The sequence below is a fragment of the Cariama cristata genome, unplaced genomic scaffold, assembly GCF_000690535.1.
Source record: "Cariama cristata isolate BGI_N322 unplaced genomic scaffold, ASM69053v1 scaffold24057, whole genome shotgun sequence".
Taxonomy (NCBI): Eukaryota; Metazoa; Chordata; class Aves; order Cariamiformes; family Cariamidae; genus Cariama; species Cariama cristata.
Genome location: NW_009625301.1, coordinates 1 through 60,957, shown reverse-complemented (window position 1 = coordinate 60,957; position 60,957 = coordinate 1). Strand labels below are relative to the sequence as shown.

Here is a 60,957-nt window from a genome sequence, read left to right as displayed (position 1 = left end):
CTGTCATTTGGTCTGAAGGGAACATTGGGAAAACCTGAGCTCTGCTGCATCATTAAACTTCGCCGACCCATGTCGCACCACCTCTGGAAGTGGCCGGTACCTAAATGCTTTTGAGGAACCTGAGAAAACACCCATTTGGTTACAACAGCCAACTGAGGGGCAAAAGAAAAAGTTACCTTCACCCCCTCCCACCCCTTTACAACTCTGTAAGCACTTTATCTTTTCATACAAGCTTCAGAAGCAGTTTTGCTCAGATCAGTGGGGACAGTTATACATAAAACTTAACTCCTCTCACAAAACCAGCAATAACACTGCAATACCACTCCCATAGTACTGCCCTTCTGTGTTTACTCACCTTTAATTCCTGTAAAGGAATTCTTCTTTTGTTCCCACATTATGGGACAGTACAAAACAAAGGAGAAAGCAGCTGATTATCATGATGCATTTTAAAATCTGAAATGCAGTTTTGACACGTAAAGCAATATGAACATAAAAGTCCATGTGATTTTGGATCTCTAGTTCCAGAACCATTTTTTTTTTCCCCCAGGAATTATGAGAAAGTATGTACAAGGTTAAAAGACACAGCCCTCCTGCCCCCAGCTCAAAGAGCCTTTTCCTCATGAGATCTATTCCTCTTTGTATCCCATCCTTCATAATGGTGAGTTTGAAGGCTAAACTATCTCTGAGTCACCTCAGTTAAATCAATCAATCTTCAATGCATTTACACAGGTATTCTTGAGGGAATAATTTGATTAGCTAATCATTTAATTACAAACCGCTGAATTAATAACACAGGAGAACTTAACTCAAAATGAGAAGGGTGTTCTAGGACTGACAGCTGGGAAGAGGCAAGGCAACCAATGTAAATATATTTGTAAAGTGAACACACATTATTTGGAAGCAGTAAAATCCAATAAATGCAGAATCAGACTAATTCTGCAGGTACCTTCGCTTCTCTAGCCAGAGGAGTAGAAGGCTGACTTCTGTGGCTATAAATACCCAGCTGTTTACAGTATTTCCTAATTAGGGCCAGAGAAAGGAGGGAAATTATATATTCTTCTTCCACTAAATATCCTCCTGCTATATGAGTCATCTAGATAGCAGATGAAGGGTGTGCTGGAGCGACACTCTTCCCAGCTCCGGGTCGAGTGTCTCCAGGGTGCTCGCACCCCTCCAGCACATGCCCCCAGCCGGCTGCCTCTCCCCTGCCTCGGGGGATTACAGGCCCCACACACGGGGCTCAGGCTGGCATGATGCAATACAGCACAGCCCTAGCAGTCTGGGAAGAGCTTTGAACATGATGCAAGAGCTAGAACCAAGCAGTGAGACTGTCAACTCAAAAGGTTGTTGCTGTGATTTCCTTGTCCAGCAGACTCATGCCAATCAATAATGCTGGCACTGCAGAGATTTTTGTGGGTTTGATTTAAAAGATCAAAAATAAAGGTGAAGACTCCCATTCTTCTCAAATGGAATGGTATATCACTTCGGGGGAGCCTTTATGAGGTTCTCTCTGGAGAAAATCCACCCTGTTTGTAATATCCCTGAGATAACCTCACTCAGCCAGACATTATCATTATAGTATCTGCACTGCCCAGGCCACTGCAACTGCTCCCACGCTCTAAGGCAGCGGTAGATTTGCAGCAGTGGATTGAGCATTGTCCCAGGCCCCTTCACTGGATACAACTTCCCTGTAGGTAAGAGAAGGTTTGTGTGATTCTCGGCACCACTCCAGGACCGGAGATGCTAACCTCAAGCGCTCTTCGCAGCACACTGCCGGAGCCAAATCCCCTCCTCTGTAACGGACAATTTTAGCTGCACATCTCAAACCTGAAACGTCTCACAATACTTCCATTTAACACCGCTAGATGATAATCCTGTAACCAGGTCCGAGACCTATATTCAGTTTCCATCTCTGCTGTTCACTTGTTCCATTAGCTTATCATGCTGTTTTTCACAGTTACAAATGGGAAATATTTAGAAGTACATCACAAACATGGATGAGAGCCAGTTTACAAATTTTTCTAAAGCCCTCAGAGACCATGGGGAAAAAGAAACAGAAGAGTGTCCAGTGCTTGCTTAAAACATTGAATTTTTTAATGTTATTTCTCATAAACTGAAGCCCACCTGTATGTGTTAATATACTGCACTGCAGATGCCCAAGGTATTTACAATTATGTGTAAGATGCAGCACAGAATTTGGGCAGGATGCAAGGATGAATTCTGAATCAATTTTCACTTTATCTAAGCTCTATATTGTTTCTTTATTTATACTGTAGAATAAAATATCCTATAAGGTTTTTGTTTAATTTCTGTGATTTACAGAACACTTTTGCATAATCTGTTGGTTATATAGCTTATCTCATTCTATTAATATTTTCATTATTTGAGATTAAGGTTGTTTTCCATTTGCTGTTCTTCTGCAGGAGAGAACTGCTTAGCTTGGTCCAGTGATCTGTAAATTCAGAAGTGTTGCACTATGCACCACAGACTACACAATACGCTATAGACGTGTGCATAAACTGTTTCCTTGACTTAAATATAGGTCTGTTTTAATGCTGTTGCAAGAAACATTAAAAGTGTAGTAAATAGCAAAAATGCAATTGTTTATAGAATGAACACAGTGACTTATAAATTACCATATGATCCAGAAACGACTACATAAAATATCCCACCACTTCAATACCCTAACTTTCCTACTACTACATGGTTTATCTGTTTTACTTTCAATGTCTGGAGATAGCACTGTTCTGCTGCTTTTTAATGATTGCTCTGCGCTGACATTTGCTGGGCCCAATATAAAACAGATTAAGTTATGTGAGTTTCTGGGAGCATAATTCAACATTTGAAACACTATTAGGGCACTGTGTTTGTTCATTCAGCCAAGAGTGAAGTTCAGCCCAGTGCAGGCAGGCAGAACAAGACCTGGCAACCAGCTCAGTCTGTAACGTCTATCCGCAGGAGCAAATCTCACCATTTCAGAGGTACAATCCAAACGTTAGCTCTGATTTGAATATTTTACAATGTTTTCACTGTAAATTTCCCATAAGGTGATTCATGCCTTCCCTGTTTGTCCCATACCCGCACTACGTCATGAAACCCTAGGAAGTCCACCGTAAAAAATGAAATAGCACCAACACATTTTCCTGGAGCAGGATATCATGGAATAAGAGCAAGTACTGAATTTGTAAGAGATGTAAGAACCATTCCTTCTCTTACCAACTTCATCAGAAGCAAGAGCAGGCTAATAAGCAAACAAGGAAAAATGTTCAAGTATGTTTCATTTCCTGCCCAAATGCCAGTGTATAAAAACAGAGTTGTTGGTTTTTGGTTTTTTTCATCTAAAGTGAACTCACAACTGTTAATGAGAAACATTGTCAAAAAGTCATTCTAGTGTGGCAAGCAATCAGGTGCATCAGGTAAGTGAGAAATGTTGGAATAAAGGACAGAGAGATCATCTCAGCACAGACCATCTAGGAACATAGTATCTATGTTATGCTTAAAATAACTAAGTGACATCTCTCTCATCTGTACCAGAAACCTGGATGCCCTCACTGACTTTCACAACAAATTTAATAAGCATTGCCTCAGTACCAGACTGCCTTGAGAACACTTCCATACTGATGTAATTGTCCTAGGCACTACAGTCAACACCAAGAATAGTAACTTACAAACTAACATCCACAGCACAACCATAAACCAGTGTTGGTACTTCCGTAAAACTGGTAACCATCTCAAACACTCTCCAAAAGCAGTAAAATACTCCCTGACCTTTGGACACTACCCTATTTGCTCAGGGAAAAACAATTGCATGTCTTATCTCCTTAACATAAAGAGGACTTTTCTACAGTGAAAATGCACTGTGAGATAGAATTTACACGGAATCTGTTACAAATTACATCCCATGCAGGAAGAAGTTATCTGAAAAGTATCTTTCAAGAACCTCTTTTCTGACACTTGGAATGAAAATGAAGCAAGTGCAGCTAGATTTCACGACAGATTTGAACATTGCAATTTCTTATCTCCACAGTAAGTATTCTCACCACAGTAACACTTTTCACAACAAAGCCATCCAAATACCATGTTCCTACTGTTACATATCCTAATATAAGCTTCTACAAAAGTCTACTTGGTAGACTAAATGCTACCAATTTACTAAATGCTCTCATGAAAATGCACATAACTACACACTAAAATGGACTTTAGTAAACATTTACTAAAGGACAGGAACAGACAGTGGGGTAACATATCTCAAAAAAGCAATCACTCCACCTCTCACTTCTTGCTACTCATCTACAAAGACAGCTTCAAAAGATGTGCATCTTCCCTAGCCTACAACTACTGCCTATCTTTATTTTCCCTCAGATTATCTCGTTGATATCTAATTGAAGTCAGAGAAACTCAGCTGGTATTTGTATTTGAAGTCTATTGCCTATTTTTCACACTTGAAGGAATTGCATGCTCACAAGTTTTTCTACATTTTCGTGTTTATACAATAAAAAAGTTACCTCTATCTACAAGTTCTCTCTTAATTATGTCTGAAGAGCAGCACAGCTGTAACCCTGAAAGAAGGATTCCTTACCCCTCAAGCCAGTAGGCCTCCAGGTCAGAAAGTTGCTGCTGGTAGTTTTATACTCCCATAAACCAAACTGAGAGGAACCAGTAACAATAGAAAAACACTTGCAGTGTCTGCTTGACTTTTTACGAATAGAGTGGGTTTGTTCTATTTTTTGTAAATTATTCCATAATTCTTCAATTTCTAGCATTTTCAATTTTAGATTAACTTTTCTGATTCCTTCTGATTAAATACACTACAATAGTTTTTTTGTCTCACTATTAAGTGGTATTTTCCTTGGCACTTTAACATATACATACATTTAAACTACAAACTTGTTTTTTTTTCTTGTTCATGGCATGTTTGGTTCTCACTAACTTGCACTAATTGAAAAACAAAAAAGCAAAATATCTACTTGGTATTGAAAGTTCCAGCACAAATAGAAAGCTGATCTGCTGTGTTAGCACAGCTGCTTTTGTAACCATTCTGCTTTGCCCTCAGTAGTTATCAACAACTTAGCTAACGTGTTAAATGATATCGTATAATCTATATATTAATTGAAAGCAGATGTACTCAGAGCAAAAATTTCAGATTGATGTGGAAAAACATATTTCACATATTTTATTGTTCAGCAAAACACATTACACATATAAACATGCAGTCATTCGATAATCTGAATTGTTAAACACCTGTTTGTATTAACTCTAACGCTATTCTTCTGTAATGATACTGGAAGTATGTCTTTGAAATTGTTGGGGAATGAAAGTCAAATTTGTAGCTGTCATTTCTTCTTCAACAGACCTATTAGTGAAGTGTAATTAATCTCTTTTCCAACTGCTTAAGCACAAAGACGATTTTCCCATTCTACACGAAACCCATTACTAAAAACAAAAGGAAAAATTGTGCCCTTGGTTGCATTTGCAGGAGCCTAGTGCATTCATTCACTGGGGTTTCCACAGTGTTCCTGGTATTTGTTTCTGCTATACTTACTTCCAGTGGAAAACTTCAGGAGTTCCTCCTTGCTTCCTTTTCTACACATTCTGCATTGTGAAACAGGCTGTATGATAGAAGGAAAAGTAACTACATAACTTATCACTTCTCTGGGGCCATGTGGGCTGTTAGATTTTAAAAGACAGACCCTTCCTCTCATACCTGTCAGCGCTGTTACCAGTGTGCAATTGGACATCAACACAGCAAACACCCCAGGAATTACACAAGCCCTGGTGGTATGGTGTCCAGCAGCAGGAACATCATGAGCCAGCAATTTCAAGGCAGCATCCAAGATGGATAATGTTGTTCTTACAACATGCAATGTATTCTGAAGTTGTTGGCCCACAGATTTGTGTTTGAAGGTATGTGAAGTCATAGTTCAGTTTTTGTTCTGTTTACCAACATGACATGAAGTTTACAAGTATTTTTTTTAACTGTTACTGTGTCTTAGGGAAGTAATCAAAAACAAAGTTAGCCTTAAGAGTGCTCAGGCCATAGAGTCCTGCCAGCACACATCCAAAGAGTATCTTATATATAATGACAAACTAGTACAATTCTATTTTTAATAAAGGTGTAATAAACCCTGGATAAATTTTATTAAAACAGGTGTTGTCCAAAACTAATGGTACAGTTAAACTTACAGCCTTTAAGAAATAGAAGCAGGCTCTTGTTGACTCTGCTCTTCCAGGAAAAGAGGAAGTCGTCAATAGTCTCTCTCATTTCTAACTTTGCCCGTAGATGAAGGCTATACAGCATATCATTTTTGCCCTATTAATGGTAAAAGATAGGTCTTTGATGGAGGAATTAATTACCAACTGAGAAAAGGTGATACCTGTAGCACAGATAAGGTTGATTAATTCAGTTACAGACCTGCACTCATTTCCCTGCGCCAAGACACTTACTGTTTTGAGAACAGGAGTTTGACAGAAAGCAAACACATAGGAATTCACATATAGAAAATGTAGAGGCTGTCCCTTCATTTCACAGTTTTCCAGTCAGCTTATAATATCCAGACTTTCATTTCTTCAAAGAAAAGAAAACATTAGCTCACTACCAAGTTAACAGCAAACAGTAAGTCACATAGATAGTAGAATATAACATTCATGTCTTATTATTTCATATATAAACCTTTACTTTAAAGTGTTATCTAAAATACATACATGGTTACCAGACCAAATAGCCCATATAAACTATGCTGAAAATATCATCTTTATTTACAGGAACCTAATTAAAATGAACTTTAACTGCGTTTGAGATCTGCAACAACTCTTCTCTCAGAGCCAGACCACAGCCCAGCTTTACACTGCTGGGCAGAGCTCTAAGGAGGAAGATGTCCCTCACACACACAAAGAAAGCATCGGCCACACAAAGATCTCACTCACCTGCTTCTGGAAGAGGTGGGAAGCAGCTTGCAAACCATCACTCTCTGATCAGGTGCCATGACTTTTTACCTACCCCACCCTTCAAGCTTTACAATTACATGCTACCCTTTTTTCAAGTGAACTCTAAAAATTGCTCTTCTGGACCTTGGTGGTGTTTTGCCAATACATTGTGGAATTTAGGGGGGGAAAAAAAATCTTAGACATCCTTTCATTCTGTTTGAGCTTCTACATGTACACATTATCAACATCTTCTAGCACTGTCGGTAATCACAACTACATAAATAAGCAAAGACAAAATCAGGAATATATGACGTTATTTTATAGGCAGTTCTATAACCATGTAATTTGCTTCATAGTTAATTTACTGAATTCCAATATCTGCTTTAAAGAAAAACAACTGGCTTGGGTTGTATAAAAATGCTACCTTTGAGACCCAAGAAACGCACACTGCTGTACCAAGCATGAATTAGATACAGGAAGAATCACTCCTTGCAAACAGAGCACTCAGTACGCACTCAGAAACAGCTCACACAGAGCTGCAGTATTAGCACTTATTCTTTCGTGATTTAATGAAAATGCTTTGCTTCAAAAGAAACAGCTAATCAGATCATCACATTAGACTGTATCTCATAGGCCTTGAGCAGTCAAGCTCCCAGAAAAATAATTGAATAAGACAACAGGATTACGGCTTCTATGACTACATATCGTATTTATCACAAAGCATGGCCAACATTCACACTGAGGTTGCAAGATTATTACATGGTTACCCGTGCTCTATAAAATAGAGATGTCACGTTGAACAGATTATAAAAAGGGTACTGCAGTATTAGATATTATTAGCATCTTACTTTTATTATTAATCATCATTACCTATCACCAAAACATTAGTACTTCAGTGTAAGCACTGCAAAACATATATATGATTTAACAGATTGAATATTGACAGATTCAGACACTTTGGATCTGTTATCTATCCACAAGATCTAGAAATAAGGCATATGGTCAGCAGATTAGGAGAGTTTAAATAAACAGTCCGAGTGCTTTGCTTTCCTCCCACACACCTTAACTCTGTCAGTTATGCTGCTGGATTCCTCATAGCAAATCTCGTATCTTGAGGAGGTCATACATGAGGAAGGCTGTTAGCTGGCTGAAACATCATTCTCTTAGTTTTGTCACTTTCCTGTGTACAAAGGAAATAAACAGTGAATAGCTAGAGGGCTTAGTCTTTTTTAAAATCTTGTCAGAGTTTTCTGCTGGGAGGATAACTGTGTGGCCTCAGAGACTTCATTTGTTCATGCTCACACATTTATACACAACTGACTCTTTATTCCACTCAGAGGATCTTGACATAAAATTGTAGAACTGATCACATATCTGTGATAGAAGCTTGACAGTTTTCCCACACAGCCCTGTCAAAACTTCCCATCAGCAGCTGTAAACAGAATTAGCAGGGTGGCCACTTAGCAACCAAATGCTTTTGCTTTTGCATTCTTACAGCATGGCGCCGTCTCCTTTTAGGCTGAATGCATTCTTGTCCATATGATGGCCACTGAAAATCTTGGGGCGACATTTTGGTATTCTGACTCTCCACTTCTTCAGAATCAGAGTCTTCATGTTGCATTGAAGGAAAATACCTATCTGGATAAATCTCCTTCAGTTTGCCCTCAAAGAATACCTCTAGGCATCGTCCAGCTTCAGCAACCTCTGAATCTGGCTGCAAGAGAAGAAATAACCCTTCAGTGTTGCCGCACATAGAAATCATCAAGGATCAAAACCAAATAAGTAACCTACCCTAATGTCTCACCTTGGTTCTGTCTGCTACATCTCCATTAGTCTCCTGTGCACTTTCTACAGCCCATTAGTCCCTCTGCATTTACAATGTAAGTAAAAAACAGATGCTGCTATTAAGGAACATGTTTCTGCACCTCTAAGAAAAAGAGATGTGCAGTGAACTAGAAAGAATAGCAGTCGTCATTGCTTAGGAATTTCTATGCTCCTGAATTTTCCATAGCTATTTTGCTGGCTATGACTTGCTTCTCACAGCAAACTCAGCATCATTCTGAAAAGTTGTCTGCCAAGATGTTTCTCTTTAATTTTAGATCCATATGTATCTCAAGTTCTTAGATCCATATATATCTCCACTTCTGTCATTTAAAAGAAAAATAATTTCCAAAGAGTAAAACTGATTAATACTTCTGTTTATCCCAATCCTCTATCTGATGTCAATGGAACTAATAGTTACACCAGTGCGACGGCTTGAAAAAGCACCCTCTGGTTTGTATCCCCCCATCCATGCATATTAGAAACCTACGTAATTGAACTTTGCACAGTTCCAAAACATGAGACGCACGTCAGTCACAAGTTCCTCAGGTGCAGAATAGTGGGACTTCTCCTTTTTTTGCAGCTTTTTTCGTATGATTGACAAATCCATCGGCCTTTTGATGATCTGATAATAATGCCGTGCCTGCATTAATAAATAAAACAGAGGTATGTAACTTTTTTAACTAAAACATTTTCTCTCCAGTGACTTCTATCCAAGTTTGGACAGAAGTCACTGCAGCAGATTCCTTGCATTAAGGAAGAGAGCTTAAGTGTTTTGGTGCCTACACTTGCACATCATCTTCCTGGGTGCTTTTTGGTTTGATTAAAAATATCTTTGCTTGCAAGGTTGATCTTGAAAAATAGCACACTTCGGTTACTACTCTGCTATTTGCACTTTCTAAATTTTATCCCCAGATATAAATGTTGTCTTTAAACAATATTAATAATATATGTAATATTGACAATTAGCTAACATTTCCCCCAAGAAGTTATAAAAATAATGTGCTGAGATACTAGCAACTGATACTGTGGGAAATAGTCTGCCAAGAGTGACTAAAAATATGCTACTATGTACTTTTTTTTAAGTTCAACAGAAGTCTTTTTCAATGGGCACCGGCTACTAGGATATCCCACTCCTTAAATCTTTCTGGGTCAAAATTTACTTGTTAGGTAATGTGTTCCGTAAGTTCATTGCAAGCTTTATTAGGTGGAATTTTTTTTATGTTGTTATTTGGACTATTCCTTCACATAAAACCTGTTTTTTCTTTCTCTCATTTTCCTCCTCCAACTTTTTTCACATTGTGTTCTATTGTCACAATAGCATGAATCTACATCTTCCTTAAAATAGCCACTTAATGTTGCAAATGTTGAGGACATGGATGAAACAGCAGCGTCTACATCTTCCCCTGAACACCATGATATTACCACTTTTGTGCAAAAGACCAGAAAAGTGGGAGTCCAGGGTTATTTCTAAAGCAGACTTCTCTTATGGCAGTGCAACATTCTCCACGTATGCAGCAAGGCAGCTTTCTTAATCACTGGAACCCCTCATACACTTTCAGTATCCTACCAGCATCTTAAACTGGCACCCAAACCTGGCCTGAGAACATTGGCCAGCATTTACCTGCCTCTGACCTGGCACCTTCAAAGCACTTGCAAGAGGGAAATACCTGTCCTTCCCTAGGACACAATACTGTTCAGAAAAAAAGCTAATGAATATCTTTCAAGAAGACAAAGGAGAAACTCCCAAGGTGTGGCAGAGTATTCTTTGGATTTCCTCTGACCCAGGCCTGTGCTCTACTTACCAGGGGGCTGACAGGTTCATGGAACGGGAGGCTCATACTACTGCAGAACAAGGAAAGCAGCAGCTTTTCACACTTCTGTAGGAGCCAAATTTGAAACACATTTTAATTCAAAACAAGTGAGTTTCATTCTTGCCCTTAGTTAATGAATCATACTAATAACAAGGGGATTTTTCATGTAGTGTGTGCATTTCTGACACAAAACAGCACACTTCACTCTAACCTGGGGGACGTTTTGCCTCATAGCATTTTTATAGTTTTGAAAGTGAGGATAGTCAAGAAATGCAAGAGACGAAACACTACATAAAAATTTTTGTATGCATGTATCTTTCCCGGAAACTCTTGGGAATTCATCACTATCAGTATTTCCCTTCTGCACTCCATATCTATTCCTTGGCTCTTGACTAAAAGAACAGCAGCAGCACTGTTCATACCCATTCATACAAATGGATTAAGTTATGTAGTTGGTAGTACTGTATGAAAACAGTTCTGTTTAATCATCATGAACTTGTAAAATACTTATACTACTCTGTTTTTTTCACTGATTAAAAAAAAAACCAATACATAAACATTATAAGCCATGTTTGCTCACAAGCAATGAAATTTCTAATCAAATCCATTTTCTAAATAGAACCTCACTAATCAAGACTCAGATCCCAACTATTTCTGGCCAGTTGCACCCAATCCGATAGAAATAGGGATCACATCAACATCAAGAAGTTATGTCCAGCTCTTTATGGACAGAGTAGCTCAGGTCTGGAAACAGCATACATGAATCTGAGCAGTGCTGTGGCTATGCTCACAGGCCTTGCCAAGGGGCCCCAGTGCTCTGAGGACCACTGCTGTTGTCTTTATGTAGGGTGCCCAGACTAGACCACTGCCTTGCTCTAGGCTTCATTTGTGCAGAGCCAGCTCAGCATCTGCACTCAGCAGTGTGGACTTGGCCTCCCTGTCCAGCTGTCACCAATATAAGCAGGACATTTATGTGGAACTTGTGGCTTCCAAGTACCAAATGGACTTTAGGAAAAGGCAATTTTTTCATGGGAGATTTGGTAGAGGAAACTGGTAATGGAGATGTAAAGAGATAAGCTTTCATCTAGGCTGAGTTAACAGTGCCTAAATGTCATCTTCAAGGGGATTAATGGTACATAAGAAGACTGTATGATGATTTCAATCCAACTGAAAGTCAAAAAGTCTCTACATCACAAAAATGTCATTCCAATTGGCCTAAGCAGATGTCTGAGAAGGTGCCAAGTCCTAAAGAAAAGAGATTTAGTGGCAGAAAGCCAGGCAAAGTTGATTCAGGGAAGCTTGCTCTGCTGCCGAGTGTGACTTCTGTGTTCAAAGGAGAAAGGAATACCAGATTTGCCTGTTTCATGTTTCTATAACATGCCATTAATTTTAAAATTGAACAGCAATGCCTCGATAGAAAAGAATGATATAACTAAATACTAACAATGCTTTTGTTGTATTTACTACTCTCTGAAACATCCAAGGAGCAACCAAGTCAAAACAGTCATCTTTCCAATGAAAAGGCAGAGCCTCATGCTGAGACCATATATCCTTTTCTAAATAGTACAATTTATAGTTATTCCCACCTTCTGGTCATAGTCATCAAGGCCACATCGTGCATTATAGCTGTGGCTGTAGCGTCTGTTTTCACAGTCATATTCTACCTCCGGCTTCACTGGATTACGGCAAAGCGTGCACACCCATTCTCCCCTGCAAAACAAGAAACCAAAAACTTGTGTCAAATTATGTCAGCAACCTTGCCAAATAACCTCGGAGACCACTGTATTTGGAAACAAGTCTCATCCTGAACTGGTATTACAATAGCAGGCAATCTGAAGCCCACGGTACTAGATGTTCTTCAAGAGATTCGAATCTAATTAAAAGTGTAATCATTTTAGATTCTACTCATTGCACTTTTTCTGTCACAGAGAAACAGACAAAATAGTAAGTGTGTGAAATCATGTACCAGCAGTGTGTGCAGCTGCATTAATTCAAGCGCTGTTTTTGAAAAAAGGTATTAAGGAAAAATAGCCAACAGTTGAGTCACAAGACAAAACCTTTTGATCCATTTGATAATTGATATATTTATTATCAATTGATATGATAATTGACATATTTATCTAAGAAATCAACAATATCAGAAAAGGTCATAATGTTTGCTAGTACACAGGTTCTTAAACCAAACAGACACAATTCTGCATGGGCATAAGTGTCTCTCCTAGTAGATCCATTTTCAGAAAGCTCTTGAAGAATTTCATGAAGGCAGTGAGGCAATTCTGCAACATCAGGGCCTGAATAACTATAGGTGAAGGTATATTAAAGAACTATGAATACACAAATTCAGTTAAGGGACGTTTTTTTATTTTTCTCCACTAAGTCATAAGAATGTTTTTAAAGCTCAGGTTTGCCGCCACCTTTGTCGTACTGGCCAGCTAACTGTAGAAAGGGCATACATGGCTGGAAACAGTTCTTGTGAATAATTGATCTAGTTCCTAGTGTGTAAGACAATTCTTTCCTTTGCAAGAAAAGTAACAAAAAAGTGAGAGATGCAGTCCTTGCCCTTGTGTAAGGTTGACACATACATCCCTGAGGATATATTCTGCCCCAAGGCAGTGCGCAGAAATTGAGCACGTTAGCGAAATGTCATATATACTCACACTGGAAAGCTGAGCAGGGCTGGAACATGGCAGGAGAGATGGAAGACCTTGGGGCAGTGATCACAGCACAATAGTTCTCCTCCATTAAGACACACAGCACAGAAATCCTCATTTTCAATTGGATTGACTTCCTGAGTACTTGGAGATTTTTTCATGATAGAGCTGCCATTGCTGAGCTTCTGATCAACAAACGGAGTATCTACAGGAGGAGATCGTGTCTGTCCTGCAGCCTGGGATATGAGAACCTTTCTGTCCTCTGAGTTCTTCTCTTTGGATTTCAGTCCTTCAGGTGGACTATCTTTATTTATCTTGAAGGAAGAAAAATCTGGGATCACTGAATCGTCATTTTCATATAGAAGCATATAACAGCAATGGTTATCTGCAGACAAAACGGTTTCTCTGCAGTCAACTCTACTGGAGAGGGCACTCAGCAGGCCCACGCTCAGCTCAACATCTGCTACTGGCTGGCCAGACCACCTTGGTCAAGTCATTTCCTCCACATACCACAATGTGATAGGACTGTGAGAGAGCTGTACAGATTTCACATCACAGATGACAGAAACAGGATACTTTACGATCTTATTTGCAAATTTTACATTAAACAGGTCAAAAAAAAAAAAAAGAGTTTTTTGTTCCCTGTGATTTCTGGAATTGGTTCCTATCACTCAAATATGCATTCGGGTCAGTTTTAAGCTATTTATCCTATATTTGTAACTAGACAGACAAGCCAGGTTGTCTGCTAGAACATAAAAACACTACAGCTATCCAATCCCAGAGACAGACCTCTCAGAAATGGAAGTATCAGGGAGCTACACAGTGAACTAGAAGCTGCATTTTCTATTACTTCAACCCGTCACAGAATTGTCCGAGAGTGAAATGAATCAACAGACTTGTTTAATGTATAATAACTTTCAGAAACTGTGGGTACAAGCCAGTGGGATAAAGAGGAGAAAGCAGATAAAGTCTCAAGGAAATTCCACTCACCTGTATAGACATACTTGAAGACTGGGTCCCACATTCAATTAGCAGAAGGAAATCGCCCTCCTGCTCATTGTCCTGTGGGTGGAGCTTAAACACCGGGAGCTCCCCTGCTTCTGATGTACATATTTTCAGACGTTCCAGTCGCACATAGGGGATCTTCTGCTCCTTAGGGCCAGTTCTACAATCAAAATGACACACAGTTACATTCAGTCAGATCCCACAAAATTCTCCTCCCTAGTCAGTTTCAACATTTTTCCTGCACTATTGTTTGTGCTCCTTCTCCTTTGTAACTGTGACTCTGCGGGCTAAACGCTGAAAGTCTGGATGTTTTTTCACACGCCAATTTTTAAGAAATGTGAATGCAGTCACTTTAAATTAATCATATGTGTAAATGCATTACTAACTTCTGTGATAAAACTTTGTCCTGCTTCATATATTTTTAATTATTCCAATTTAAGTCATGCTTGATACTTTTCAGGGTGGCTGGCTTCAAGCAGGAACACAGCACATCATCAACTTTACTTTGAAATATCACAGCAGTAGCTGAAAACAAAATTTTATAAAATTGTTGAGATAATGTTAAACCTGTTCTGATTATATTTTTTAGGTTTAATTGGGGTTAAACAGTTTCTAACTGTTCAAGTGAGATAAGTTCGCAAATATTTATTCATTCTAGAAAATTACACAGAATAACAAAAATACATGAACTCACCACTTCTTTTAAATTGTTGTTTTCAAGTTTAAGAGAATACTTTACAACTTTCAGAATTATTATCTGTAAAGAATCTTGCATTCTTTTTAAGTTCTCCATTAAGTATTACAAATTTTCTAAATACATGCATAAAATTTCATGGCCAGTGCTTTTGTATAAAAAAATACTCTGTTACCTGACATTCGGATTGCTTTTCATATCCATTTCAAAATGTTCCTTTTCACAGTTATTGGAATCTGGAACAGAAGATAAGAAAATGAATAAAATATTTAGAATATCAGAGTTAGATTAGGGTAGAAAGTACTTCAATATTCATGTACTTCTGACTGGTGTTTAATATGATATCATAAGTGAGTTATGGAATCATTTCATCTATATGTATAGAAAATGTGTGTGCTATTTTCTATTCTGGGATACAGTCTTTGTCTTTCTCTTTGCTTTTAACCACAGATTCTGTACTGAATATGAGGAGCCTTTCCAAAATATTTTGTCAAAATGGTTACATTCCCAGGGAATTATATATGCACACAGCCATGTACATGGAACAACATAAGTAACCCTCTTTGTTATACAGCCATCACTTGAGAAAAACAGACCTCCTCCTGAGGTCCGAACCCCTGAGGCTCAGGAAGTCTCTGCAGTTTCCTGCTCCATGCTAAGAAGCTTCTGGATAATTCTAGTTACCTGAAAACAGGAAGGAAATTGTGTCTCACATCTGCCACTGAGGGACGAAAGCTACATGGTATGAGTCCTCTCTATCCTCCAACATATGTAACACATAAACACAGGAATTCAAAACTATCCATTATATAAAATGCAAGTAACTGTAGCTCTTGACTGGTACTAGACACAAGAGTAACAAAACAACTTTGGAGAGATGGGATGGGGTAGAAATGAATGCCCCAGGGGATGACCTCATAAATACAAGTCCACTGACAAATTAGGAATTAGTTTGACGTAGGCAATACTAACAAGAAAACAAACCAAATATCATGGCTATCTGGAGATAAGTGAGTGGCAGGAAAACATGGGTTTTTTAAAGAAAATGTAGCTCAGGTCAATGATACCTAACCCATGGCTTGAAAGTTATGTGCCTCTAAGATACTCTGTTGTTCCCAGGCACAGGAAAAACAAACTCCTAAATCAGTAAGATTGAATTCAGATAACTGTAAGTATTATGCTTATAAAGGATCAGATGAATGTAATCACAAAGGAAAATAACTGACTAGGGAACTGCTTTGTAGAAGGAACTAAGGGTTAATGCGGACTACTCACTACATGCAAGTCAACCATGTAATGCTGCTGCAAAAAAGGCAAATGCCATTCTGCAGTGTATTACCGGTAGTGAGGAATGCGAAACACAAGAAGTTGATACCCTGGCTCTGCATGGCACCCCAGAGGCCTCTGTGGCAGCACTGCATTTGGCTGCGGGCAGCACTGCTTAATCACAGAGAACCCAGAATAGCACATCAGGAATGAGGTGGTTTTAAAAAATCACAACCCTGACCAATGAGGAGAGACTGAAACCATCAGATTTGTTTAGTCTAGGAAAGAGAAGGGGAGCAGAGAGTGTTTACACAAGCCATGACAAGAAGAAAAGTGGCTGTAAGAGGGAAAAAGATGAAATTATGTACAATTTTTATCACATCCCTTGGGGCTAGGATAAGAAGTATTTTGTTGTAAATTAAGCTGAAATGTTGAGATTTGATATTAGAAAAGGATGAGTCATTGGAGATATATACCAGAAGCAGTGGGGTTTGGCTGAAGCCAGTAAGTCCTACTGAGAGCCAGTAGCAAAGATAAGGGTGCCTTTGTAATCTCTCTCTCACTGGTGCACACTGCATAGAGTGACTGTATCTCCTCAGGTCTCCCCTCACTGCACGCCTTTGAGCGGTCAGAGCAGGATGGGAATTGCTCTCTCCTGATCCTTCCCTGTGAAAAGGGGGCAGCATTGAATTCAGTGCTCTAGTCTTCCCATCGCCTTGCACAACAGGATCTGTGCATTGTGCAGAGCAAATTTGTAGCATCTGTTATAGATAGCGAGACTCTGCATGTTGGGGCTGCTTTCTGTGTGTAGCATCACACGACCCAAACCAGATACTACAAAGCTGCTTAAGCCTAAGGCACAGCTTTTTAGGGGTGCGCCTGATTCCTGATTCTTAAAACTCACAGAAATGATTGTGGCATAATTGTCACAATTTGGCATAGTACATATAAGAGAAGACAAATACATTTCCTTGGCTCACTGAGCTAGGCCTCCTTTGTACTAATTAGAATTCTCTGAATAAAAATACAGCACAGACATAGAAATATTAATTCATCTTTTACAGAGAAAAGCAGCCAAATACTGGCATAAGTCACAGGATAACAGCTTGCTTCTGCAATCCCTTGCTTGCATGAATAGTTCCATTGACTTTTAGAGTTTGCAGGGATGAGGCTTTGCAGTGTAGCACAAGGATGCTGGCAATTTGCCAATGAAAAGGAGTTAAGTAAGGTCTAATTCTCCATTAAGGCTGAAGAAATAGGCCTTGGCTGAAGGGAATGTTCCACAGCAGATAGAGCCAAGCAAAAGCACAAACTGTGCAATATATTAACCTAACAAAAATTTGCTATGCTACTAATTTGAAGGACTTAGCAGAAGGCACATTACATTTTGGAAGTAATTTTTTTTTTAATTGAATTTGGACTCTTCAAACCAGCTCTTCAATAGTCATAACTGCAGGTCTCATTAAGAGGAATGCTAAGAGAACTAATGCTCCAGGTACTTCACACAGACACACTCATTTCTGGTTCATAGATGAAGAATGTTACAAATTCAAGGCATATCATTTCCATGTTTTTCCTCCACAAATGTGATCAAATACGCTTTTCCATTGGATTAAGTACTCTGATAATATTTGAAGCTTGCTGGAAAAGCATATTTATATGTAAGTACATTAATAAGCACACTGCTTTGCAATGCTTGCAATGCACAGTGCTGAGACAGACAGACAGACCAAAAACCTAAATGAAATAATGAAAAGCCTGGTACCTTCTTTGTTTCTAAGTTGTCTCATTCTGGCATTCACAGGCAGGAAGGAAGTGCTGCTGATCAGTTCAGAAGGAGAACTGCAATGTTGAGATTTTTTGATTGAAAGATTAATAGGTTCTTCCAGCACTTTTTGCATAGAAAGAGTTAATTCATTAACTACATCTTGCCCAGCAGTAGCCAAGCTGTTTTCTGGGGAATTATCTACAGTACTGAAGTCTTCATTTTCCAGCTTCAGAGGGAAAAAAAGAAAAAAGTCAAATTTTATTATTAGTTTTCTTTCTTTCCATCATAAGAAAATAATTTGTAATCAGTCTTCAAATACCAGATAAGGAAAACCTTACTTACTGAAATATCTGCCTTTGACTGACTGACTAACAATAGCATGTGCTATCAATGAACGTGGATTCCCTTTCAGCAGAGGAGTTTGAGCGATTCCTACCTTGCACTTAGCGCTGCCCTGGAGTGCATCACCTGGTGCGAGGCCAGAGGCAGCCCCAGGGCTCAGGTCACTTGGAGCTCTGTCCAATGCCAAGCTGTAGCTAGGCACCAACTCCGGTGGAGTATCACAGTCACAAAGGGCATTTGGGGATGGCCCAGGTGCTACAGCGGCTGCACCTTGCATCTGTGGATCGACCAAGCTAGATAACCTTGTTGAAGGTAATTCCATTTCTAAACAGTTTGAAAAGTCCACAACGCTTAAGGATGATGAGCACTGTGGAAAAAAAAAAAAGAAAGAAAGAAAGAAAAAAAACCCAATATGTTAATAAGCTTTTCAGCAGCAAAATGCTACTGCTCTTTCTATAGTGGATGGGATACTCTGTTTCAGCTATACGTAATCAACCAGTTGTGTCACAAGAGCTTGAAAGTATCTATTGTAATCTTATACCATTTCCAAAAGCTTTAGAGTTTCCACCATTAAAACTGACAACTGGAAAAGGAGACACCTAGGTTACTCTTCCGTGATTTACAAAAAATGCCTTCTTTTGATCAGTTCAAGGGATCTTGATTTTTAACTCCCTACAATGAATGTGAAATCTGAGCATGTAGAATATTGTACTAAATCAATCCTTGATATAAACCCTACTAGCTTCCGTTGAGTTATTCCAGAAGAAATAAGATTCAGATTAGAAACGTTACCATTTTATTAAAAAAATCATCAGATCACTTTATTCAGAAGAAATAAGATTCAGATCTAACACAAGTGGATGAAACTATTGTTACTGTTCATGATGCGGAAAACTTCACTAGTTAGTGAGTCTGTTCCATTAAAACCTAAGGCACTTGCCCTTTAAATAACATAGTATAAATCCAGAAACATCCTACATCTACTAATGAGGAAGGATGTACACATCTAGTTTCCAAAGAAAGAAAATATTTACCACAGTCTCTGAAACAGTTTTAGCAAGCTGCATTTCCTGCTGTCTCACGATTTGTCACTGTCAAAACCACACAAATACTGTTATGCAATACAAAGCAAATCCACCCATTGAGGCGACTTCCTTAAGCTGCCTTACATCCAGGAGTGTGTGACTGTACTGAAATCAGGACTCACCTAGCATCCATATGAAGCAAATATAAGCAGTCTTAAGAAGTATGCAATCTGTGTCACTTGAATATATAATTTTCCATTTATTTCATCATTCATTGGTGTTTCACCCTTGATAATTGAGTGAATAAATCCTTTTCATTTGACTGCAATACAGTAAGTAGCACTCATTGCAATACAAATCTAGAAAAGAAACGTGTTGATTGCCTGTGAATCAGAGTTTAATTTCATTATTATTTTTCTGCTAGGGGCCTGTGACTTAGAAGTGAATCTGAGACTGGACACATTTCCTGAATTTAATTGGTATTTTTCTCCACTGTTACTCCATTTTGGATTTTGATACCTTTGTCCGTCTTAATCCAACAGTGGTAAAGACAGTAGACTGTCAGTTGTGCCTGTGTAAATCCTACATAATGCCAAAGAAGTCAGTCTTGAATTCCTCTGCTTGCAATGCATATCACCTATGTGCTAGAACACTCTGCCCACAAACATTAATTTCCACCTAAGGATGTAATTTAATTTGCTTTTCCTCAATTTGCAATAGATGCTACAGTAGGAGCTTTGCCTGAACAGTGACCACTTACATTCAATGAGACAAAACAGCCTGCATTTGAGACAGAAAGAGGTTAGCTCTTCTGCAGTGCTAGGGAAGGTTTGTGCCATTCTACCACACAGTGCTCTGGTAAGTCTGTTTTAAACAGTCCTTTTGTGTAGAAGGCATGCCAGAGAGTACTGGGCCTCTGCAGCCAGGGTATCGGCCATTTTCCTCCTCTTGACGCAAATGAATGTCCCTGAATCTAAGCTGTCTGAGCCATAATAACTTCTCAGAACCAGCTGGAACCAGTCAAACACGTTCTTCCTACCTTACATGTGAGCTGAAAACTGGAACACAGCAAATGAGGAAACGCATTTTCCATGTACTCTGTCTGACAGAGCCTTCCTAAGAATGCTCAGGTTTCAAACCAAAGGAACATATGTAGGTCAGAAAGGAATCCAGCTTTCACGGTCACACATCCTAAAGAAGTCCACAAAGATCAAAAATGTTCATTTGCTGTCATAATTTGCTTGTGACAGGTTCCTGCACATGCTGTGACAAATGTGGCCTATCAAGTACACATTTTCCTTTTTATTCCATCACTCTCTTTACCACAAGCCTTTTTCAGATGACAAACTAAACATGTGAATTGTTCTCATATCACTTACAGAAAATAAAACAAATAAGCAGAATTTGTGCTTGAACTGAACAGCCTTGCCTTTTCCCCTCATTTCAAAGTCCATTATGAGCATTAATTAAGTCCCTGCGAGGTAGTTAAATATTTATTTAGCCAGATTCTCAAAAGCACAAAGCATCCCCAAATTCCTGCCTGAATCAATAGGAACTACCTAAAGCTGTGCTGCAGTGGAAATGGGCATGCTGAGGCACACACATGGTAGGCACACCACCCAAAGCTGCATAGCAAGTTAACTGGAGACCTTGTGGCTATTCACTTCTAATCACTACATGCATCTTCTTTTACTTATGTTACAAGAGCGTGCCATCATCTATTAGGTATTGAGACCTGACCCTGTGAAGACCCATCTGTGTGTAACCATATACGCTGCAGGTAAAATGTTAGCCCTACTAAGACAATGGTAGGATTACTCCTAGCTTCAGTGAGGCAAAGTTTACTTGCTGGGAGTACTCACTGGGACGACTCCTACTGCAGAAAAAAAGAAATAGACACACGCATTAAGACTTTGTTATAACTCAAATTTTTAGAAAGGTGAAATTCAATTGCATTACATAGCTATATCTTTTTTACTCTTCTAGCTAGCATCAGTTTCTTCAGAGATCTTTTTAGATTATATAAGCCAATATAAAACCTTACTCTTGTTAAAAAAGAAAAAAGAATAATGAGGCCATCAAACTGCCATCTGTCTTTCCCTTGGGGCAAAAGTTAATTTTGTGGTTATTTTAATGATGAAGCAACATTATGATCTTTCAGTGCAAAATATTAAAACTCACAGTTAAGAACAGACACATTCCTTTCTGATCCATGGAGCTGCTGTCAAGTGTGAAGTGAACAATGCACTGGGAACAAGGCTCATTAATAGCCTATTAATTCACTCCCTAAAATAATCATTTCTTTTGCCATTAGCAAAAATTTCTCTTTTCCCTTGACAGTTCTGCTAGTTTTTGCAAATGAGATGCCTTTAAAGAATTGATCTCTGTTTTATAAAAGCTCTATTGCTTTTACATTGCACCCTTTGAACAACAACAAGCATTAATTATGCTCTTGGGTAGAGGGTGGCTTCAGCTCTAGGTTAATTTTGAAACTTTTGACATTTTAATGTACAGCCTGGCACATCAAACTATATCTGTCTCATTATAAATGGAATTCTCATTGTCTCGTAATTAATTTTGGTCTAATGATCCTTATAATATAATGGCAGCAGCATCACCACCCCAAAATGCCTTCTACCACAAATTTCATAGCTATGGTAGTGCAAGGTAAGAAGAAAGAACATGCAAAGTGCCTTCAGAGAACAAAAAAATAAACATATTGTTCAGTTCAAATATTTCTTTGACCACTGTTGCATTTAAAAAGGTCCAGTGTAAACATGCAGCACTAATACAGAAGAATTCTGAGAAGCAAATACTTACCTTGAAACACTGGGATTAGGATTTGTTAGGATTGTTTTGGCAAAGTCTCAAGGCTGTTGACATTAAGTGTGACAGATAAAGAAAGCTAAAACTAGGAACCGCCAATTCTCTTTGCTATAAGAGAAATAACACGCTGCAAATGGTTGCAGAGTAATGAACGGCTGCTATTAAGTGGAGCAATCCCCCTGGCAGCTCATTATGCTAGGAGGTTAAACAAATGTACTACTCCAATCCAGTTGTTTAACTCACCGCGCACAGCAGCACTGATAACACAGTCTACACATGCTTCCTATTTGTATTTCCCAATTTCAGAAGAGAATCCAAAGGATTTCCTTTCCGCTTTTATGAGAAGAAGAATCCAAATCTTCCTTAACATTTTGTCTGAATAAACTGAAGCTGGCTTAAAGCGGAAGGAGGAAGAGATTGTATGGAGCAAGCAGCATCATGTTTTATTTATCCTTTTTTCCAGGTCAAAGGAAAAGGTTTTGTTAAATTAACATTCGGGAAATGTACCTAATTGCATTAAGCATGAACGCATTTGTGCTGTAAGCAGCTCAATTCTTTAAAGTCAAAAAATACTCTGATACTTTAGGAATCTGCAGGACCCTAAATTCCAGGCTGTTATCATTATTTCCTTCAATTCTAATCCCCCTAAAATTAATAGTAATTAGAAAAAAAACACCAGCAACAACAAACCCACCCCAGTTCCAAGCTCAGATTCAAAGTCCTAGGGACAGGAATTAAATTATTATTACTTTCAGTCACTAAGTAATCACAACAGGCTCAGTGCAATACCAACAAAAATAAAACCTGCACTGTGTCCCCCAATCCCTCTGCCACAAATTTCACATGCTTTTAAAGAAAAAAAAAACCAACACATTAGTTAAGCACTTGCCACTGAGATGGAAGAGTTGTCACTAATAAAGTTTAGGACAAATGTGTTGGGGCAAAATATCCAAGAATGCCACCTACAGCAGACTGAGATCAGCTGTTCTCTCTGATAATCCTGTAGTAACAGCAGCATTGGCATGTCAGAGCCTAGAAGTTCACATGCATCAAGTCCCAGGAGAGGCTGAGAGGTTCCACCATGAACTGTCACTATGTTAGTCTTGCATGAAATGCCACCATTGCTTATAATTGGAATAAACCAGAAACCTCTCTCAGACTGCTCTCAAGAGTGCTCCTTGGATGGCACGGAATATTTTCTAGGGTTTCCCCATTTCAGGTACTTTATGGTGCTTGAGACAAGCAGACCTCTTGAACTAAGAAGCCGAGACTTACTGAGAATCAAAAATAACAATACAAAAATGAGTGTTACAGTACTATACAAAATTTCCATGTGCTTGCACCTTGATTACTATTTCTAGTTACCCTGTCTCAAAAAGGATTTACCTATAAAATACAGATATTATGAAGGTGGAGAATACAGAGTGATTATTCACTGGTTTCCTAGCATAAGAACTAGAAGGCATCCTACTGAATTATCAGGCAAGAGACTTCAAGTAAGTAAACAGAGGAACTTCTCATGCAATGCAAAACTCAGTTGCTTCAGAATGCTGAGGAGACCAATAATATTAAAATGGACTCAAAAAAATGGATTAGATAAATTCACAGAGGAGGGGTCCATGAAGAGCTGCAAAACACAAGTCCCTAAAGTGCTGGTTTTCTGAAGCTGGGATAGTGTATCATCAAAGGATCAGTTTATATTTGTCTGTTTCTTATACCCTTTCCTAAGCATCTGCTTTTGGCTACAGCTACAAATGAACAGACACAGCTGTTCAGTAATAATTTACTAATACAGTGCATGACACATTCAGAGATTTATTTTAAGTAGAAGATGAAATAATAGCTCAAGGGGAGAAACACTCAAAGGTTGCTAAGGAACATAACCAAACCCAAGTTTGACAAATGCTGTCCAGTCTACTCACAACTGATGACTGTCGCAGAAGGCAGAACCACAAGTGCCCAACTCAGGTTTTTAGGATGAGCAGTGATGGTACAGAGTGTTTCACTGCCCAGGACCCAACCCAACAGCTGGACAAGACAAGAAATCCTCCCTCCCACAAGTAAAGGCCTTGCTCCTAGCTAGGGAAAGGGGTGCATTTATGAGTCTGAGGAAGAGAGATATCCAGCTGGCCCTGCAATAATACCGATGTCTGTTGCAGCAGCACCTGAGGCTCAAACTAAAAATTTGTGCTATGGATGTACAGTAATTATGACATTTCTTCACATTTTTGGTGCAGCCTTTAGACCTCTTGCTCATCACAGCCACAAATGACAATTAGGTACATGTAAGCAAAACAGGGATTGTATGCCCGTTATTACTCCTGAAAACACAATTAGGCCAAAAAAACCTTATTATTCTCTCCTCTGCTCCAGAATAGATGACCTCTCCAGTACTACGCTCAAATTAATAACTCAATATCATACTATGTAAAAGCAACAGGAAGACCGTATCATTGCAGAAGACTGGTAACCCTTTCCACAAAATTGTTAATCTAATTGAGTACCTGTTCCTTCACACTGCAACTCAGCTATTCAATAGCTTGTATAAAATCTGTTTGATAGAGCTTGGCATGATTCCCCACAACAAAAGTGCAGGTATCACAAAAGTTATTCTGAGATTTGTCCTCTGTCTTGCTGGCATTCTTACTGGAGAGGTTAGGTGTTTGACAGACGTGGGGACGGAACAACTCCACAATCCAAAACAGAGGTCCCAGCTACATGAGTGAAGTATACTGACAGAGGAGCATGAAGAGAAAATTATATCCATTTTGCACATAGACAGAAAACTTCCATTTCTAGTGTTGCATTCTTAAAAGGTGCTAATCAAGTCCAAACTTATACCAAGTGCAGTACTTGACATATCCAACAATCAATGGTCTAAGTATAGAAACATTTATTTTGCACAAAAATTTCAATTCACAGAGAAAAAATAGTTAGAGGAATACACAGGAAGACAGAAAGGCTGACAAAATATCACCATTAATGTTCCAAAAATAGTGAAACAAATGAAAACAAGCCCATACATAAGTGAAGTTACATGTTTAGAGACTATACTACACACATGTATACACAGCAGATGGGCACAGACAGGCATTACTCTGAACTTTAAGACAGCAGTAGCCTTGATGCCAATGTTTCTGATCAACACCAGCCAGAAAACCCTACTTTATATGACTGGAAAGCCAAAATTCTGTCTGCTCAGTAAAGCTAATTTTTGTCCTGATGGTGAAATGTAACACGAGGCCTACAACAAAGCTGGCGAGGGACTTTTTACAAGGGCATGTAGTGACAGGACAAGGGGCAGTGGCTTTAAAGTGGAAGAGGGACGATTTAGATTAGATATTAGGAAGAAATTCTTCACAGTGAGCGTAGTGAGGCAGTGGCACAGGTTGCCCAGAGAAGCTGTGGATGCCCCATCCCTGGAAGCGTTCAAGGCCAGGTTGGATGGGGCTTTGAGCAACCTGGTCTGGTGGAAGGTGTCCCTGTCCATGGCAGGGGAGTTGGAACGAGGTGATCTGTAAGGTCTCTTCCAACCAAACCATTCTATGGTTCTATGATTTTACAAGTGCATGAAGTGTTTCATCCTTGCGTCTCTGCTTCTGCTCATCCATAACCAGCTTTATATGTGAGGGACAGAAAACACTACTCATCAGAATAATTTGAACAGGCATTCTTTGAACTCAAAGGCACTCACCTGGCATACGAGTTCCTCACATCATGGTGTAATGGCTGCACTAGCACTTGTCTGGAATGCTCTGAATAACGTACTTCTGGTTTCCGCATTTCTGAGTAATGTTGTGGTCCCAAACTAACAGCATCTACTCTATATTGCTTCACACATAAATATGATCCCATATGCAGACAACTCATCTAGTTATCAGTCAATAGTATCAATTTGTTTCTTTCAAAATTAATGCACAGATATTTAATTACATGAGCAATCAAGCCTTGCCCCCCTCCAAAATAAAGGAAACGACTGGGCTAATGGAAGCTTTTCTTTTCTGGCAGATCTTGGCAAACATATCACTAAACAGTTAAATCTGAGTTTTTCTACTTCCTGGTTCACGCTGCTTTCTCTTTAATGAAAGAGTCTCGGCAGCCAGAGAATTACCTACTCCACTAGGAATGCTGCACACAATGAATGCTGTCAGAGTTCAGCACAACTGCAACACAAGGCCAAATAGTCCAATACCAATTATTCTCCAAAAGGCAAAATACAGTTCTCCTCCAGGTAGCAAAAGGTTTTTCAAGCTATTTTCTCTACCATATTTTCCAAGTGCAGTATTTTAGACTTCTCCACATTCACTTTTTCCATGTCCTCCAAGAACTTGAGAGAGACGAAATGTTCTGAATACAGGCCATATGAAAGTAAATTTTGTCTGGAGATGAGCGTGAAAATATTTAATCAGGTGAAACAGAGATGAGAATGAATAGACACATCCCCTTGTTCTTAAATAGGAACCAATCTCCCATTTAAACCTAGATTTAATCTAATTGTCAGCAAAAGCAGTCAGACATCTTTAAAGAGCATTTATGAAGAATATATTTCTAGGGTTTCCTTACTGTGCTGTTTCCCTTCATCATTTCTAAGTAGCCATTGCCAGAGCTGTCAGTACATTATGGCTTCATCCCAAACACCTCATTACAAGAGATAAATACAAGCAAAGATGGGGTGCTATAGTTGTTGAATGTCCTCATTTCTTGCAGAGGTACCAGGAAATAAGTAAAAAAATAGACACCTGTGCTTTCTGCACAAGAGCATGCACTTCTCAGCACCATTAGAAAAATTTCCTTTTTTTTTTTTTCTTGTAGGAGTATCCTCCTCTTGCCACCTTCTCAACTTGTACAGGAACAAATCAGCCCTTCTTCCTTTTTTTTCTCCTCCTTTTCCTATCAGACTACACTAGTCTCTCCCTTGTACATCTGCTTCCATTTTCTTCCCTCTTTCTGACTTTTCTAAGTTGTCAGGAGTAACTTTCTTTTACAGGTCCAGAAGACAAAGGACAGCTTCTTCAACATCCATGTAGAAGAAGTCTCTGAAGTTGGTTAGCATCACCATTCATTTTCACAAATAACTTTGAGGGTGTGTCCATTACAAGAAAAATGTGTGCTCAGGTTCATGGTCTTGCTGAGGCCTTAAACACACATCTTCCAATTTTTACAGTCATATCCTAAAGTAAAGGTAGCGCTATCGTAGAAAATTTGCATAGCTTTCCTCAGTCCTGTGTTCTATCATCAGAGGTTAAGGGAGATCTGCTTCCACATGTGAAAGTTCAGCACCAAAGAGCATCATCTCAGAATGCTGTGATACCATCAGCCTGATCCAGAAATTCCATCACATCTACAGGATTAAGTTAGCAACGGCAGATTTCTTTGTGGTTTCCAAATCTGGCTTGCATGCTGCTTCCAGATCATTAGTAATCACTACCTTTCTGTGTCTCTACAATTCCCAAAAGGATCTCCAACAACTGTCTGAATGGGTATTGCATCATAAACATGTTGGGTCAACAAAGCAGCATACTAAAGAAGGACAAAATAACTTCCTTTTTGGGGCTAGTAAGGAAAGACAAGTTCTTCCACATATTCCCCCCACAAATTCCAAGAAAAAATATCCATGAAAGACTTCTACATGGTACACAACATGAGTCATGCACAGAAGTACCAAACAGATTTGAGCAACCAGATTATGAAGTGCTGTTTGGAGTGTTTTAAACAAACTGTATGGAGAGGTAAAAGGCAGCTTCTCTGCCTCAACGGCACAGGTGATATCAAGAGGCAACAAGGATCTACTGGTAAAGATGAGCCCTCCTGGTTTTGTTTATGCTGCTGCTTCTATAGTTAGGGGCTCCCAGTAGGTGGAAGGATCAAACCACAGCTCTATTACGTGCTGAAATATTCTAGACATACAGAAATCTATGATTTTTCTGCTTGTAGAAGAACAAGGAGAAAGAGTATAACAGAATTATATCCCTTTCAGACATCACATCTTCCATTAATAATGAGTGTTGTTATTTCTGGGTCAAGTATTTTGAAGGATGTTTCTCAGGCCTGATTTCATCAGAATCTCTGACTCTCTCTTTTTTTTTCCCCTTCAAATTAACTGCTGCTAGTATAGTAGTTAGCAAGTCCTGATACTTAAATGCATAGAGATAGGGACTGGACAGAATTTACTCAGTGAAGAAATACATCTTCAATTTATTTACCAGTTCATACTTAGCAATCATGCCAGCCAGATCTAAAGGCTATCAGCTTACAGAACAGTTGCTGATCCTGGCTACAGCACAGTGTGTAGGCATCTTACTGGGAAATGCACACTAGGTTAGGCTATGACTGTCTTCCAAGATTTACAAGCCATTTTGTCAACTTCTACTGTATTTTAATTTTTGTCAACCTGATTGCAAATTCCATGTTATATTCAATATTATCAAATCATGTTTTCCCTTTAAAATATTTTTTTTAAAAAAAGTTCTTTATACCTTTCTCACTGGATGGAAAGCTGATTGTTGCAATGTGCTCTCAGGGGAGTGACTGCTGACACTGGCTTCTTCATCTAGTGACTGTGACAGGGAGGGACTATCACTTTTGTCAAGAGGAATTACAGGCTTCTGGGCATCAAGTTCAGTAGAACCCTCACAGACCTACAAATCATAATTAAGAATTTATGTTTTCAAAATCTCAGAAAGAAAAATGGTAACATTCACATTGACTCACAGCATGCACAATATGACAAGACTGGAAAGACTTTAAAACAACAAAGATGATCAAAGTAACCCTAAGTAGAGAGACGAATGGAGAAAGATTTCTCTCAAACAGTAATGAATTTTAAAAAAATAAAAAACCAAACGTCAATAAAGCTGCTGAAATGTACGGCTATTCCAAAAGCCTGCAGTCTGCCCCTACAGGTAAGTCACTTTGAGAGCCATTCAAGGTGGGAACTCCACAGAATTTACACAATAGGAAGTCCCAGCCACTTTCTGCTGCAATGCCCACTGTTTTGAATGAGTTTCAAAGCCACCTTATTGTGCATCTTATCTGCCTTGTAGTTTGGATGCTCACGACCAAGCACTGTCCCTTTTTCAAAAGCAGGATTCTTACCAACAGAGGAAAAGGGCAATAATGAGCCCTGCTGACAAAACTGTAACAGAACAGCATGTATGAATACTGATGGAAATCTTAAAGGACATGATGCAGTAGCAAGAGCTGTTACTAGTAGAATGGGAAATGACTCATCGAAAAAAGGTGTTTTTCACCCTCTTTTCAGTAATCATTCAGAATCAAAAGAGAATCTTTTTCAAGGACTCGGGGCTTAAAGTTTCCAGTAAAAAGGAGTTGAAATGGAGAGTGAGACTACTGCAGTCCTCCAGTTACCTGTTCACAAAGGAGGAATGATGATGCTTTTATTCTCCCACCTGCTGCTCACCTTGTCTAGTCAGAGATTCAGATCTTTGGGATACAGGTTGTTTATGCAGCACTTTACAGAAAATTTTGGCCTAATCTGCATGAGGCATGAAGCCTCTGCTGAATACAAACATAGAGAAGACAACAACAGAAAGTTCAATGAAATACAGGAAATCTCAAAGGTGTCTCCCATTTCTGAGCTTAGATTGACTAAATGAAGTAGGAAAGAACTTTTAGAGAACTTACTTGTGCTTCACCTTGGATTTGTTGCTGAACTGGGGCTGGCTGCCTCACTATGTAGTTGATTTGACCAACTATGGTCTGTTGAACATGCTGAGGTGGCTTGGCTTGGTTCAGCTGCAAGCTGGACTGTCCTTGGGCCTGCAGAAGAAGCTCCAGATCCTTCTTCATCTCCTCCAGCTCGAACTGATGGTGCATTATGTCCAGGCTCTGCTGGATGACTTGTTTGTGGGTGTTCTCATTCTGACCTGATGCTGGTGATGCTGGTGGCAGCTGCTGCTGCTGCGGTGGCTGCTGCAGGTGGTTAGATTTTATCTTCTGGAGATGACCAAGTTGCACTTGCACAGTTGATGTCTGCAAAGAAGCCTGTGTGTGGAATGGCTGTGGATGGCTCGTGTGAACTTGCTGAGTCTCGTGTGATACAACTGCATAACTGAGGGGTGAAGTCTGCTGCAGCTGCTGGGATGGTAAGTGCTTTCCCATCCTCCCAGACATGTTCTCTGGCTCTGACCGCAACTGCTGTTCCAGCCTAGGCTGTGTTAGCTTCATAGGCTGAGAGGCACCCCTTTGCTCTTTATCGTGTTGCTGCATGCTGTACTGCAGTGGAAAGTGCTGCTGATGCAGTTCGGGAGGTTGTTGAAAATTCTGATGGTGGTTTATGTCTTGGTAAGAAGGTTGAGCTTTGTTTGGGTGAGGTACTCCAAGGCAGTGTGAGCAACACACAGGCATAGGACACTGAACTGCAGGTGGAAACTGATGTGGCTGGCTATTCACAGGCTCCAGCTGTGATACTGGTGAACAGTGCCCATGATACAAGGAGGTCTGTAATCCTTGCATGTTTCCACAGAGTAGCATATCTGAGTGAGAAATGTGTCCACCTTCCATAGTCAAACCTCCTGGAAAAAACAGCAAATTTACTCCCTCCTATGATCTTGACAAATTTACACAATAAAAACTGTGAACTGAAATGGTCATTTCCTTATCTTAATCTCAAATATGAAAAATATTCAAATATCCTATCTAAACAGTCCTTCAACATACCTTCAAGACAAATTTTACAAAATTTTTCAGTGATTTAAAATCACACCAAACTCCCACTGACGTCAGTGGAACTCATGGTTCAATTACCAGCAAATGCTTTGAAAAACTGACCTCAACTTATTTTAACTGATGGATATGGCTTATACTTTCATTTTTTACTAAGAGCATATCTTCTGATCCATAAGCACAGGTACAAAAGACTGCTTCCAGGGTGAAAGTGACAAAAATACAAGAGATTGATGTTATGTAGGCAACAATCATAAAAGCTAGAAATAGAACTGACCTATGAACTGATCTTGTCCATGCTTTTAGTCAAGAGAAGAGTATTCCCTGCAATGCTTTTGATAGTGTTTTACCTCATTTAGTTTTAAATATCTTAGAAAGGGAAGAGAACCAAACTTTTAGATCATTGATCAGCCCACTGAAGCAAATTTACTGTAAAAAACCACTGCAGTTGGGAAATTTATAGCTGGTGGGAAACAAAGTCACAGTATGCACATTCATTATATAAATAACACTGTAATTATTATACTGTCAATGTCTTAAAGCCATCTTTGTGTCCATTAATTGTAAATGTCTCAAGCACTGCTTAGGTCCCTTGGCCACTAAGATACTAAAGAATCCAAGGACTGTAGGCATGACTGAGCCCAGCTGCCCCTGGGTAAGGCAGAGGAAATAGCACAAGGCCCACTGCAGATACTCCATTTCGCTCCTTACAGGACTGTCAGAGTCACAGTGTTGTACAGAGCTATTGCTTGCTGGGGCAGAACTGAGTTTCAAATACATTGGTCAATGTCAAGGCTGTTTGATAGCCAGCGATGCTACATTTTAAGTCATTTCACTTAAAAGTTATTTCTTTAGTCCTGCACAGTGTTTCCACTAAACTAGTAGTTGCATCCTTACACTGTGATTTTGTAAGGCCAAAGATGATATTTATAGAGTGTGTTTCTAGGTCATGTTTATAAGGTAATATTTATATATAATGATGTCTTTTAATAGGTGAATTAATACAACTGGAGGGAAAAACAGGAAAGTTTAGCCACACTAGCTTTTCTTCAGAATGTGACAAGAGGTACAAAACTGGAAGTCAAAACAGAAAAGGAAAGCACTCTAGGGAAAGTACTGTATTGTCTATATCCGTCTTGTCTAGCTTTGGGCACTTGCCTAATAAGCAATATATTTTTCTTACCCAAATTGGACAGTTGTTTGGTCCAGTAGGAGGGATCCCAAGTAAATCTGATCTTCAGAGGAGGGCCTATGTCTGTGTTACAGTTTGTATCTAATAAGCGCTGGATCTGAAATACAATCTGGTGACAAATCAAAGGATGATGATTTTATTCACAATTATAAGATCATTAAAAATGGTTTATTTGAGAAACATTAAATGCTTAAAACAGTTCTCACATTTACTGCACAATTTCAGTTTACTGAGAAAATAAGTATTGCTCTTACCAGTTCTTTACTGAAGAGAAATGGGATACTGTTTTTACTGCGCACTGCCCAGCTGATGAAGTTCTGCACATGTTCTATCTGTCTGCTTAAAACAACAACACCTTGCAGTTGTTCCTCCAATTTCTCCTTCCTTTCACTGGTGATTTTCTGTTAATAATGTGAATCAGTAGAAGATAGTTGTAATTCTTCAGACATACACAATGCATACAATCATTGGCACTACTTTATGCATTATTCGCAGGGACACTGTTATTTAGAATCTCTTTAAACCACCAATCATAAAAAGAAAGCAAATCCTATTTGACAGATATGTCTGAATTCAGGAAGAACAATGATTTCTGCAGGAGCAAACCACCTACATCAGTCTGGCTTTGGTTTAACAGAACAGCGTAACCCAAGAAAGCTGTAGAAGTTGGATCAAATTTGCACGTGGACCACTTTCTAGTCTCTTACAATACACAACAGAAGAGACACAAGAAATAATATAAAAAGAGAGAAAGCATGCAGCATTTCCTCAGAATGGTCTTCCAATCTCCAACAATCCATGATTTCAGGACCACAAAGACAGAGGCTACATCATTACCCTCAGTGTATTTTTCCATTAATTTGTCTATTTTTGAACTTACACACAATATCTTGCAGCAAGGAGTTTCACACTCATCTACCATTTATGTGAAGAACTATTGGCCCTTGTTTGATTTGAACCCAGCACCTCCTGATTTCATGTGATTCCCCCTACATGCACTTCCAACAGAGCACTGTGCATATACTTCAAGTGTATGCACAGTTCAGTTGTGGTTATAGTTAACTCAGACAAACACTGAAATGTTGTCAAAACATGTGAACACTGAATTTTCCTAATGTTTAATAATACTGATAGGAGAACATATGTTTCTCTTTTTTGTAAAGCCACCTAGCTAGGTCGCCATATTTGAGTCAAATATGTAAGTTCAAAGGCAGCCAGCCAGCAAGTGCTGAGTGCCTTGTCTTTCCAATACCTGCTAAAATTACCCAAGAATAACTGAGAACTGGAAATTCTGATCAGATCTGATAGCAACTCTTATGCTCAGCACATTTCAGAATAAGACCATATATACTCCAACTGGGCATCCAAAAACTGAAGAGTCAAAACTTCAGGCTCTGTTACAGAAAATAGACTAGAGGATCATTTTCAAAGCAGGTTATTAAATGTGCTGCTAGCTGTTTTCTACAAATTAAACATTAAAACCAGAAGCTGGTTTGTTTTGTAAGTTCTTAAAAGGTGCACACATATTTTCTGTAACTGCATTAGAAAATATGGTTAACTCATGACAAGTAAACATTTTGCCACTTCATCCTGAATCTTTGTCAACCATTGATTCCACATAAAATTCTGCAGGGAAACAAAAAAAAAATTGAAAACATTAGCAAAGGGACAAAAACTCTCACCATCTATATTCTTTCCATTGGCACTGGGATTAAATTCAATTTAGTTTAATTTCCCAAGGTATCAAAGAAACTAGCCTTACTTACTTCAAGTTGTTCAAGAAGGATGTTTGTTCGTTTATTGATTTCATTCATCAAAAACATCTTGGCCATTTTTATTTGATTTTCTACCTTTTTGTATAAATGTTTTACTTCAAGCAGCCTATGGGTAAGAGATACACATCCCTGGATGAGCCAACTGGTATGTCATGTATACAGAGCTTAGGAGTTATTTGTTACAAGAACTGATCTAAATATTGACAGAGAACTCCAATGAAAGTTACACCATTTCCCATAAGTTCTCCCATACTTCTCTTCAAACATAGAATCATAGAATCATTTGGGTTGGAAAGGACCTTTAAAGGTCATCTAGTCCAATCCCCCTGCAATGAGCAGGGGCACCTTCAACTAGAGCAGGTTGCTCAGAGTCCCGTCCAACCTGACCTTGAATGTTTCCAAGAATGGAGGCATTTACAACCTCTCTGGGCAACCTGTTCCAGGGTTTCACCACCCTCATTGTAAAACATTTCTTCCCTATATCTAGTCTGAATCTACCCTCTTTCAGTTTAAAACCATTACCCCCTGTCCTATTGCAACAGGCCCTACTAAGTTTGTCCCCATTTTTCTTAGAAGCCTCCTTTAAGTATTGAAAGGCTGCAATCAGGTCTCCCCAGGGCCTTCTCTTCTCCAAGCTGAACAACCCCAACTCTCTCAGCCTGTCCTCACAGGAGAGGTGCTCCAGCCCTCTGATCATCTTTGTGGTCTCCTCTGGACTCGCTCCAACAGGTCCATGTCCTTCTTGTGCTGAGGACCCCAGAGCTGAAGGCAGTACTGCAGGGGAGGTCTCACCAAAGCAGAGCAGAGGAGCAGAATCACCTCCATCCACCTGTTGGCCACGCTACTTTTGATGCAGCCCAGGATAGGACTGGCTTTCTGGGCTGCAAGCACATATTGCTGGCTCATGTCTGGCTTTTCATCCACCAGTACCCCCAAGTCCTTCTCTGCAGGACTGCTCTCAATCCCAATCATTGACAGTCTCAATCCCTTCATCCCCAAGCCTGTCTTGATACCAGGGGTTGCCCCGACCCATGTGCAGGACCTTACATTTGGCCTTGTTGAACCTCATGAGGTTCACATAGGCCCACTCCTTGAGCTTGTCCAGGTCCCTCTGGATGGCATCCTGTCCCTCAGGCATGTCAGCTGCACCACTCAGTTCAGAGTCATCTGCAAACTTGCTGAGGATGCACTTGATCCCACTATGTCATTGATGAAGATATTAAACAGTATTCGTCCCAATACGGAACCCTGAGGGACACCACTAGTCACTGATCTCCATCCAGACATTCAGCTGTTGTCCACTACTCTCTGGAAGTGACATGCTAATGCTGATTGACTCTTGAACATCACGCCAAGAACAATCTTAAGTTCTTTGTCAACAAACAGACATAGAAGCCACATCCAAAAAAGTTTCACTTTATACTAAACAGTATAAATAGATTTGTACTCTTTCAAGGTGTTTGAAGTGGTTTTATTAATGCACAAGAGAGATCCAACAGCCAACAAATACATAATCAGCAGCTGAAATCCAGTTTCTATAATGAAATATTTTAATTTTTATACTAGTCCTGACTGGAATTGCAGCTTGGTTTGAGGTTTCTTGAAGAAACAAGGTATTTTAAAAATAGTCTTTATTTCTAATCTTTTCAAATTTTAGTTCAGAAACAAATTATATGAAGAAATCTTAACTCTGAAGTCAGCTGTCACATGCCTTACAAGGACTATGAAATCATGTATTACAATGCCATGACTTGTCAGTACCACTTAAACACAGATTTGATATTTTTAATCTTCCTATTATTTCCTATCCTCCAAGAAAAAAAAAAAATAGCATCTGCATTTACTTCTGTTAACCTACATTTAGTGACAATAATACTTTTATTGACCACCCACTTTCATGAAAAAAAAAAAAGCATAGCAATTACCTGTCCTCAATCTGTTTAGCTGAAACCCGAATCCCATTTTTTTTCTCTTCCACTTTAGTTATGACATTTTCCAGAATAACTCTCTGATTTTGCAAAGCTTCATGAAGATGTCTGAACCTGTGAAAGAAGGGCAAATTCTCACACCATGTTTTTTTCTGTTGATAAGTAATCAACTTATCAGTTGATAAGTTTAGGGGACCAGCTGCCTTAATACCTGTCTGGACATGGTCCCCTGCTTCTTTCCTACTACAAATGTTCTCTCTGACAGCTAAACTTTATCGCCCCTCATATAGGCAGGCTCATCTCACAAAAAGTGTTACGGTGTATGACAATTCCTTACATGGCTCACGCAGTTCCACAGGCAAGAAGCATGCTTAAACATCAGTAACTCCAGTCTTCTACAGTCATGATGTCTTTGACAAAGACAAACAGAAGCATCTGAACCATGCTAAGTATTAAGATCAAGTTGGGCCTTTCAGCACAATCACAAGGAACAAGGAACTATTAAGAGCAACAAAGCTGGTGAAGAGCCTGGAGAAAAAGTCTTATGAGGACCGGCTGAGGGAGCTGGAGTTGTTCAGCCTGCAGAAAAAGAGGCTGAGGGGAGATCTTATCACCCTCCACAACTACCTGAAAGGAGGTTGTAGCGAGGCAGTGCTTGGTCTCTTCTCCCCAGTAACTAGTGATAGGACTAGAGGAAACGGTCTCAAGCTGTGCCAGGGGAGGTTCAGGTTGGACATTAGAAAGAACTTCTTCACTGTAAGAGTCGTTAGGCACTGGAACGGGCTCCCCAGGGAGGTGGTGGAGTCATCGTCCCTGGAGGTGTTCAAAAAACGTTTAGATGTGGCTCTTTGAGACATGGTTTAGTGGGTTTAGCGGGCATGGTGGCATAGGGTATACGGTTGGACTTGATGATCTTTTGAGGTCTCTTCCAACCATAATGATTCTATGATTCTATATGCATGCATACATAGTATCTGAGCAGACAATACAATTGGGAAGGTACACACTGCTGAGAGCAGTGAGTGATTCTGTGAGGGCAGTAACCCATGTGTTACACTGGGCATAAGACAACTGAACCGAGTTTGCTATGGCTTTTAACTTTGGACCACCCTGCAACTTTAGCTGACAGGAAATGCAGATGAACAGTCTTAAATCTAAATTACCTACAGTTTTAGTCAGGATTATGATTAAGCAATCAATGTGCGGTACCTGTGTTCCTTATGCTCTGTCAGAAGGCAGCTGCGGCATGTAAGAGTATCGCAGGTCTCACAAAACAGCTTGAGTGGCTCTTGAGTGTGCACTGGACAAAATAAGGAAAACTCGCTTGCTTCATCTTCAGTTGCTGAAGAATACAAAGCAATGGTGTCATTGACAAGGATTACTATTATAGTTCAGAAAAAGAGTTGCCAAACTCTCACGATTTTATTGAAAGTCTGGATGTTATTTTTAAAAGACCCAGATCCTGGAACCATCTGATTATATGAAGCAGGGTTTGTTTACATTTTTTTCCTGGACTTATACATCTTACAAACTGAGCACATCAAAGGTTCAGAAACAAGTCACAAAACCAAATTCATATGGTCCTCTAAATTCTCATGAGTTTTAAATACGTCGCATGATTTTGGGCACCTGCCTCACAATTTTGAATGCCCTGGTCTGGCAAACCAGTCAATAAAACTGTATTGTAAAACATAGAAAAGCAACAATATTAAATAAACCTGAAGTCATAGCAGATGCAAGGAAATTCTTTGTTCTTAAAAAGTCACATGGGGAACTGTTTTTCAAACTTGTGTTAGTTGTAAATGGAGTACATAAAATTCAGCAGCTAGGGGATATTGATATTAGGCACTAAAACCTGTTCTTAAAAGGATTTTCTAAAGAGTAATCTGATGAAGAATAAGAATAGACAGTGGATATGTAAAGTGGAAGCCTTGCTTCTGTACAATCTATTCTTGCTTTCTTTCCCGGATACAGTAGAATTGTTTTAGAAAGAAGGAACACCATCAATGAAAGAATGCAGAAAAACCCCTGCTAAACCATGGCAAAACAAAATCCATTCTACTGAAGTCAGACATTCACAAGTACATCTATGTTAAGAGTTAAGGCTGGGAGGGGGAAGCTCTTTTCTCAGATCCCAAAAGCCGCAGACTCCAGAGCCTTATTTTATTAAGCAGAGCAAGGACCATCCATCGTTATTACTGGTGAAAAACACTATTTTCTCAAAATGGTCAGAAAGCACAAGCAATGCTAAAGTACAGTGACAGATTTATGCAGATCAGTGTTCAAATACTCTGTCCACCGAACCACCATCATTATTAGCACCTAGATACATATATAGGAACAACAAGAAAAGCACATGGCTGCATCCTCATTATTCTTTAGCAACACTCAAGAAATTAAACAAAACAATCATCATTAGATAACACTTATTGATACAAACTTTAAATGAAATCAAAACACTACTTATTTATATATTATTATTTGCTCATATAAAATGAGAAAAATATTTCGATTTTTCCACATCAAATTTATCTTGCTTTTTTTTAAAAAACAACTTATTTTTTAAAAAAACAACTTGTGGCAGGGACCATGCTTTCATCCTGTAGCAAAATGAAGCCCCTTATAGAACCAAGCCTCTGAACTGATACTATTGCAATAACACAGACACACAGTGCACAGCAAGCTATGCTAATTCAGTCACTTTATTTTCCAATTGGAAAATGCACAATATAGAAGTAGAAAGGCTAAGAAAATCTGATGGCTGACAAAGAGAATGAAAATATGGAGAAAATCCATGCCATGCTCTAAAGAAAATATCCCAAATTTCCTACTTTATAGATAGCTATCTTCTCTAAATATTTCTGAGATGGTCGATTTACTTCCTCCAGTTCAATTGACTTTCCCCTCCACCTTCTTAACATAATGCGCAAGAATACAATTTGTGATAGATTAGACCAAGATTTTTATGTAACAGCATTACATGGTTTATATTGTTATGAATTATTTACTACAGTATCATGTTTTATTCTTCAGGAATGTTTATTGTTTTATATTATTACTGAACCAAATGCTAACAGACAGAATTATTAAAAGAGGAAATTGGATCAGAGGGTTTTTTAGCCCACTCCAATATTTTTTTTCTATCAGGGCACAAACTGAACTCACCTTGACAGCAATTTTTTTCTGATTATACTGCAAACATCTACTTTCATATTAAAACCTGCAGCTGACAATGCAAGTAATAAATGACCAAGTAGGTTATATCATCAATATATAACCAAGGTGGATGTTGAAGATCATCTGTTCCTCCCCTGTGCAGGCAGATATTATATTTTTAAAGAAAAATAAAAAGTCCATAATAACTATCTCAATTTTCATAAGTTGGAAAAAACTCTCTAAGTGTTCAGCACCTGCAGAGCATGCAAGCTGTTTCTCTGAAAACTCAGGATCAAATTTTTAATAGTAAACTCCAACTTATAATGAGATGCAGTCTTTAAGGTCCAAGTATAATGAAGCCTAGTAACAATCTTATATAATGATTTCTCTTTTTTTCTCTCTCTGAAGGGTTCTTTAGCCTTTGGGAGACTGGAAACATCCCAGAGAAATCAGTGAGGTTTTTAGTACTGTGTCAGATTTAAGAGACAAGCAGATTTCAAATGCAAACTAAGGATAAAAATCAACGTTATCTAATTACAACACAGACCCACAGCCTCTGCCACTAGTAATTCCCTGATTCACCTGACACATCAGTGCAAACTGCCACTGAGTCATGGTATTCTTAACCTACTTTATACTCAGCTCAGAGCTACACTCTTCAGTTTTAACATAAGTTTAATTCTTACAATTCAGATGGTAAACAAAGGCATAAGCCTGTTTTTTCTAAGAAAAGACATTTTGACCACAACTATCCATGTTAGCTTCTTGAAAAGAACCTCACTTGAAGTACAGGAAAAGTTCAGTTGCCCTAAATTCTGAATTAACATCATTTGAGTCACCATTTTCTACAGCCTATATTTTCTTTATTTCAGGTGGATCTCTTGAATAATTGACAGAAAGTTTTAAATCTCTGTTCCTCTGACCAGTTGATGCCAACTTTAGAAAAGCAATCTCATCTTGGCTAATAAGAGTCCTCCCTCAACCTGCATAATTCACAATGACTCAAACTTTGATTTTATAGGTCCATGCTGAACCTTGAGAGACCAAAAGAAAAGGATAGTATAGCAAAGAGAAAATCTTTCAGTTTGTGCAGTAGCCTACAAATAGTTGGTATGTCAGTACCAGGTCATTTACTTCTAACAGTTTTGGCAAAAGGATTGTTTCTACTCAATTGCAAAGCACAGATTTCCACTTAACAAGGAAAGAGTCTGTACTGATACTGAATGTCCTTTTAAGAAAGTTGAGACTAGGGGAGGAAGAAATCCTGGGTTTATGACTTTAAACAGTTTGAGAGCTCTGCAGAAATTTGAACTTAACAAAGTTCACTTATTCCTAGTGCTAATGCAGAGCCCTCCAGTGAAAGGTTTGTTCTTCAGCGACTATTCCTCCAAGACTGCTGCTTAATCTGTCATAAAGCTTTGGCCTGTGTTTCCAGTACCTAGTACTCCAGCACTCAGTAAATTCATTCCAGAAGCAGATTTCAACGTTTTCACATCTTGTGGTCACAGATCCAGAACATTTTCAGGGGGTTTTTGGGTTGCTTTTTTTTTTTTTTTTGACTGTCAGGAAAAATCAGTGTCTGTGAAAAACTGCAAGTAGTGTAGTTTAACCCATCTGTGAACCACATCTCAGCATCTCCCTATACTCATAACCAGTAGTAATAGTCTGGCACTCACAAGAGAACTGGAATTTTTGATAGTACCTCTAGAAGTGGTTCAGCTAACAAGAATACACCTGAGCAACCATACAACACATAAATACTACTGGGAAACTGGGGGGGAGGCGGATCAAAGTGATGTCCAGTGTGTGCTATTTATTTGGTTTTATGCTTAAAAAATAAGGTCTGTTTTTCAATGTAGGAGCTCGGTAACAGTTTTTGGCTAAACAACTGTGACACAGATGACTCCCATAACGTCCCATTCCAGTTCTCAATAACCATGTTCAAACCAATGAAATCTAACCAGTACAAACCAGTCACATGAATTTGGCACACTGGTGTGCAGCATGATCTCAGGAGTCACCAGGCTAAGGGTGCTGCCTGGCAGCCAGCTCAGCCGTTCAGCTGCGTGAGCTGGGTCTCACCAAGTAGGCAGTCGATGGCCCAGGAAGGAACCAAGAGGATGTGCAGGATAAGTGGATGGGGAACAGTGACAGAGGGCTGCAGGTTCTGCATGGCAGGGAGTGATCAGATGTGTTACATGGAGCACAGCTATCATGAAGGAAGAAGCAGAAGAAAGAAATGTTTCCCAGGTAAGCCAGGTTCCTTTAGTTCTGTCACTCAAAGAAGAAATTGTTTATCAAAATCAATAGGAATAGGCAGGATTCAATGTGTTTGGTGGTGGTTTTTTTTTTTCTACTTTACTTCATTTCAGACCCATGGAATCTTACAGAAATTCTGGCCCTTGTAAAGCAAATGGCAAAAGATTGAGGAGTTTAAAGGTGCAAGGTCAATGGGATAGAGAAGTCTCTTAGTGGTTACAAGGGCCTACAAAGAAGGTAGCTGTTGTTCAGAAGCACCACATACAGACTGAAGGTGGCTACTGAATCTGAAAGCAGAAGATGCTTTATTTCCAGAAAAGAAAAAAAAAAAAAAATCAGCCTGAGTTCTAGTATATCCTAGTATTTGCTTTCTTTGAAATATCCTGAGGGGATATCTGTGTCCTAAATAAATAATATATACATTAATGATAATAATTTTAAAAGCACAGATTACATCCCAAATAATTTTTTAGATTAACTAGCCTATATATACACTACCAAGCTCCTTGTTCATTTTTTTCAGCACACAGAACTTAGTATGAAAGATGAGAAAGTATTTTAGTTATGTGTTTGCATCTTTTTATTTATACAGCACTCACAAAACCACAACTAAGCCACAGGTATATTTTCTTACCATTATTGGTCAACAATATGAGCAGGTAATCTTACTCAAAGTGAAAGGAAATTATAAACAGTTGGAGCCTCAAGACCACAGTCCTTATCTTGCCATCAATTCAAGATTGTCCATCCAATCAGGGCATTTGGGGGAGGACTAGGGGGACTTCAGTTTATATTATTCTCTAGAAAAGACCCAGAAAACATTTAAATGCCATCTGTGTTTTTTTATTATTACTATTCTTACAGCTTTTTTTTTGTTTATTTACACTCTATTTGGCAACGGCATATCATGTCTCAAGGGCCTCAAACCCTGTTTGATATGAACACCCAGGACCTAAAAGAACTCCATCTATGGCAAGCATAAAGTATAGGCTTCTACAAGCAAAATCCTAAAGCCAAAAAAAAGTCTAATCAGTGGGCTACACCTATGTTTATTCCTTGTTCTGTCCTTCATCTTCCTTAGCAAGAAGAATGATAGTACAGCACAAACTCTCTAGCACAAATAACTTCGTATGTGAGCAAAGTGTAAACTTAAATCATTGTATAAAATTGCAAAACTCTTCTTTTAGGTTACAAATTGCTTACATAAGTTTAGGTTAGCATACTCCTCAGCAGATTTCTGGCATATAAGTAAAGAAAATAATGAGCAGTAATAAGAGATGATAATCCTTTCTGTGGATCATCATTGTATAGGGATGAGACATGTTTGCCAGCGGGCTTAATTTGTGCTTGCTGATGGCAATATAGTGGTCACACTCAGGAGCCACGTTTTTCATTCCAGGCTTAGAAAAGGAACATCCTATAGTGATCACAGCCTGTTGCTGTCTGTGACTCTCCCTCCCACACCTTGTCAATAAGCACAGGAATTGCTTTATGGTAGTTTCCTGAAGGAAATTACCCAAAAGAGGACAGAAGTACTGAAAGGGCAAGGCCTGCTGCTGTTGTAGCCTAGCCCATCACTCTGCAGACTGAAAAGGCATGTGGAAAAGGTAGTCTCTGTGAAACATAAATGTCCAAAATTTTTCAAATACTGTGGAATGCTGGTTGTGGCAATGGCCCTAAAGTTATAGAAAAATCACATCATCTCTCATTGACATATAGATATCCTCTGACTCACGCACACAGAGCATGCATGGTGTCTGTGGCACAGAGGCTGCAACTGCTCCTTTTTCAACTGAATAACTGATATGAGAAGAAACAAAATTTCAAAGTGTATCTTCAGTACCTGTGCAGCCCTTCAGGGATACAGACAGGAAGCGGTCCCCAGTTTCCTTGCTATGTCTGTGTTCCTCTGTACATGAGCTGCACAACCACTTATTGCAGCTTGTACAGAGACTGTGAGCAGGTCTCTTCTCTTTACACGTGGAGCAGCTCTAAGAACAGAAAGTGCAATTACACACAAAGATAACAAATTAGCCGTACAAACTTATCTTTAATAGACTATGATTCAGATTGGTAAGCTTAATATTTTTCTGTCTCAAACTAATGCAATCCAAGTGATTTTAAGAGTCTGATTATTGCTGTAAAAGGGAACAGAATGAAATTAAGATTTGAAGCTCTTGAATTGGTTGTCTTTCTGTGCTCTAGCACAATCAAGCATAATTATGACATGATGCAAGAATCATTCAGCAAAATTCTAGGGTCCATGTTACACGTGAAGTCAGAAGAAATAATCATAATGACTTGTTTCTTGTGAACTGAAAAAGCCATGAAACTATGAAATAAGACTTGTCTGATTTCAATTAAGGAGGCTTAGGTTAAAAGTTACTGTTGAAAATGACTGGTGTGCTTCGTAATCCCTTTCTGTTAGTGTTGTACTACTTACTGATGGCAATAACACATCGAAAGAGTATACACCTTACTTTTATATATATATATTTAGACATAGGTATTTCTACCTGAGAAAAGATAGTCTAGGTTGCCAAGTAAATATGTGAAATGTTAGAGTCAAACATACCCCATCAAAAAGTTCTTTAACTACCGTTTCCTTTCTAATCACAACATTATGCAGAAGGATTTTGCTGTATCATTTCAGTGTCATTCATTATTTTCTGTCCACTACTAATTACTTATTAACAAACTAAAAAATTCTATAGGCTAGAATCCACTTCTGCTTTCATGTATATAAACGTAAACTGGAGCTACTTCAGCAGAGCTACTCTAAATCTACATTGCTTTATTTAAAATTAGAGCTTACTCTATTTGCTTTAGCATTGTATGAACCATCCTGATACAGTGTAACTGTCAGAAAAATACATAAAACATGCCAATGGTAAGGCAATTTAGAAAACAATATGGGGACACCCATATACTACTAATGAAAAACTTTTGTTCCTATTCTCTCAAGAGCTGACCAGAAATTAGATCAATTTATATATTGATATCACATGTGGTGAACCGGAAACATAAGATATGGGAACATGAGAAGACCTGGAAACCGCAATTAACTATCATCTCTATTGATTCAACAATTTAGGAAATGCCCTTTGTTATATAGGCCATGCTGTCTGGAAGTGTCACTAAAGAGGAAATGAATAAAGCAGCATGTAAATGAAGTGGGTAATTTATCTTCGGTATCCAGAATTAACTCAAGAGTTGTTTCAAGATAGCTATAATGACATTTCTTTTAAAAAGGATTTGCACTAGGCATAAAATACCTTGTGTGAAAACTCCTAATATCAATGTTCTTGACTTATCATAGCCACAAAGAGGTACTAATGGGCAGAGTGAACATAGTGATGTAATTTTATCAAAGCATAAAAGCTTTGCCACCAGTTTATCAAACTCAAACATTTCCTACAAGATTACAATATATCTACTCTACTTATGCATAGTTCCTGAATATTGCTACTACTCAGGGCTACTCAAGCAACTAGTAATAGATGGCAAAATTACTTCCTATGGTGTCCCTTCTGTTGGGCATCAGTTTATCTTCAATTCAGTTCAGTTATGATTGCATCCCAACTATTCTGATGGGAAACATGAAGAGAAGGATATATCAGCATGCACTCAGCACATAAGCCCTGATGCAAGTCTTGGTGAATTTAATAGAAGAGTTTCTCTTTGCAGTGTCTCAGGGAATAGAAAGCCTGAAGGAAGAACAATCACCGTTCTTTGCTGGTGGCCTTAGTTTTAAATCATGGCTTTAACATTAAGTGGAACATCTATATCCACCTAAGTTCTGAGACACAAGTGAATCAAGTTCTGATTCACTTCAGCACAAGAAGAAAAATTTTTGTTCTTCTGAAATTACTTTAAATTTTACTGTTCCCTTCAGTGAGGCTGGAACTTCACAACAGGTCTCTTATCAACTCACTGTTCAAGAGTTTCTAAGTATTTCCAATCTTTTTCAAAGAGATCGGGCAATTCTTGACAATAAGACAACAAAGCAAAGTTTTAAATGTGTTTGATTTTCTAGGCAGGGAAGTATTATGCAAGTCATTCTGCTATTTCAGCCATTTGCTTATCAACAACGCTTTCCAAAAGGTACGTGTAATAATTTAAACCAAAAAAAGCCCAATATAACTTATATAACCAAAATGCAGAGGTATTTATTCTGGGAAGCAAAGCTTGTTATATAAAAAGAAGTGTTTCATATGAAATGTACCCATGAAGGGCCAGCTTAGGCAACAGGTCAAAAGTTGAGGGATGCTTTGCCTTCTCTGTAATAACTAAAACTACTTAATCACAGGTTTACCTGTAACTGTTCAGCTGTCAGTCTGACTAGAACTTACATTGACACTGTACTGTGCTAACAGTACTTTTAAGTTGCAGAGCACAGAGTGTTCCCAGAATTACATTATTTATGATGTGAAAATGGGCTTTTGGGCAAGAGATTCTGAATTACATATTTTTGAAAATCTTGCTGCTGGTATATAGCACATTATATCATTTATGCTTCACTATCTCATACACTGAGAAATATCTTGCTTCCAAACATTTTGTTACAAGCCTTGCCAGATTCCCATTTGAACATAGTAGGTAAATTAAGAAAATTATGGCAATTCAGCCGCATCTCGGTTGGATGAGCTGATGTTTCTCCTTTTGATATCACTGATGGTGAAACGATGGCTTTAGTTTGGGAGGGGGGCCGGGGCTGGTGGTTAAAAGACAGTAAGCAAGCTTCACTGATACATGACTTGACTGTTAATGAAAAGGAAATAAGCCAAAAACTATGAGGAAGGTTTGTGAGTCCCTCTAGGGTACTCCTATGCTCCAGTGAGAAATCTGTTTTACTGAACTGTTCTTAGGACTCTTAAGGGATTACAGAAAAGAAAAATCTTCTGTTAAAGAAGGTTTGAAAAAATAATCTAGTCCTTTTGAAGACATTAGATATTCTCATTTGATTTCCTTTCTACACAAATTCTCATTGAAAGGTAAATGATGTGAGTCATGGTAATTAGGAAATCCCAGTATAATAAGTGCATTCTAAACATTCAGCAATATCCTATGAATTTTCCTCTTCTCTTTGAAGACTGCATGTGAATAGATCTCCTCCTGTTTTAGATAAAGCTATGTTGCATTCTTCAAGCACCTTACACCTGAAGATGCCAACACACTTTGCTTGCATTAATTTTTTAATTTCCCCAGAACACTACATGGACTAGGTTACACGTTCTTTTCTTTCTAACGATGGAGAAAGTGCCTGACAGGGAAGAAGTACATCCCCTCTATACTTTTTCTCAACAGTGTCACTGGGCAAGTCACTTGCACAGATTAAAGCAGTCTCAAACCTTGTGCAAGGGACAGAACTGATGTACAAATTGTTGCTGCCCCTACGGGAGCTGAGGAGTGGAAAGAACATATCTTCTGTCCTACATTATGGAAAAAGTGTTCCCCTCCACCCAAAGGCCCTGAAACTGAATATCTGATGTGGCTATCCGGTTTATTTGGGAATCAAAAGAGCAAAAGAGACAGACTGATGTCCAGGAGCTGGTTCAGAAGGTGAAGCCCAGTATGTTTGCTTCTTTGTTACTCTTCCCTTGCTTTGGATCACACTTTGCATAAAGCAGTCAGCAGATTACAGAATAGTTTTGACAAGTTTTCACCTGTTTTATCTCCCAGCTACAGTTAATGCTACCACATTCTGAAATCTATCTTACTCATTCAAATAACAGAATACTGTTTTATAACAGAGGGGGCAGAAATACACACCTTTCTCTGTCCCTCCTCACAACCCAAAGTAGTAACAACTAAAAAACTGTGAGAATAGTCCTGCCTGTTAACAGGGTATTTAACAGAAGTGAAATCCATCTGTGTATGGTGTCAATAGAAGGCCAAGGTAGTAACCATATGCCTTCCAAGTACCCTTTGCATCCATTCCCCAATGGGAAACTGAAATATGATGTGACCTTTTTTGTCATTAAACCAGACAATCAGAAAATTATAATTGTCCACAGGATCTAATGTGTAATCTTAATGTAATTGTTCAGCCAATAGTCTGCTTCTGTTTACTTTGTGTTGAGAGCAGAAAAGGGACAATGAGAAATCCAAGAGATTCAGTATCTTCCTAATATACTGATTGTCACAGATCCAGTCCTACACCACTACTATCAATACTTTTTAATCTATTCTATTTTAAGTATATAGAGTCAAACTTATTATTCAAATAAAGTTTAAAAAGTATTATGAAGGCAGTGTGTCTGTCTCTAGGAGTGAAGTAATTACAGTGCTGCATAAGCAAACTGTAAGACAGTCTGTTGCTCAAGGTGAAGTTTGCTCTGTTTTCAAACAGTGTTCATCTGCTACTGTTTCAACAATTCACAAAGCACCCAAATTAGTGGTTTTCACTTACCTTTGCCATAGCTGAATTACCAGTGGGAAAGTCCTTGAGAAAGAAATTTTCAACTACATCCCTTGCAAAGCAGGTCTGTTTGCACACAGGGCAGGAAAGGATACCTGAATTTAAAAAACAAACAAACAAACACACACCACAAATAAACACACACCAGCCACGTGAACCAGGAAATTATATAAACCACACTTCAGTATCCCTGGCATTTTTACATCACTTGGACACCCTTAGTTCCAGGAAACTAAGGCATTCTTCAAGCCGTAAGTTACTTGTGGCTAGATCTAGTTCAATACATAGGAAAGAAACACAAAGCAACAAAATCCCTAGAAATGCACTATAGTACAGTCGACTTATTTCAGTATTTATCAATGATATCTGCATGTCTAAATTCCCAGGAATTCATTAGGGCTTACAGCTTTGATAAAAACTGAGCTGCACTTTAAACTCTATTCCCTTGTTACAGATCTACCTGTGCTTTCTGATACTTGCTACAGCTCTTCTAGACCAGCTTTACATTACCAAAGGTGTATCAAAGCATAAAACACACATTGCCTAATACTAGTTCTACAGCGCAGCATGCTATCCAAGTGAAATGAAAGAGGAGTAACATGCTGCTAGCAGAAGCAACAAGTCAGAATAAAGGTAAAGGATAAAAAGTTGTTTCATAAATAGAAGGCAGAATTGCAAACCATCTGTTACAACAAATCCACAGGTGCCAGAACATCATCATCCCTAAAGCAAAGCAAAGCAAAGCGAGCAGCAAAACCTGACTCCACCTTCATTAGCTACTGAGTGCAACGGGGATGAATCTTAGCGTTTGCCTGGGCTGAGAACTAACAGTTCAGAAAGGTGTTCATAACTGTATATCTGCATTTTTGCACCTCCGCTATTTTATTCCTATACTTCTTGGGCTAGGACTTACATTTTTCTAGAAGGTCTAGTGCCTTTTTTTTTTCTTTTTTTTTTTTTGAAAGGGAGTGTGCATGATTCTGACCACATTTCTGTAAAACTACTGTAGATGTAAATCCAGTCCTTTAGAGATGGTGGTAGAGTGTCAGTCTATTTTTACCTTATCAAGTCTTTTTTGATCTAAGTTTTTCCATTCTGTTGAGAACAGAATTTCAGTGCTATGCTCACCTTGCCAAGTGATCTGTTTATGACAACTAACAGCAATATTTTCCATGACTAAATGATGCAAACACACTTAAAGCAAGATTTTAAAAGCAAGATCAATGACAACTTTCCACTGGACTGACAATGTTCAATGTGCTCTTTTCCTTAACTAAAATTATTTTTGAATAAGGAGAGTGGCCTGTAGATTAATTAAATCTTAAGATGTCTATTACCCTTCACATTAGACAGTTATCAGAGACTCTCATGTTTTCCAGGTGCTTAGTATTACCTGCCCTTGGGACATGACTCCTGCGGCCAGGTGCACAATTCTAACCCTGAATGTCTCCCATTTTCAGAACTGGGCTGCTGTTATTTCAACAGCAGCACATTACATTGACAGGGACACACAAACCCCAAACCCTTTTCTGACAAAAGCACTATGCAGTCAGATGTCTGAATACGTTCACTTTCATTCATAAATGTTTTGAAGAAACTTTGAGTTCTGTTACATTTCCTTTGAAGAGGACATGTTACTAAGAACAGCTTTCATGAGCTTTAGGTTTTTTTAGCCCAAATCTTGTTATAAAAGCAAAAGTATATTGTTTACTATTTTCTGAGGTTGCATTTAGAACAGAACTGTGATATGGGGGCCCAAGTAGCAGACTATAGTCTACCTTATACTTGTTTAAGTGTGCATTTTGTACAACCCCGAGTGTTCATGTAGACGTGAGAAGGAACAGGCGGGATCCACAAGTGCCTGGGCTACTCAGCTACAAGTCACCCTAGGGGAAAGGGCAATGCAAGCAACTGCCAATGCTTCGCTCATCTTCTGGGCATACAACTTGAGTCTTGTTTAAGTGTGTTCTGGTGACAGGAGTTACAAAGAGACTAAAAATTCATCTGATAAAAATGCTCATGATAGCAGAAAGCTGTAGAAGTCTTTTAAACTCTTCCTCTATTTTGCATCCTTAATATAAGGTGCGCAGCTGAAAAAGTATCTTATTTACCTACAATATTTGCAGCTAATGACCTTCATATGTTACACCCTAGGAAAACAGAATGATTTTCTATTAGTCACACTGAAACCTCTCCATGCCTTCCCAAATTATGGTTGTGTGTGTCTTTTAGGTATCTGTTAACAGCTCAGTTCTCTAGAGAAACATAAAAACAGTAGGAGCACTGCAGTGCCTAAGATGTGTTATACAGACAGTGCCCTCCTACTCCTTGTAAGTGGTGCAAACTACAAGCACCAGAGAATTGTAGTGCTAATTCCTAAAAGGTGAAACAGTTTTCACGTTTGCCTGTGAGCACCTTACAAAGCGACACAGTTACAACAGCAGCAGAAATAAAATGACTGATGCATTTCAATTGATAAGCTAGGAAGCAAAATATCTACTTTGCAAGCAGCTTCTCAGATAAGTCTCACTGAACATGCTCTAATTCTGTGTGCAGTCAATAGGAAACCATCTACTGACTTTACAGGGAATCGCCTCCAGCCCTTTGAGACTCTGCACCAGCTTCTTACTCCCATAACAGCATTGCCCAAGCACTGCCAGTTCCTGATCTGGCTAATACAGGGAGAAAACCTCCATACTGAGATGACATCATACGCCGCAAATTGACCAAGGGGGCAATTATCAACAGGTTACTTTCTGAAGTAAGAAATCCTCAACTCCCACACAGTCTTACACAAAACACTTCTGGGAACGGCTGCTTACTGGGAAACAAAAGCAGCGCTCAGGGCTTTGCCATAGCAAGGACAACTTCTGTCGACACACCACATAAGGTAAAAAAAGTTAATATTGAAGTTACTATTTCATTATTTCCAACACTATTCAGTCAGTGCGGAATGTTAAATCAAATTATACCAACTGAATGATACTTAACAGAATGCTTATGGCCTCAAGCATGTTCATGTAAACTTTAAATTCTGCTAATTTATTACAAACCAGCAAAGTACAAAATACATTGTATAAAGAATACATTAATTTGACAATGGGCAAGACCATATTTTTAATGTTTTTAAATGTATTTAATGAAAACTTCAATAATTTTCATCCTAAGAAAACATATATCATACCCGGATTTCAGTTCTGCACAAAAGCCTCCTTATATGTACTGAGAAATGCATTGGTATTAAGAAATATGGAACAGTCATGATTTTGGAGGTAGATGACGTTACTGCTGATTAATATTACGGGATATCTAAAGTGATGCCCTGGATGCCATAGAACAATTTTTTTCCCAGATATTAGATCCAAGTTATGCGACTGAAATCAGTGTTGTTCCAGGGATAGACTTGCAGTGAGACGCACACAGACAGGTCAGAACTATGTATTAGACTCACTACCACAGACCATCAAGTACAGCTTTGATTGTGTAAACATCAAAGTGTGTCTTAAATATCCAAGTAACTGTGAATTATCCTGATTTCAAATCTAAAACTCCCTTGAGATGAACATAAGACATGTATAGCCCTCAGCTTAATAAAAAAATCAGAACAAGGAGCATAACAGTTAACAGTAAAAATAATGGGGACACCATGGCAATACTGTATTGGAAGTAGTCCCCTACTCGTAGGAGGACTAATCAGTAAGCACCTTCTCACCTGTCCTAATACTGAATTCTATATTTAAGACTATTAAAAGCACAGGAGACAGATTTGCATCTTGCTAAAAGACGGATTCCCTGACTGTGGTAGCTTCAGAGATCATACTTGTTCAGCTAATTGGGCTTCTTATTTGATTCCTTTTCCATTTAATAAAAACCTGTGCTCCCTGGAAATGCCCAACCTTTTTTAATATAAATTCCCCAAAGAATCTAATGAAAGCTTGGCCTAATAAACACACTACAGGATGCTTTGTGAAGCAATTACCCTGAAATTAAGCAAATCTTACATACCTACTTACAAATAGCCACAAGCAGCAGCTACTTCAACACCACCAAGCGAGCGCACTATTTGCGCTTGTGCTCAGAGTGTAAATCACCAGTAAAATACAATTTCCTAGAAACCCCTTACCTGTCCTCTGGATAAACAGTCTCTTACAGAGCTACACACAAAGTCACTTGTGTCAGGGAAGGGGTGGTTATTAAGCAGAACTGCACAAACAGCATGCTCCCTGGAATCAGGCATTGCCATCCTGCGGACTGAAGTCACTACACCTTTCACAGACTGTCTGGGGCTGCTCCCCCTTCTTCAGCCAGAAATGCTGACAAATCAGCAGGGCAGAAAGATGTACTGGGCCACTAAAAGGTGCATATTTTTTTCCTCTTGCCTTCTTTCTTGCCCTTGCCTCTCAGATTCATTGAGGCCCCTGTTAACTTGCCTTAGTTGTAATTTTCCTGAAGCGGTGGAATAAAAATCCCACAGTGAGAATTAATAGCAGCATCCTACTTCCCTTCTTGCCGAGTCTTCTCTCAGTTCTCAGAATAACCTGGAGCAAGTACGCAGAAGGAAAGAGAAGAGCTTTTCTAGATCCAGGTAGCAGCAGGTCTTACAACGCCATTCACTCCCATGGTATATTTTGCAGACCATTCCCTAAATATTTTTCTTGCCTGCCTACCTTACCGCTGCCTCTAAACAATATTGTTAATTTGTTTTAAGAACCTGTACTTTGCAGACAGCTCATTTAAATATATCATTATTACAGCACTGTGGGTGAAGGGAAGAGTAGTCAGAAGCCCTAGAGACTCACTGTTTGTACGTGTGAGAATGATGCAATCTCTGGATCTAAACAGCAATTCAACATGGAATTACAGGATTCAAACAACAGTTTGCATATTAAGAGATCAGGAGCCAAATTCAGCTATGGTGCAATCATGATGGCCAAATGAAGCCCATTATTGTTATCAAAACCTCTAGAAGTAGCAAAAAGCTAAGAGAGCTGTTGACAAGCTCCATTTTTGTATGGAAATTGTATTGATAGGAAGGAGGTAGGAATATTTGCATAAATTATTTTTTAGAAGTTTATTACCTCCTGCTGTTTATCATTTGAAATCATTATTTATGACATCACATTTCACTGCTAAAGAGATGACCAGGAATTTAGAAAGGCTAGCAGGGATCCTAATATTGGATTTAAACCCCATTTCATTGTGATATGCAGAATAAAACCCTGTTTCAGAATTATGTCCAGTATAAACCACACATAAGCTATTCGCAATGTATTTGAGTTATCAGTTAGTACTGAACAATCACTGAAGACCACACTGTATTGAACAGATTCCCACAAAGTTTCATCACGTGAGGGATGTGGAGGAATAGCCCTACACCTACATCCTTCCAGGGCTCCAATACTTCTTTAACTACCATCCATAGTAGGCTAATGCACCTGAACACCCCCACAAAAGCCACCAGCACTACAAAGTGACATGTGTACAGACATATCTTTGTGCATGTGTTATGTTTACATATACACATCTCTGAGCCCTGAGAAGCTTCAGCAGCAGATGTTTACTTTGCTGAAATGGTTTGCAGCCCTTTTTAGTAAGCCATGCATTTATTTCCGCTCTCACACTCCAATCAGCGATAGTAACTAGACAGCGGCTTGAGGAAAATGGAAACTCAAAGGCAGTGGATCCAGAAGACAGACACAGATAGCAAGTCTGGACACTCCAACTCCACACCTGGGATATCCAAAATCAGCTTTCAGGAAAACAACAAGGTTCTGTCATATACTGTTCAAGCCCTAGTTCCCCACAGGTCAGATCTCTCGCATCCAACAGCACTTTCACTTCTGTTAATGAAACTTGCTACACTGCATCAGACCTAGGGAACAGTAAGCAGACATCAAGGTAGTGACCCTCATACAGAGTGTTCCTTTGTAGAAGCACAAATAAAGAACTAAAATTTCTGAGTGCTCTCAAGTTTTCACTCCACCTTTCTTGTAGCAATCTGATTTGTAAGTGACAGAGCTGTGGATAATTTGCAGCAATCACCTCTGAGAGTGCAAACTGTAACCTCTCCACCACGTATGGAAACAGAGTACAAAGACCTTTTGAACACCAAAAGCCGCAGCTTGAAGGATTGTTTCAAGGTATTCCAGTCTGGTCAGGTTTAAATAGGAAGAACCCTCAAGCTGATTGTCTCAGGAATAAATCAATGCAGATAATTAACTTATTATTATCATGAGAATTGATTAGCATAAAGAAACAAACAGTGCAGCTATCCTATACACCACATTTATACTTGCTGTCCACATGTTGCACCTATTCCTCCACTCTTTTTCCTCCAACAACCATCAGAATAATTATTCTCAGAGACCATTAGCTACAGCTCAGGCTGCAGGCGTAATTTACACTTCCTTGGAGACCCAATTATAGGTTATAGGAAACCATTCCAAAGACAACCTCCCACTCTACAGCTTCATATTTATGTAACTAAACCCACCATTGTTTCACTTGCCTTTTGGATCTGGCAGCTGAACAACAGAGTGAGAAGGGTTGACTAACTTTAAATCTGTGTTAAGATGGCTAAATATATACATTATGAACAGTTTCCCTCTTTAGAATTACCTTTCTACTTCCCTTTTTAGAAATAAAACATGTATTTGATGTTAAGTGGATCTAATTAAAGCAAATGAGTTTTGGGTGTGCGTCACTAACAAGCGTTCACAATTAGGGATCCATGATTATATATAGTACCTACCTTATAAGATAAAGAAAACTGTATTTTCAGCTAAAAATAATAAAATGCAGAAAGTGGACATCTGTCATCAGTTGAGGTCACATTTGTTCTCTTTAACAGTCTGTTTTCTCTCTGTTTTATCTGGTCAGTTTGCATTTCTCTAATGCGTAACCCTGTTACATTTCTTGGCATTTAAGCGGGGATCTCAGACCCTCTCTTGCATGTGAGAAGCTAACATAACGCAAGGGTGGACAGTTTTTGACTTATGCACAGAACGAGGATAGAAATTATGCAGTCATTTTCCATGATTTTTGTTATCCAACCTAGAGAAGCACAAAAGGGTAAAGCACATTTTTAAAACAGAATTTCACACAAGTTCAATACAAAAACATGATACAATTAAATCTACCGCTTCCCAAAGCAATTTACAAAGCTTGGCAATCACTAATCGCATTCTACAAACATAAAGCATAAATTTGTAAGTTAGACAAATTATCCAATTCAGTCACAAAATGTAAATGATACCAGGGCTTGATATCAGTTAGCAGAAATCTGCAAGGTGTTCCAGTACATCTTTCCTGATCTGCCTTGTTCTCAGGGATCTAAACTGTGATTGTGCTGTGATTACCTGTGATTTTTATTTTTCTTTTTTTCTTTTGGGGGGGGGACGGGACAGGACGGACCGGACCCAACCCCCAAGCTGAGACAGTCTTACAAAAACATGAACTTCTTACAACAATGCATTTCCACTGGTCCTCATTTAGCTACTTTTGAAATTAGCAGGTTGGTGATATTTAAAGCACTAAACCAATTTAAATCATTGAACATCTTATGGAGAGGAAGATTTGCAGATAAAGGGTAATTGTCTGCAATTTATCTGCACCCACCTCCAACTCAGAAAGGACAGATAAGCACAGGAACCTGGATGAATCTGGTTTTGAATGATTCAGAACTCAGTGAGAAAGAGCCAGACCCAAGAAGCCAAGGCAGCATAGAGGAACAAATTTTGTATGTTTTCACATTGTACTGTGAGTGGCAATTCATACAGGTAGGAGCCTGGGAAAGTCCTTATCTGAGAAATTTCCATCTCAGGAGACGGGGGAATTTTCTCTCTCTTTTTCTTACCCAGTCCCTCTTTTTAAAATCATTCCTTCCCATGCACTAAACAGACTGGAAACACACAACATGCAGATCTGCAGAGGAGAAGAATGTGTATTCTCTGTTAGGTGAAGCGAGGGAATAAAAAAAGGAAAGTGACACTGGCCTGCAGAAAAAGAAAACCTGAGAATCTTAAAGGCCCCTTCATATAAGAAGCATATGTAGGAGCCAAACTCACAAAGATAATTTTCTTTCTCCACTCAAATTACTTCCAAACTCCCAGTTCTCACAGCTCTGAATAAATTCTGATGAGTGTGCAGCTGTGCCATATGAGCTCTGGCTATCTGAGAGCTTTTGTTCATGAGTCACCTTAAACACATACAGGTATAAAAGTAAGTTTCCAACATCAACCCCCATCAAATATCAGGGCCACTTACCTCCATCTTCTCAGCAATCTTAATACAACAACAATAAACTAGAAAAAAGCTTTATGTTAATATAGTACTATTTATAGTAAAGCATACTGAAAACCACAAATTCAAGTGTGCTTTTGTAGCAAATGTCAGATTGACTTCACTTAGAAATACGTTCACTTTTTCCATTGTTATATTTTGCTTAAAGAATTCATAGTGAGTAAGGAGCACATTTTTCTTACAGGCAATATTTCATCTTTACTCAGCTAAAATGGTTTAGCACTTGTATTTATAGTTTATCATTGGCACTTCTATATGATCATACGTAGAGATAACACTGAAAATTGAGTTGGTGTTGTACTACCCATAACTCAACAATTGCTGCAGATAAGACAAGCAACATTTAGCATCATGCTATCAGAAGATTTCACAAATTTATCCCGGCTGACCTACGGTAGTTGCAGTTTTGGTCATTGACTTATTTAAGAGACACAGATGTTTTGGTTTTGCTGTTATCCTTGCTCATATATTAACTGAGTCTCTGCACCTGGTGTCTCACTTCATTTACTGGGTCATCACCGTTCATTATTTCTTTTCCCATAGAAGTTCCCTATCTACAAGAGAATGAGGAATTAGAGAACTTCAAGAATACAGAAAGAAACTAAGTATTTGTTCCAGTTTGCTCCAGACAAATAATTCCTGATGCACTCAGGAGCTTGAAGAAATATCCAACATTTTAACAACTCATGAGAACCTCTAGCTGCACTTCATCCGAGATCACTAAGTGGTATAAATTCACTTTTCCACTTGGCAAACAGAAACAAGGAGGAGAGGGGAATGACCTAGATGTCAAATGAGGACACACAAAAAGTAATGGAGTGGTTGTTTTCCACAGCACTTTATAATAAAGTAGGTCCCTCAGACTTTAAGCCCACTATGATTGGGCATTAAAAATTTTAAGGAGACATTTACTTGAAATGACTGCTTTGCCCTCTGTCTTCTTCTCCTACCTTTATACCTTTTTCTGTCTGTACCCTACACATGAATAGCCTTTCTCCTTTGCCATTACGTTATTCCCTTTTCCTTTATCTTTTGTGTTTTCCTAGCCTTTCAACAGTGATCTTCTAACAGTGTTTCCATTTGTTCTCAAACCTGAACTTGCCTAGTTTATGTTATCTCATCAATTCAGATTACCATCACCTCAGGGAAGGTATCATATATTCCTACATGTTTCTGAAATCTGCTAATAAATGATGCCTCTTATTCATCTACAGTTCAAAGCCTGTCAAAATACAAGTAATCTACATGCCTTTGCTCTTCTTATAAATTAGTAATGAGTTTGGAATGCTTCCCCACGGCAATTGAGACTCATTCAGTTAAAATGACCGTAATTCTGTGATCTAAGTCCTGCGTCATTCCAAAAAAAGTTACGTATTTTCTATTAATATCACTACCAAAAACTGTACTAATAACGTCAGGATTTCAAAAGCCACAGTTACAAAATGCTTCTCATCCTCACTAGTTTACTCAGCTTGCTAGGGTGAGTTACAGTATATCCTACAGTCAGAAGAGTTCAGGTAGAAAGAAACCACATTTACGATGTGATAAAAGGAAGTTTCAGTGCACCACAATACACATATTCTAATAACAATTATTATGACCTCTGTTCGGAACAAAGAGCTGGATGTTGGAGGGTGGGGAGGCACAGGAGGGGGAAAGAAGGAAGAATTAAACTGTCACCACAAACGGTACCATAGATAGGTCCAACATGTCCAAAAGATTGGATAAAGAAGTAGCCTAGAAACTACCTTGCAGCATTTATTCATTCATTAAGCTAAGCAAATAGAATATTTATAATGTCACACTTGGTAACTGAAACTTAGCCCATTCTGGAAACGTTAAATGTTGCCTGACTGTGTCATTTCTCTTCAAAACATTGCTGTCGGATGAAAAACATAAAGAAGGCTTGTTTCCAAACCACCCTTTGCTCATATAAATCTTGAATCTTCTAGTTTATTCTTTTAAAGTATTGCTGTAAAGGAATAGGCTACAAAAGGTACTTCTCAATTCATCTATTTTTAGAATACTGTAATACAAAGAGCACAAGCCAGAGATTCTTAAATATTACCTTCATATAGAACTTCATACTCAGTGGGAATACAGCTGTATCCTTGAATCAAGTCCGGAAGACAGTCCTTGCAGAAAGAATGAAGGCAAGGTAGCATTCTGGGCTCTCTCCTCCGCAGGTCCCATTTGCACACCAAACAATTCCTCAACAGATCCAGGGTCTCGATTTCTGTTGGCTGAAGTTTGGCATCAAAAACACGAAGAGTCACAAAATGGCTCATGACAAGCCCTTCACTTAAGGAAACACTTGATCACTCAAGCGCAAACTAGAAGGCAACAGCAGGATGCACGTTCTCAGAAACAACATTTATTTAGTCCTTGTGAAGAAAGAGGAAGTTCCTTTCAGCTGAAAATCACATACCCGCTTTACAAAAAAGAGTATCTTTGCAGATTGTTGTGCAGGAAAGTGTGGCTTAAGGTTTACAAACCATGATCCCACTATCTCTCTGTAGTACTTGCAACTTCTGTAAAAACTGAAGTAATCTATTGATCTACTTAACAAAGCTGTTACCAGGCTGAATTGTCACACGATGTACATTTCCTGCTAGAAGCACTGAAACTGTGCAATAAAAATGACGATATTCTCTGACTGCTTTTACAGTTTCACCTCAATATTTTACAGTTTTCAGGTAAAACAAATAATAAGCATAAGTGATCACATATCCATCGTTTCAGCAATGCATGTTAGAAAGCTGCCTTGATAAACGAATAGCCTCTTCTGCCAATCTTCTTTATAGAAATTTAATAAAATACACTTTGCAGTAATCAAATGTCAACTGTCCAGATGACCACAAATCAAATTAGAGACCAAACCCGAGCTTCCCACAAGGACAGCGTTCCTCCTGCCAACCTAAGCTCCCCAAGGTAAATTGAGAGTTTTGCAGTTCATGTTCCATCTCAATTCTGAGATTTTGAGAGAGGTTGATCAGATACAGCCTGCAAAGGGAAACTTTCACAAGTTGCATTGGAGGAGAAAAGGCCAATACAGTCTTGTCTCCCCTGGAATCATCCTTCCAGCTGACCAAACCTCCTGGGGCCAGGGCCCCATGTAGCTGCCCATTGCCTCAGCATGGTGGCCTTGCTGCCAGCAGTACATAACGTGCAGCTACGATCTATCTGCAGATTTCCCCAGCAGAGAAGAGCAGCAGCTCTAATCTTAGGGCCATGTATTCTCTTGAGGGATTCTGTCTCAGGGCAGATTCCAGTGGAAATGGTTAGTAAGCGAGTCTTTTTTTTTTTTTCTACAATGCAAAAAGATTATTAATGTCTCAGAAATTCACAACCAGGACTTTTTTAAGTGTTGCATCCTGAAGTAATTGCTATTTAAAATATTTTGGAAAAAATGGACCATATGTTAAAAGTCTGCATCACATTTCATACCCACGACCCATTCTAAGAACAAATGAAAATAGGTAGATATCCACCAACTTTACTGAATTCCCTTAGACAAATTCAAACCTACTACTAAAACTTATGATTGTAATTTCAAAACTAGAGGTCCCTTTAGAAATGAGCTGTAGTAGTCATACCTGTGGTTTAACTAATAAATATTGTATCAGTGCTTATTATATGAGTTCACTTTTTACAGTGCATCTTCATCAACCATCTTTCAGAGGCAAATGTCATTAGAGCTGCACGGCCTCTCAGCTTGCTCTGTCTCTATTGTTTCTTGCGACTACTGTTGCTAAGACGACAAACCAGCACCTACAAAAACATGTAATTTCTGCAGTAGGAAGTTGAGGTCTTAGACTACCACATTGTTTAGACAGAGAAACCACAGCCTAGGACCAAAGCATCCATGCACAGAGAATCAGTGCAAACAAAGCCCAATACTGGGAAACGCTGTATCACCATAAAGGCCAAACCTCTGGCTGAATGAGAAGCGGGTTACCATACATTTTTATGCTTTTTGCATAATATATGAAACTACATACAATTTTTTTTGGTAAGAGGGGGAAGGATGAGGGTGATACTCCTGCTGAGATAGGTATGCAAATCAGCAGGTAGGCAGCTACACTACCAGTGACTTGGCTATGCCGATGGGAAACACCAAGTCCAGCAGCAGTGATTACAAAGAAAATAAAGTTAATTGCATTTGGAGATGTGTGGTGAGGGTAACAAGGCAGGTCGCAGGATAGAAATGGATGAAGACGGGGAGAGCTGGGGAGGCAGCTGGCAGGCTCAGTCACACCTGGAACGGGAAGGAAAGTGCTGGGCTTTTGGTGTGTCAGCCCAGATGAAGGCAAAGGAAAGGCATCGTGCTGGGGGGCTGCCTCACAACCAAAAGATCAGTTGTGGCCTCAGGAAGGCAATAGCCACCCCAACACAAATCGAAGGGAAGCATCCACGTATCACAGGTCTGGAACTTGTGGTAAAGCGTTAATACATTTCATACAAGAGAAGTTTGTAATTATACACTCTCCTAACTTTCTCATTTCTGTATTTTAAACTGACTATGCAGGCCTTTCAATTTCCTGTGTCCCTTTTTCTTAATCAGATGATTTTTTTTTTGTATTTTCTTCCCTCCATTAAATGTGGATGTTGCAACACCAGGCTCATTACAGCATTTAAAAATGTTATAACATCAACTTTACCGGTTTTGTCTATATTTGCTTCATTAGCAGTGTTGTACATTGCCAAGAATTTGGAAAACAGTGAATAAAAATATCCCCATCGACTAAAGCATAATGTCTATCAGTTAAAAAAAAAAAACAAAAACCACCAAACAAAAAACTCAGACAAACAAAAAGGAAGAGGTTTTACACTTAAGAAGCTACTTGGTCTTCATTTAGCTTCCTCAATTCTCCTGTTTTTAAACAGGAAAATCCTTTATTTAGACATCGTGGACAGCCATCCGGGGGGTCCCTATCAGCCCTCACAGGAGCTTCTTGTTAAGCCGGCAAATGCCGCTCGTTAGCGATTGCTCAGCCCTGTTACACCTCTGCAATACTCCTCGCCAGCATTTTAGCCCGAGAAACGGCGGGACGGCCAGCGGGCAGCAGAGCCTGCCCGAGCCCCTCAAAACCCCTTCAGCGCG

General features: G+C 38.9%; 1 protein-coding gene across 1 annotated transcript; it reads right to left on the bottom strand.

The window, feature by feature from the left end:
• Positions 1 to 8,050: 8,050 nt before the first annotated feature.
• Positions 8,051 to 58,141, bottom strand: TRIM66 (tripartite motif containing 66; the record flags this gene model as incomplete). The annotated part of the gene is made up of 20 exons (XM_009703569.1): positions 57,922 to 58,141; positions 47,544 to 47,647; positions 42,975 to 43,122; positions 36,926 to 37,058; positions 35,714 to 35,830; positions 33,780 to 33,894; positions 32,268 to 32,414; positions 32,005 to 32,122; positions 29,781 to 30,670; positions 28,613 to 28,774; positions 18,380 to 18,652; positions 17,941 to 18,169; positions 15,085 to 15,145; positions 14,201 to 14,375; positions 13,217 to 13,524; positions 12,146 to 12,269; positions 10,551 to 10,625; positions 9,236 to 9,388; positions 8,420 to 8,638; positions 8,051 to 8,104 (listed from the first exon to the last, which is right to left on the bottom strand). Coding segments are annotated over exons 1-20 (3,825 nt in total), but the record flags the coding sequence as incomplete, so codon positions are not given.
• Between the last annotated feature and the right edge of the window lie 2,816 nt (positions 58,142 to 60,957).